At 42.2% G+C, this 72089-nt stretch overlaps 1 protein-coding gene across 1 annotated transcript; it reads right to left on the minus strand.

The window, feature by feature from the left end:
• Positions 1–6910: 6910 nt before the first annotated feature.
• LOC124777724 (proline-rich protein 4-like) lies at positions 6911–21586 on the minus strand. Its single transcript, XM_047253222.1, has 4 exons — positions 21519–21586; positions 15493–15702; positions 10487–10729; positions 6911–7061 (listed from the first exon to the last, which is right to left on the minus strand). Exons 1-3 carry the CDS (start codon positions 21528–21530, stop codon positions 10502–10504), a joined length of 450 nt encoding a protein of 149 aa, XP_047109178.1. The 5' UTR covers positions 21531–21586; the 3' UTR covers positions 6911–7061; positions 10487–10501.
• Between the last annotated feature and the right edge of the window lie 50503 nt (positions 21587–72089).

Below are 72089 nucleotides of genomic sequence, written 5' to 3' on the forward strand. Positions count from 1 at the left end.
CTGTGGGTCACCGTGCGCCGCGCCGTAGAGGCTGAATCACCTTCGCAGCATGGTACGTGGCTGTGCGGCTTCAATTATGGCAAAATCGGAACTGATACTGAATCGTATTTCTGCTCCATAAAAAATTTTAAGCTGTCCAAGTTCTATGGTCTCTTAGAGCATCACAGTGCTATTCTAGAAGTGGAGTTGACTTCTCTTCCTCCGATGTTTCAAGTGGCTTAACAAGCCAGTTAAAGAATATCTAATCCTTTACATAGATTTTCAACTGCGGTGGGTCTTGACATTCTTCACTTTAACAAATAATTGTCAGGTGTTAAAGAGATAGTGACAGAAGTCCATAGAATGTCTGGTATACGAACACCGGCCCTGGGGAGTTATAGTCCGGACTTACACAATGAACCTATATTTTAATTATTTATTTTTGCCTTTGCTGTTTTCACTCGCTATTCAGAATTAACATTAAAATTCTCCCCTCTGGATAATCAAATAAAAGTTGTTCATACTTGTTTTTGTCGAAAGCTTCGTATATTCTCTTAGGATCGTCTTCTACAACCCAAAAAGAGAGTAGAAATCAAATTTACTCTCAAGTGTCGGATACATGTCTGCGATTATATCATAAAAAGTAGCTTTGACGTTCGTGGGTTTCATTGAACACTGTTTCCCCAAACCTGAGGCCAATCTGGCTGTATGGACTTTGCATGAGAAATTTTTGGAATTTTATGAATCAAGAGTTAGCATGTGTCATTTATAGCTTTAAAATATCGTCGTTATTACAACTCTGTACTAAATAAAAAAAGACCATGTAGTCTGTGGATAATCTCCTCTCGTAGATGTGGATTGCTTTAAGGGTAGTTGTATTATAGACAAATGTAAAAGTTATTTATTTATTTATTTTTGCCTTTGCTGTTTTCACTCGCTCTTCAGAATTAAAATTAAAATTCTTCCCTCTCCGTATCTCAACACTGACTTCTAGTATCAGCCGAACGAGTTGACGTCAACAAGTGTATGGGCCTGAAGATGACGTTGGTACAACACTGAAACTAGTTGCCAAAATACAGTCGAGCGGTCCAAGGCGCTACAGTCATGGACTGTGCGGCTGGTCCCGGCGGAGGTTCGTGTCCTCCCTCGGGCATGGGTGTGTGTGTTTGTCCTTAGGATAATTTACGTTAAGTAGTGTGTAAGCTTAGGGACTGATGACCTTAGCAGTTAAGTCTCATAAGATTTCACACACATTTGAACATTTTTTGAAAATATAATCGACACGTTAAATACAGGTGGAGGAATTTCCTCATTTTTAATATAAATTTATACCAGCTGTCCTGTCCTCCATTTCGACTATGGATGTACGAAGATAAAATGTAAAATTTTCTTGCTCTCCAGCCAGCACCAAATAAGGCAATCCAAGTCCAAGCCAACCACCCACCCGTGTCCCAATCAAAGGACAAACAGGCACAAAGCTGACACAGCGGAAGACAGAAAAAAAACCGAAAGAGATTGTCTCACCTCGGGCTCGCAGAAGCCGTCACTTTGTAACAGCTTTGCTTGATTTCGCAAGAAAAAGTGTCACAAGAACACCTATAAGCCTGCTAATATGGTAAAAAAAGCTGAAGCCCAGAAGCATTTTGTTGCGAAACAGAGTGGTGAGGACCACCGAGAAGGCAAACCAGTATCAATACACATTCAGACTTTCAACCGTCTGTGTCAACCTTCACTTTGCAGTACACCAGCTATGAGTCTGAATTCGTGATGTGCTGCTACTATTCGCCTAGATCATTTCTGCCTCCACGACTGCTAACTGTCTTGTCTGTTAGACCCTGACTCCCTGAGCTGCCGACCTCACAACTTCTGACGAGAAGACATCAAGACTATTACCTTGCTGAGCCGACTGATGATGCTTGACGCACAACACATTTGTCACAGAATTTGGGTGGCGCGCTAACCACTCCTCGCCCCCGGCTGGTAGATATAGGCAGTCATCGATGTCCTCGGTGCAAGGGCTATGCTGTGGACCATCTTCACATCATTCAGAGCTGCTGATTGATTACCCGAGCACAACATCTTGAACGTCAACGACAGTGCTCTGGGGCATACGAGTCTAGTTACAAACAAGTAATGTAGAGCGTATTTCACGTCCTTCAGCAAGCAGCTCACTTTTTTTTATAGTACCGACTATTGTTAGATCTTTTGACTACGGTTAGTGAGCTAAACCGAGAGACAAAAGTATTATCGCAGGTGAAATTACGTCCAGACTTTTCCTGATTATTGGAGTATCACAGTGCTAATCGAGAAGTGAAATTCACTTTTCTTCCTCTGACCTTTCAAGTGACTTACCCAACCAGTTATGCAAGACTTACATTTCAGATAGCTTCCACAACATATTGTTTTCACAACTTTGTTTCCATGTCGCGCGGCTCTGATTTCTTCCCCCATCCACAAATACAATTTCATCCACCAGCTGTAGCTTGTTGCACTGCCGCAAACTGCCCAGAACTTCATTACGTATCTATCAGGTTTTTATGGCATGTATTGTCGAAATGGACAGTGATCTAGAAATGTGACTAACTGTTCAACTACGAATATGCACCCTGGAAAGCAGGCAGCCCACACCTTAAAAACTTCTCCAGTTTGTCACTTGATTTACGTTCACACGTGACTGCTGCATTATCAAACCCTCAGAATAGTATGGAAGGAGTTTCATTGAACAGTGGTCGGCCATTCTCAGCACTTTGAAGCTGATTGACATCTTCATTTCTTAACTTGTATACACCAGTTATTATGAGAACGCCGAGAAACTTTTTCATTTCATGTAAATCCGTATCCATCTAGTCCATGTAAACGATTCGACCTCCCTTGTTGGTCCATATACACAGTTTCTTAGCGAGTGGTACACGAAAGAACAACACAAAACTAGATTCTTCACTATCACAGTTCCTAATCGAATATCCTATAGGTCTTTGGTCTTCCTCCAATACATACTTCTTGCTCCGCCTACCAGAAATTCCAGCCTGAGAGTCTGTAACAAATATTTTATTCCCATTACAAGAAAACAATAAGTCACAGCAAAAAAATTGAACTATATCGTTCTTTTCCTACTTCTTAAAGGGATCCTTCATGATCATCATCACCTGTGGACGAGCGATTCCAGGCGCTTCAGTCCAGAACCGCGCTGCTGCTATGGTCGCAGGTTCGAATCCTGCCTCGGGCATGGATGTGTGTGGTGTCCCTAGGTTAGTTAGGTTTAAGGAGTTCTAAGTCTAGTCGACTGATGACCTCAGATGTTAATTCCCGTAGTGCTTAGAGCCACTTGAACCATTTTGTCAGTTAGTGTACATAACCCTGCACCGGCAACATTTTCACAATTATTAACGGGTATAGAAGCAGCCATTGGGGGAAGTGGCAACAAAACGACTATTCACGTTGGTGTGTGGAATATATGAGTCTGGCGACATACCATCTGACTTTCGGAAAAGCATCATCCACACAATTCCGAAGACGGAACGAGATGACAAGTGCGAGAATTATCGCACAATCAGCTTAATAGCTCATGCATCGAAGCTGCTTACAAGAATAATATACAGAAGAATGGAAAAGAAAATTGAGAATGCGCTAGGTGACGATCAGTTTGGCTTTAGGAAAAGTAAAGGGACGAGAGAGGCAATTCTGACGTTACGTCTAATAATGGTAGCAAGGCTAAAGAAAAATCAAGACACTTTCATAGGATTTGTCGACCTGGAAAAAGCGTTCGACAATATAAACTGGTGCAAGCTGTTCGAGATTCTGAAAAAAGTAGGGGTAAGCTATAGGGAGAGACGGGTCATATACAATATGTACAACAACCAAGAGGGAATAATAAGAGTGGACGATCAAGAACGAACTGCTCGTATTAAGAAGGGTGTAAGACAAGGCTGTAGCCTTTCGCCCCTACTCTTCAATCTGTACATCGAGGAAGCAATGATGGAAATAAAAGAAAGGTTCAGGAGTGGAATTAAAATACAAGGTGAAAGGATATCAATAATACGATTCGCTGATGACATTGCTATCCTGAGTGAAAGTGAAGATGAATTAAATGATCTGCTGAACGGAATGAACAGTCTAATGAGTACACAGTATGGTTTGAGAGTAAATCGGAGAAAGACGAAGGTAATGAGAAGTAGTAGAAATGAGAACAGCGAGAAACTTAACATCAGGATTGATGATCATGAAGTCAATGAAGCTAAGGAATTCTGCTACCTAGGCAGTAAAATAACCAATGACGGACGGAGCAAGGAGAACATCAAAAGCAGACTCACTATGGCAAAAAAGGCATTTCTGGCCAAGAGAAGTCTACTAATATCAAATACCGGCCTTAATTTGAGGAAGACAGTTCTGAGGATGTACGTCTGGAGTACATCATTGTATGGTAGTGAAACATGGACTGTGGGAAAACCGTAACAGAAGAGAACCGAAGCATTTGAGATGTGGTGCTATAGACGAATGTGGAAAATTAGGTGGACTGATAAGGTAAGGAATGAGGAGGTTCTACGCAGAATTGGAGAGGAAAGGAATATGTGGAAAACACTGATAAGGAGAAGGGACAGGATGATAGGACATCTGCTAAGACATGAGGGAATGACTTCCATGGCACTAGAGGGAGCTGTAGAGGGCAAAAACTGTAGAGGAAGACAGAGATTGGAATACGTCAAGCAAATAATTGAGGACGTAGGTTGCAAGTGCTACTCTGAGATGAAGAGGTTAGCACAGGAAAGAAATTCGTGGCGGGCCGCATCAAACCAGTCTGTAGACTGATGACCAAAAAAAAAAAAAAAAAAAAAAAAAAAAATAGAAGCAGCACTATTTCCCCAGGGGACTTCTAACGACTTGCTGAGTCCATGTCATGCACTATACCGGCCGGAAGGATATCCGATATTAGGTATCCCACGACTTTTGTTACAGTGTAATACGTCGGTACTACACATATCCATAGTAAATACGAATAGCAACACTCAAATTTTGCAGTAAATTGTATTAATGTAATTTTGCAATTAAGCCACAGTATTGCCTCCATATGTAAATGAATACATCATAACGATGTACCGCATTATCAACATCTGAAATGTCTACTCCAAGTAGTCGACGATATTGTGCACCGAAGTATGAATCCGAATTTCGAATCACCACACTATGAGTTAGATAAGTAATATGTCACAAAATATTTATTGATATCAACGTTAATGGATTCAGTACTTCCATATCGTTTTCGTATATTCGCTACCGTGTTATTTCCCATTCGTGCTATTGTTTCCATTTTGCTGAGTATAGTCTTTTACTATTTAAATATTATAGTTTACACTGTAGCTGAGGTTTCTGCTCTAGCTTTGAAACCGCCTCACTTATTATTAGGAAATTGTGACATTCGATAAGCTTTTAAAAAGAAATGTGGAGGTAGTTAAGTATGCAATTTTGTTAAGAAAGTGCGTTTTTCGTCGTTTACGGAAGCTTTCGTATTCAGTCAGTCGTTGAGTCATAAGTCCTAAACATGTTTTACTTTATTTTACTTTTATTAAAATTCAGCTACTGTTCGGTAAAGCCATCATGCTTACCGTTACAGCCCTGTAGTATGTTCGTTTCTGTAGATAAACGTTGTACTTAGAATGCAGCGGCTAAGAATGTGAGTGAACAATTCGTTTTGTGTTCTTCTCACTAGCAGATGCAATAACTATACTAGTCTCAGTTAAAGAGCAAAACCGGTCAGAACTTACCATTAAATACGTAATGTATTTATAGTCGCAGAACATTGAGCTCTCCAACAGAAATACTTTTATCTCCTCTGCATAGAGAAGCATCTACTACAAGTTAGAGAAGAATCTACAACAATGATATAATGGATAATTCGGAAATGAAGTCAGCTACACGTCGGTGGCCTCTTAATATAAAGGCTCCGTTTACACATCTGCTGCAGTGGGTACACATCAAAATTAATTAGTCCTGGAAGGATTGGGGAACGTCTGTTAAATACAAAGGTCAATAGTACGCTCAGTCGAACCAGATATCCCGCTACTGCGCTGATATTACAACTCAGAAGCTCGTCGATAAGCGATTAAATCATTCTCATGCGATTTAACCGTTGCAGTTTACCCCTACATCTCTAATACTTGAATTTATAAAGCGACGCATTTTATTCTGCGTCGACCAAGAAACGGAACATGTTAACTATTTGTTTTTAGGTACAGAAAGTACGTGAGAGGCGCTTAGATTCTGTACACGAGCTTAAAAGAACTGAAAATTACATTTTGTTTTAAGACTCGGCTCTTTCTGGCATCAAACACCCAACAGTTTTACAGATACTTAATAACAATCATTTCAGAAGATCATTTAAACCTTTAAATTAATATTTCATACTTTTCAATCTTGGAATACTTTTCTTTCTACTTTCTTTCCCTGCCAAACGAAACATAATTTAAAAGTGTTTGTAATCTGACTGTTAATGCAATTCGCATCATACGTCTGACATTATTTATGATCCTTATAAATTAATTGTGGAAGGTACATAAATATGCTTGGACAAGATTATCACTTCATTCTAAATCTGAATTTTTATCTTGCAGTGTGTTGACGGTGTGGTGCAGCAGCACCAGTTTCAGATAAAACAAAATTTTAAAAAAGTGTTTTTTTCGCTAATATTTTGTATTTTAATTGGTGGGTGTGGAGGCGGGTACTCGACAAGACAGGTGTTGCACAAGCGTTATCAAACCACAGTTTTCGGTGGCAGTGTGCCTGACATTATTGCAGAACCCATTTTAAAAACAAGGGAAACCAAATTAATCCCGCTCGAATCTTATGGAATGTGAATACGAGTCAATGTTCTACCGAAGCTATTTCTGCAATGAAATATATTATGAATATATTTAGCAATAAAGTAAACACAGGAAAGTGTTTTTCAATATTTTATTACAAAAGATTTAAAAGACTTAACAAAAACTGTACACAACAAGAAATACTGAGTGTAGGGATGTGCTAAGGAAAACGTGAGATGAGCAGTCAATGAATCGTCTCCCGGTTCACGTTGTCAGTTCTTTTGGTACCTGTAACAGAAATAAAACTGCCATGAGTCGAGGTTGTAGAGTCAAAAAGGTGTTTCTATAGGTACATCATATTACTCTTTCACCTCATATCTTAGAGACGTTCGTACCCATCAGACCATCAAATTATGAAACAAAGATCAGTGTATATTATTGTGCTAAAGAATAAGGATTTGACATTCTACCCTCATATGACATGTAAGAACCATACAGCAGCATGAATATTTTTAGAGACAGTTAACAGTCACGTTTTGCTGATTATGTTCTACCAAAATGGTTTCGAGAGGGGTGACCATCCCTTGTGGCATGAAGCGCAACATTTACATGCACGGTTGCCACAAAACGTGCCGAAGCGGTCTGGAGTGCCAGTCTTCCGTCTTGATACATGCGTCCCGAAGGACCATTATTTAAGCAAATAATGTACCAGAAGTTGAAATGAACATCAAACAACAGCTACAACCGTTTTTTCCCGATTATTTTATGAAACTGAAACTCGCTTTGACGTACAAGTCTCTGTGCTAGAGACGAGAACTAAATATTTCTGCTGGTAACAGTGGGACAGGAGGGGAAAGATGAGGGTTTAGCGTCCAGTCGACGACGAAGTCATTAAAACCAAAACACAAACTTGGTTTGGCGGAGGATGTGGAAGACAATTGCTCGTATTCTATTCAGAGGAACCATCATGGCATATACCATAATCGATTAAGGCAAATCACGGAACATAAATCAAGTGGGTCAGGAATTTGAACTGACGTTCTGACGAATGCGAGTCCACTGCACTATATCGCTAGGTCAAAACTGACACGAAAAAATAGAAATGAGATTTGAGCTACGCTGTACGCCAAGAGCAGTTACTAAGGGCTGAATGGACAGAAGCATACACTATGTGTAATGAAAGTTTGCAACAGAGTTTCTATTATTCGATTTGTCGTAATTAAGACTGTCCAATTAGACAGAACTTCTGTTGGTATTAGTGACGTACACCAACAAAAAAAGGACCATGATGTTTTAACCTTTGTCAGTAGTATTTTACAATAGATTGCCTCCTCTTTCTATCCCTTCACTCAACAATGACGTCATTTCTACGTCCACAAGCTGGAGAGTACTCACTCTAGTGAGCCAAAAGTTTATCCATTCTCCCCCGGGAGGGCTCTTAGAACTGCAAATATTTCCAATGTGTGTGAGTTGCACGTTTTCTACTCACCACGTACATACAACTCGGTCGAAGCTTGTTTGGCTAATATTTTATGAATGACTCGTTGTTGATTTTATTGTAGCACCTTACAGAGGTAACTGGAGGTAATTACGAATGCAGTATACAGAAAAACTTGTAGACCTGTTTGTACAGCATTTACAGAGTGTCGTGCCTAAGAGGCGTCAGGGGCATTTTCCCTGGTGTTTCGACAGATATTAGGAATGTCATTTTTAAAACTTATATCTGAAGTCAGCCCAGCAAACACTGCTCGACATGCTTTCACGTGGGGCCGTATGTCGACTGAAAGTGCAAATGAAATTAAGTGGAGTTTTACGTGCCCATTCGCTAGAGCGGTCCAACATTAGACCAATGCGATATTTTCATTAAAAGGGACATTACAACATGAATAATAGTCAGTACTCCAATTGCGACTGCGCAGCGTTGCTGAATGGCGGTATTGTCAGCACGGACCAGGGCGATTCTGTGTTAGTTATTCATCATCTTTTAATGCCCCTGTTAATATTTTCTAATAAAAAGAACACTAATAGAGTTCTATATCGAGTGGACACATAAAATTTCGCTTTAAAAATCATGCTCCGCCGTTCTGGCCACAGACGGCCCAGTCGTGCCCGACCGACCGCTGTGCTATACATCAGACAGCCGCGACATTTGGATCCGGTATGGTGGTTCATGTGGTCAGCACACCGCTTTCCCGACCTTTGTCGGATCAGCAGATCTGGAGCAACTGCTACTCGATTTAGCAGCTTTCCATTTGGCATCACGAGGCTCAGTGGACCAATTTCTAGCCCTCCCACCAAGGAAAAATCCCTGGGAGTCGATTCTAGGTTCTCTGCATGGCGACCTTTTACGCTGAACAGCTTGTTTCGGCTTCTCCGTTTCGAGCTGTTTGTCGCGTTTTCAAATTTCATCGCTGTGAACTTCGGTCAGTTTCAGGTTACGGAGTATGGCCAGTCACCTGACCGAACAGGCTGAACTACCGTGCAGGCCTCGGCTATGGAGCTGTACTTAGAAATACAGATGCTAAATAAAATAGTGTTTGTCACAGAGGACCTGCACTTGAAAGTAGAAATTATAAGAGAGGAATTTAGTAACTGCTGTGCTACGTATTCTTATTGAAAATTACTGTACAGAAACTTAGAACACGAATGATAAAGTAGTCAATGGTAAACTAATTAAAAACAGAGTAAATAGCGTTTAGCAATTGATTTACGTAAGTCTACCGACATTTAGTTCGGAGTAGGTATTAAAATCCATGGAGAAGAAATAAAAACTTTGAGGTTCGCCGATGACATTGTAATTCTGTCAGAGACAGCAAAGGACTTGGAAGAGCAGTTGAATGGAATGGACAGTGTCTTGAAAGGAGGGTATAAGATGAACATCAACAAAACCAAAACGAGGATAATGGAATGTAGTCGAATTAAGTCGGGTGATGCTGAGGGAATTAGATTAGGAAATGAGACACTTAAAGTAGTAAAGAAGTTTTACTATTTGGGGAGCAAAATAGCTGATGATGGTCGAAGTAGAGAGGATATAAAATGTAGACTGCTAATGGCAAGGAAAGCGTTTCTGAAGAAGGAAAATTTGTTAATATCGAGTATAGATCTAAATGTCAGGAAATCGTTTCTGAAAGTATTTGTATGGAATGTGGCCATGTATGGAAGTGAAACGTGGACGATAAATAGTTTGGACAGAAAGAGAATAGAAGCTTTCGAAATGTGGTGCTACAGAAGAATGCTGAAGATTAGATGGGTAGATCACACAACTAATCAGGAGGTATTGAATAGCATTGGGGAGAAGAGGAGCTTGTGGCACAACTTGACTAGAAGAAGGGGTCTGTTGGTAGGACATGTTCTGAGGCATCAAGGGATCACCAATTTAGTACTGGAGGGCAGGGTGGAGGGTAAAAATAGTAGAGGGAGACCAAGAGATGAATACACTAAGCAGATTCAGAAGGATGTAGGTTGTAGTAGGTACTGGGAGACGAAGAAGCTTGCACAGGATAGAGTAGCATGGAGAGCTGCATCAAACCAGACTCAGGGCTGAAGACCACAACAACAACAACAACAACAACAACAAGCGACATTTATCAACAACTGGTATGACTGTCGTAGTAGTTTCGTTAAACCTGCATCAGAATGTGTGAACAACAGGAACGTTCACAAACACCAGAAATGGACTACTAAATAGACAGTGTAAGAAGCATGTTGCTTACCCGGCCGTGTGTCTCTCACCACTTGCTGTGGCCACCGGTCTTGATGTAGTGGTGTATGGTCTTGACGACGGGCACCTTGACGGGGTAGGGCTTGTGCACGGGCACGGGCACCGGCTTCTCGACGTGGATGGGCACCGGCTGCTCCACGGGAACAGGCACGATCTTCTCCACCGGGATGGGCACTGGCTTCTCCACCGGGACATGCACCGTACGCACCACCGGCACCTCGATGCGCTCCGGGACCTGCCGGTGGAACGTGTGGTTAGCCGTGGATCAAGAGACAACAGCAGTTCCACTAGCACATATCCTTAATACGGATTTGCTTGAGAGAGAACACGATATCTAATAATAAGAAGAATACAGTTATGGTACGCAATCGCCAACACATCACTGTAGATATAAGAGTTAACTTTGCTTCTTAGGAGCTTTGTACGGTGCATTGTCTCATATGACTGGAAAATTTGGATTGCGCCTCCACCATGTTGATGGACTCGATCCAGCGGAGTGCCTCGTGGGATGCTTGATGGAGCTTGTCAACGCCACCAGGGAAGCGTCTGATTGGACAGTCATTCACAATGCGGCTCATTTTTTAGTGTCACTACAGTCACACACACTGTCACTTGAAAAGCCCCGCCTGCGCATGTTGTATTTGCACCTACCCTCTTCGGTCCGATATCTGTTTAACTGCACCCACACCTCCCTCGGTTGGTGGAAGCCTGTTTGATTGTCTACAAGTTCGTGGTTTCGGGTTCTTGTAGCTTGCCACTCACGTTTCCACTCTGCGTCCTGGTCGAATCCTGTGGATAGCATTTGGACTTCCATTTCATATGCTGGTCTTCTAGATTTGAGGCGTTTCCTGGGCAGTGAAAACAGACGCCTCAAATCGACAGGACCAGCATATGGAATGGGACGCCAAATGCTATCCACAGGATTGGACCAGGACGCACAGTGGAAACGTGACTGGCAAGCAAGGGCCTGGATGAGTATTTATAAAGACATCTTGGGCGCGGACAAACAATTCGACCGAAAGAGTGGACTCCGGACCTCATCGCACAAGTGATACGTATATCAGACGGAGCTACAGAGCTACTAGCTAGTTAATTTGATAGTTGGTAGTGTAAATGGACAATTCGCATCCCTGTCTCCTCGCATAAAGTGTTTTAGAGCTTGCGTACCACACCAGAACCTTATAATCCTCTCCATATTTCTCCATCTCCCTCTCTCTCTCTTCTCTCTCTCTCTCTCTCTCTCTCTCTCTCTGTCTCTGTGTTTCTCCGCTATAGTGTTACAATGTTAAAAATACATTGTCCCAATAATTAATAATATTAGTAATATGAAGTGTGTTAATCTTGAAACTATTGCTTTTCTTTGAGAAACTATGCAGAAACTTTGTAATATCCTTTGTGCATGTCGCCTGAAGAACATTACTGAATGTAGTCTATGGTTCACGGATGAGTTTTTCCACTATTTTCTTATGTAATCTAATAATATACCGTCATCAGTTAAACAAACAGACAGTAATTACGCAGAAATACAGAGGTCCGCATAGCACAGACTAATGTGGAGATTTGGGTTCAAACCAGTCTTCGCACTGAAGACAACAATAAAAACAAAGTGCCAACCATTCATCTATGCGTCTAATTGTTGAAAAATGTTAGTTACTCATATGTGACTACCGTCCATAACAAAATGTTTCACCTTCTTGGCGGCATACTCTGACGTATAAATCAACTAAGAGTCTAAGTAATATTTTTTCTTTCTTCTTTTGTTTTTGCTTTTGGTAAATTGGTTAGAGCTTGAAACGTTGGCAGTGTCTTTTCAGTCTAGTAAATCTGTTGATTTAGTTATTCCCCTTAACAACATACTAGATAAGTAGTTGGACACTTTCCTAAACATTACAGAGCTGAGTTTTACTTATCAAATAAGAAAGCTTCATAAGTTAAGGAAAGCAATAGTGGTTGTTGCTTCATTACTTTTCAGCTATGATTCGTCTATGTGATAAAAATTGTGTCTAGTAGTTGTGAAAGTCAGTAGGTCGAATTAGTACCTATTATTCGACGGCTATAATTAAGCATGTATGGATAGCTGATTTATTTATGGGAACTCCAAAATGTAAGGAAATTTAGCACAACTCGTAAACTGGTAAATCCATTTTGTTATTGTTGCTGAAATCATAACTCAACTAAAGATTAACATTCTTGTCGAGAAACACTTTACTGCATGCAGCCACACCTAGTCATGTGCTTCTCAGAGCTAAATGCTATAAAATATATGTTTATTTAAGGAACCTAAGACTTTTATGTTAACCTAGTTATATGTTTTAGTAATTCTGAAATAATATCGTCTTTCGTCAGGAGAACACGAGTGAAAAATACCAAAAAAGTGCAAGAAATAAACTGACTGTGCTGTGCTAAGAATACCTACTTATGTACAGATGAGATCTGTAATATTTCAGTGCAGAAACATGTCCATCTTGTGGAGTACTTCCTACTGGTAAAGATAAATAATGATAGAAATCATTTTCACTATTTACAATCATCTCACGTCTCTGGGAGGATTTCCGTGAAAGAGGCATGATTTTACTGATAATATATTTATTGTTTTTGTCCTGTTAGTAACTATAGTTATGCTATTGTGGGGATACAATCCGTAGAAATACTTCAGCGAAGCTTGATACAGAACTGACGGCTAATTAACCTTTTCGTACGGTTGCCAGTACACTTATATCTCTTGGTAGAAAAGTAATGTTTGCACAAATGTCCAGAAATACAAACATACCATCAGTTGTAATGCAGCAAGGCTCTTCATCGCTATTGTGGACCGAGAGGATTTATGTTTTTGCAAGCAAGGGGCACAAGATTGTAGAACATATTCCGCATGATGAGTATTTTAAGGAAGAAATGGAAGATTACACGTTACGACATCATAGTCTGGATGACTATAGAAAGATGACGCAAATGTGCACTCCTTCTAGTGATTTGAAAGAAGCTTTCTAAAGAGTGAGTTGACATGGAGTTAACAAATCTTACCCTCTGTAAGGCAGATTCTGAAATTCCACCCTAAACTTGATTGTACTTTCCAGGTCCTGTAGATAGATGCTCCCTCATTAATTGCTACTAATATGCGCATTTTAGTTGGTCGAGCTTACAAATTTCTATAATGCGAGTAAATAATTTTATGCCTTTATGTTTGTCATACGAATATCTATAAATATTTTATAAGTATTATTATCCACATGATAAACAGCACTGAAGTAGCAAGTGAAAATGAATGGCTGCCTTTATTAAAAATTCTTGTCTCTTATAACCTTTAACCGAGTGTTCCCCAGTATCTAGCCTATTAGCATGATAAATACAGTTCTCTGAGCCCGACACGTATGCAAGGTGTTGGATCGGAAGACTCAGTTTTCTGGTTTATTTTTTAGGACTGGGAAATATCAGAAGAGTCGTGTACATGACACCAGTTCCTTCTCGGCAGGATACTTGCTGGGTTGAATGTGGCTCATGCGAGGCCTGGAGTACTTGACAGAGCCCCAATTTTGTGTGAAAACATTCTGCCTGTATTGAACGTGTGGTAGCTAATTTCACCACCTCCTGTAATATGAAACATTATTGAATACACAGTACATTATCTTCGCTGAACGTAAGGAGCATATGCACTGCCCTTGTCTTTCCTGATAGTCTGTTTTAAAGATTTCACTGACTTGGATCATTCAGGACCATATTTTCCCATTCTAAATTTTTTGTATTTCCACTGAGTATTTGCTGTTCCAAATCGTGCGCAGCCTTTTGAGTCGCCCTATGTAGGGGTCAGAAGTTAGTGACTTTAAAAAAAAGAGAGAAATCATCAGCTGCTGACAATGAAAATTTATTACTGGTGACGAAGTGCTAGACTTAAAAAGTTAGACTAAATTAGAAATTAAAAGCCTGAAAAGTCATTAGAAAGTAATTGAACATAAAGGAAGCTACTGAAAGCAAGAGGGTACCGTCATATACAAAGGAAAGATTGGAGGTAAAGGCACGAGAGAAGCAGTTCTCACATTGCAGTAGATAATGGAAGCAAGACTGAAGAATAATCAAGATACACTCATAGGATTTGTCGATGTTGAAAAGGGGTACGACATTGTAACATGGTGCAAGACATTCGAAATTCTGAGATAAATAGCGGTAAGCTACAGGGACAGGCGTGTTATATGCGATATATACAGGAGCGAAGATGGAGCAATAAGACTGGAAGACCAAGAACGAAGTGCTGCGACAAGCTATACTGTTCAATCTATACATCGAGCAAGCAACGATGGAAAGAAGAGGAAGTTCTAAGAGTAGAATTGAAATTCAAGGTGAAAGGATATCAATGACAACGTTCACTGATGACATGACTATCTTCAGTGAAAGTGATGACTGACAAGAAGTGCATTCCTGTCCAAGAGAAGTCTACTGGTATCAAATATAGGCCTTAATTTCAGGAAGAAATTCCTGAGAATGTACGTTTGGAGCACCACATTGTATGGTAGTGAAGCGGAACAGAAGAGAATGGACGCTTTTGAGATGTGGTGCTACAGTAGAATGTTGAAAATTAGATGGACTGATAAGGTAAAGAAGAATAGATTCTCAGCAGAATCGGCCAGGAATGGAATTTAAGGAAAACGCTGACAGGAAGAAGGGTCAGGACGACTGATCTGCTGAAACATCAGGGAATAACTTCCAAGATACTAGATGGAGTTCCAAGGTGGAATAGGAAACGAGGTCGACCGCCTCGAAGAAGTTAAGCAAGTTCTCAACACATGGACTGGAAATTCAGACATCGATTGGGAACTACGGAATGAATACGTCAACTTTATTGTACGTTGAACTTTCTTGAAGTGCCTTGTAGCTGTTTTTTTTTTTTTAACGAAAGAGCACAAGTAGTAACGACTCATAGTAAGAGCCGCACCCTTGGTGTGCTAATTGGCAAAGTGACTCGGCAGAGTAGGAGCCAATGGAGGGCCGCCTGTGGTCGGGACTTACCGAGATGTGGACTGGGACGGGCTGCGGCACGGCGACGGGCACCTGGTGAGGCACGGGGACCGGCACCGGGTGCGGCACGGCGATCTTGACGATCTTGACGTGTTCGTCGTAGCCGCCGTAGTCTTCCCCGTGGTCCTCCACGTGGACGCCAGGCAGCGGCGAGGCGAGGGTCGCGCTCAGCAGCGTGCAGCCCAGCACCAGCAGGTAGGTCTGCAACAGGCCAACAACCCGGTCTGAGGTCTGAACACGGCAGGTGGTGTACACCACAGATCAGAAATGAGGTCCTTCTACTCGCTTTAAACTCGCCAATGGGTCCTATGACACGAGACGTGAATGACGTTTTGGCTTTTACATCACTCTATTGGTGACAGAAGTATTCTTCAGAAGCACCTGTTTAGTGCTTTAAATAGAGTAAGGGACTCATAAATAACGTTTTGTTATTTCCTATTTAGTTTTGGAAGCGGTTGGTCATCAGTCTTCTGAAGACTGATGCAGAGTGCCACAGCTTCTCCGGTGCCGACCTCATCACCTCAGAGTAGCACTCAGCACAAAAATTTGTTGGGTATGGTCGAACCTGTCTTCTGCTCTAGTAACAATTATGCTATTTAGTGATGTGCTGTCTTCATGTTTCTTCCTTTAGTGATGTTTCTACAAATTATTTTCGCCATAGATTCTCCAAGGAACTTCCTCCTATCATTCAATTTTCATAATTCACCCTCCAATATTTTCTGTTTTTCCCCTTTCGCTAGTAGAACAAAAATGAGAACTGAATAGGAGACTTCTTTCACCAGAAGCAAAGGACATTTTTAAAAGCGAAAAATCATATACAACCAAACATACGTATTATTCGGCGAAGCTGAAAAGGAACGTAATGAATCGGAATGACCATTATCGTTAAGCTGGTGAAACTAGATAAATGGGACACAATGTAAGGAAAGAAAAATTAAGATCATTCTGGGATAATGCTGCTGAAGGGAAGGAAACTTAACCTTGAACATTCTGTCAATGACAGTGTCATTAGATATAGACTACAACCTCAGATTTGCTGAGAATAGGGGAGAAAACTGATTGTTTATTTACGGAGTAATTCCCAGAAGTAAGACAACAACATGCGACGTGTTAGGGGTACAAGTGATGATATTTCTACTGATGACTGAGGACAGTGTACTGAACTACATTTCATCAGTATTTACTCGATTGTCAGACTAATAGTTACAGCTATTACGAGCAGTAAGTTCTTAGGTTGGTTAGTTCCTCGGATTATACGTGACACAAGCAAGCCATTTATCTTAGTTTTCCCCTAGGCAACAGGTCAGATACTGAACTCTGGACATGAGGATGCATAGCGGGTCGTCTATACTGATAGGCACTGTCCACTACGCAGTGCAGTTATAACAGTGCAGCATAAACCAGATAGTAAATTACGTCATGTGTTTGTGGGGAGACTGGTAAACACAAAAAAAAACAACTAACACAACGAAGTGGGTACGTATTAACATATCAGTGATAAAAATTTGTGTACCTGTATCCCTCACATCTGGTACGTAAAATGGCTGAATAGGTACACTTTTACAGCGATGGTTGCAAGTGAGAAACGATGAACTGATTTAAAATTCAAACTGCTGAAGGGATTTTGTAGGATTTCTGATATATGCCAGTACGCAGCAGACTCTCTGTAGAAAAAGAAGATCTTCACTATTAATGTTAAGACTTAAGACTGTATGAAAATATGGGATCAATACATTCTGCCAACAGAAACGATCTTTTATTAATTTCAGAGAGGAATGAGAAGAAGTAAATCCCCAACTCCCAAACATAAAAGTCTGGGGAAGCAGTCAGTTCCGGCTCTTGCAGTCGACATGGGCAAGCATCGTATACTCCGCGCAGTGCGTAGCGGGTAAAGCCAGCTTACGCGGAAGATAACAAGCAGTAGACCAGTGGGCGATAAATAAAGTCCTCCAAGCAAGCGGATGAACTCTCATAATGGCCCCTCAGAGGCAATAATGCGATAAGGGCATCCTTTCTTCATATTACAGGCCCTGTTTTATAGCGTTATCAGGAAATGGCTGCGGAACAGCACCTTGAACGCTGCTCATGTCTCAAACAATCTAAAACCAGTGGAAGAAGGATAGCGCGGGTCACACTGCGGGCAATAAATCCGCCGGCAGCTGCACGGGAGCGCATCATGGCAATGGAATTAGTGCTCGCGCGATTCCTGAGGCGAACGAATCTCCGAGGCCGGGCTGCAGCAAGTGGTTGCGTAGAGATTTACGGCGACGCCCGCGGCCGCCTCCGATAGCGCGCAATATTTCTCGAAGGATTTACGAGTGCGGTGGCCGAGCGGACGCGCCAGCTATCCGGAAAACACGGTGACTGGTCGTGTTTCGACACTGCAGACGCTGGGGTGCCTTAGCAGCTTCCTCGGAGTTCTTTACTACGCCTAGTCAACAAACTTACTAGTCCCATTGTCACTCTGTTGCAGCAGAGCAAGATAATAACAGGTGGTTGGTTTCGATTCAAATACAGAAAAAATTGAAAACAGGTACTTTTACTGACTGTCGTCATCGGATGGATATATTTAAAATAACAAGGCAACCAGTATGCAAGATGTCCAAGAAATTTCTTGTCAGTATCGGGTTGCTTATTATTTCATTATTTATATCCCAGAAATGTTGTGATAGCTTCGAGGAATTTGCATTTTATCTGGAAACGTCATCCCAACGGCGCTACAGGGTATTGGAGATATAGGTGCTAGCGCCTGGCACCAGGCTACCCTTTAGACAGCAAACGTGACTTTGAACACTGACAGACTGTAGGCAGAATGTCTCGCGATGTTGTTATTCAGTGATTGCGACTGATTACCACCATCGTCAATGGAGAACATGGAGGTAGCTGCTGTGAAGACAGGCCTTATCTCCTAAGAATGCGCTCGGATGATGACTGTTTCGGACGCTGGATACCATCTCCAGTTCATTTCTCTCCGAAAAACACTGAAGATTTGAGTGGGTTCAAGGAAACTGTAATCCACTGAGGCAACAGATCATAGCATTCATTGGAGACAAGGCCTATCTAAGCAACAGCTAGCCCCATATCCTCCACTAGCAATCGTGGTAATCAGTCACGGCCACTGAATAACAAACAATATTGTGAGATGTCCCGCGTACAATACGTCAGCGTACGAAGTCAAGTCTTTGGACTCTTAAAATTATTCAGGACTCACAACAAAAAAGATGTGTTTTGTAAAAACTAAATTAAGGACCACATTGGTCAAGGCAGACAAGCAGCCAAATTGAGTTTTCTGGAGCACACATATTAGGTCAGAAACGAAAATTATGGTATTCAAAACAATTGGGGAAAAGACAGCAACGTATTGAGCAGGAACATTGCAAATTATTAAAAACGTAAGTTGAACTTATTGTCACCGGAGATGAGATCTTGGAGATGTCGCTGAAAGCTGACACTACGGGATAAAATGAAAAATAAAGATATAGTAAGAGTATGAACCGGGCCAGTACTGTAATGGATACAATCTAAGCGAAACGAAAGAGACGGCATGGGCCTGTATGTCGTGTGGATGAGGGCACAAAGCCTAAGATGATGATTCCGGATGATAGAAGAAGAAGAAGACCCCGATCATGGGAAGAGGAAGAATAGCTTTGTTAAAGAGGATTCTGCAGGTGGAAGATCACTAAAATGTAGACTTTCACGGCCGGAAATATTATGTCAATTATAATTATCCGGGCTGTTATGCCGTGGTCGGTTGATGAATTCTGTGTCGATTCCCAACCTTTCGTCTCCGACTGCGAGAGACATCTTCAAGGGGGTCCATAGCTCGATGGAAGGTCCAACACACCCACTGGCTCGCTATTGACTGACAGTCAGTAGCGAGCCAGTGGGTGTGTTGGACCTTCCATCGAGCTACGGACCCCCTTGAAGATGTCTCCCTCAGTCGGAGACAAAACGTTGGGAATCGACACAGAATTCATCAACCGACCACGGCATAACAACCCGGATAATTATAATGGACTGGTGGAAGATTGTGAAGCAAGGAGACTTTGAAAACCAGAACCCGAGAAGCAACTGCAGTGTTCTGGTAAGTCGCAAAAACAGCTATAGTTGTTAAACCTATAAAATTTTCGCTGATTTTCTTAAATGTTTACACAAGCTATGTTCTGTTAATTTAAGTAAATCACAAATTAATGCAGCATTTAACAGAATGCGTTTCAAGTTTTGATACCACATCATCAAATGCATCGAGCCTCAATCTTCGATTTTGGTTCACATCAGAACATTGTCCTTCTGGCACAGAAACAATGTTTTTGACTATTTGATGCACAGTGAGTTATATTGATCATTATGTGAATAATGTGGAACTTGAATGAAATGTAGTTCTATAAACAATATTACTCACCTAAAACGTGCACCCTTTTCATTTCGTTAACGGTTCAAGGTAGCGAAATGAAGTTTTTAAACGATACTGTTACAGTGCTTGACTGTGTTTTGTATGATGTGGGTATAGGGCCGTGTTAGATTCATGTAACTGAAACTACGTGTTGACTTCCAGCGTATCAGAAGGGGCTCAGTAAAACTATTTAAAATATTTGAACACTGCCATATTTATGCGAATAGCTTTTGTGAAAACAAATAAACAGTCGTAAGGCTTGACAAAATGGCAGAGCTTCCCATTAAAGCCGAACATGGCAGTGTTTACACCGTAACATACGACTCCGGCTACCTTTGATTTCTATTTTAACACATCCCTCGAATATATTTGCGAAAAGCTTCAGTACCAAGATAAAAAGCGGTATATTACTGTACTAGTATTTCCATGAGCTTCTCGATTCAAATTAATTAGGACATCGCACCTTAAAAATGGGCGTATTTTGAACTGGTAGTACGCGACGTTTGCAAATATTTGTACAGTAATTTACTGCGTCACTATCGCTTAATTATATATAAAATAGCAATATTACCGGTCCCGTCCGCAGCTCGTGGTCGTGCGGTAGCGTTCTCGCTTCCCACGCCCGGGTTCCGGGTTCGATTCCCGGCGGAGTCAGGGATTTTCTCTGCCTCGTGATGACTGGGTGTTGTGTGATGTCCTTAGGTTAGTTAGCTTTAAGTAGTCCTAAGTTCTTGGGGACTGATGACCATAGATGTTAAGTCCCATAGTGCTCAGAGCCATTTGAACCATTTGAACCGGTCCCGGCAAGAATTTGCTACCTTCTGATGTGATTAATTCACTAAAATGCTTCTTGCACGTATGTAGGTAGCTCCCAGAAGGGAATTATCACGGTGCAGTGAGTGTGCGCCGATATAAAACTTGCTAATGCCCGACTCTAGAGACATTTTACAGTCTACCGACCGTAGAAAACTTGCCCTCCAAAGGCAAAGCCTGCTTCAAGTCTCAGTCCAGAACACAGTTTTAATCTGCCAGGGAGTTTCATGTGCATATGTGTAACGTAACTGTACCAACCTTTATTGTGGATTAAATAAATCTGAAGACGGCAACTACATGTCGAAACCGTGCGTATTCTATGCATGCATCATTCTATTACATTAAAAAAAAATTGTACATTGATACTACAGTGTACATTTGGTTCGTAAACAAAAATTCCGTGCATTCGAAATGCCAATGAAAAAACTGCGTACTAATCTTTGTCGAAAGCCTCGTTTCCTTATCTTGAACTGTTAACGAACTAAAAGTGGTGCAAGTTTAGGATGATTCACTATCCTAAAATTGATTTAAAGGTAAAAAAGTATAGTGTTTGGTATAAGAGTGAAAAATATTAACCAAGCAACCAAATTATGTACCCCTCTGCGTCACTTTAAACTTACAAAACCCAGAAAACCATGTTTTGTTATCTTAGAATGTTTTCGATACAAAAAGTTTGCAAGTGTAACAGATCACCTTGTATCAAGAAAGATCATTTTAACACGTTTCGGTGTGTATATGTGTGTGTGGCACCACTGGAGAACACAGCGGCTGAAAGTGTAGTCTGAGAGCGAGTGTGTGTCGCTGGCCTGACCTGTGGCTCCATGGCGTGGCGTCGGAAGCTGCTGGTTGGCGTGCAGGTGGCGGAGAGCGGAGCGACTGTCGTCTGGTGGCTGGAGCCCGCTGCCAGCCCTATATACCCGGCCAGACGGCCGTGCGCCGCCAGCTTTCTCCGCCCCGCTCCGCACCTTCACCGTGTCCGCCAGCGCCCGTCACACCGGCCGACGCGCCCACGGCGTCAATGGCCGGGCGTACTCACGTCAGCGAGTCGCAGGTAGTCCTCCGTAACACGTCCGAAAACGTGCCACATATCTGGACCAGTTCAGTTACCACAGTTTTTCTACATCCTGACATCATTTCACAAAGCGATACTGACAAACGTCGAGAGGCTGCAGACAGTGTACTGAGGATTAAACTGAGGATAGGGACCTGTAATATCTAACGTGACCATCATCCAACGACCCTACAGATCAGGGAAACAGTTATGTTAAACCCTAATCGGCTCCTTCTCCTCCCGCTACAGAGCATCAAAGTCATGGGTACCAGCGCCTGCCAGAAGGCAACCGCTTCAGCAGCAAACATGACATCGCATTCTGACAGACCCATGTGGTTTGTCGTCAGCGATCGCGACTGATTACCGCAAACTCCTGTGGAGTATATTTAGAAGGAGAGACAGTATTGGTCGTATATTTTTGTTTATTATCGCAAAATCGATTTTCGGTGACTTAGTGACCATCTTCAGTGCTGTAATATATAACTTAAATTAGTAAGCACTGGTGACAATGTGATCGCTGTAAGCTTATTGCCTAATAACACAATGCGGGACTCGGCCCAATAATACAGCAGTCCTTGACTGGATGAAATTTTAAAGATTTCTGAAACGTATGAAGATACTCAATGAACTGTGAGAACAATAAAGGGTGAAAATAGGGAAGATTCACATGAAATGCTCAAAAATGCCCAACCACTACAAGTACAAAATGACAGAATGTCATAGAAAGAAAGGTTTCCCAAGCAGGGATAATGTACGTCCTCTCAAAAATATCGAATGTATCACATCTGGAGTGTATGCAAATTAAGAAATGCAGTGTGAATGACGCGAGACAAATGCCGATATCAGTTGCAAACAGGCACTAAAATAAATCCACTGGTTAAACGTGAAAATTTTTGCTGGACCAGGACGCGAGCCCGGATTTCCCATTTACCTCAAGTGGTCCTTTTAACAACTTTGGCTATCCCAGTACACCTCCCACCCAACTCAAATTCCCATATGTCGCACATAGTGCCACCTATACATTACCATCTTTGCTCGCAGACTCAAGTGGTTCCCGCAAGAGGTCGAATTAAGAGAGCATCCTCATTCTGTGTGCTGTCTGTTCCTCCGAAGATAAGCTGGAAATTCGGGTTCCAGTCCAGGTCCAGCTCAAATTTTCACTTGTCGCATTGAATTTATTTCAGTGCCGCATTTCAGGTGATATTGAAATTTCTCTTTTGTCAAGAACATATGACTGCAGGATCATGAAGGGAAAACTGTCCACATATCCCCCTTCTGCCTGGTTAGAAATAAAAAGCTTTCACTGCCCAGAAGCATTAAAATTCAAACTCATGGACTACGAAAACAAATTTTGTAGAAAACGAAGTTGGATTTGATGAAGAAACCACCAGCAATTGAATCATTAGCAGTAAAGGTGCAGTAAAAGTCTGATTACCACTGGAAAACAATGACTGCGTATTGAAATTCTTGCTCGATACTAGTGCATCCTCATCAGTGATGAAACATGTACGCTTGCTAATTGTTAGCACCACCAGAGTACTTCAGATCCAATACTGAAAACAGTCAATTGAGCCCAGATTGACCAAAAGGAAAAAAGAGTGGCAGTGATCATATGCAATGGAACAACGTAGCTTCCATTAATGGTTGTTAGAAATTAGTCACTCTGTTTTGAACTAATTCGAAGAATACCTTCAGTTCTAATACAGATGAAAATAAGTCACAGATTGAAAATTCTGTCGATCACACTATACTACGGGCCATTAAAGATGTGGAACCCGAAAATACAGCAAATGACGTACTTACAATCATTGAGCCTATACAGAATAGTAGGAAAAATCCTTGCTTAAATTGAGAGGTGGCATGCCTTTACGATGTACATAGTGACTTGCCCCCTCCCATACTTATATCTTACTTTGAGTAATTCTATTTAGGGACGTATAGCATAGTATTGTCATTACAAGGCTAGTACTCAGAAGTTACGAATATTTTCCTCTCTAACTGCATGCAGTGAAAAGTTGCTATTCCTTCACAAGCGGACTTCCCACGCAGCGTTTCTCGTCACCTGGGTGGTCCGGTGACAGGCGGGTTCTGCTGATCTTGAAAGGGTTAAGCCGACAGGTGTGAGGGAGTCGAGTGGATGCTGTCCAGATGCCGACATTGTCACAAGAGCGGGTCCGACATGCCCACAGGGGCCTGAAGGAGCGGCTGGGGTTATAGATTCCGTTACTTGGCAGAAACTTTGTGAAAACACTTTCTGACCGGCTTCCAGTGAGGTGTGGGAATGACTTGTGTTCTCAGGCAGTCTTGGCGGGAAAATTTCCCCAGTTTCTGCAAAATAATGTGATTGGCTTGCTCAGGGGTTGGGTCCGTGACCAAGCAAAATCGGCGCAAAAATTGGCGCCAAGTATCTCCATTGGTGGAATAGTAGTGCTTCGGAAATAGAATTTTCCACCGGTTTTCGAGTTGCTGATTGGCACGTTTAACCACAGCCACTGTCGTGAAGGTGTGAATGTTCTGTGTTTGGCTTGTACAGGTGCTCTTGATACGGTCGGCTCTCGCCTTTCGGTCAGAGTAGGTTACAAGACTGAGCTCTCACTGCTCTGGACAGCCTGCCTTCCGTTGGCTGTCAGATATACTTTCATTTAATTGTAACTGTTTGACGAAGTTGCTGAAGTTTCGACTTCAACGTAACTTTTCGAGTACAGTTGGTATTGAGCGTTCTGCGTACAAGCGGCCAATGTTGTCCATCTTGAGCAGTTTTGGCTAAAGTTGACTGTACCATCAGTGATTGTGTGGCAAGCCTTCTTCGTCTCCTTCAGAGAGGCATTTGTATTGCTAGGAAGTCTTTAGTCTGGAACAACCAGACCAGGATAATTTGCTTCAGGCTATACTTTAGACATTATCATCACCATGACGGGACGTCGAAGCAACCAGCCATACCCTCCGGTACGACAGATCGTGTCCTTGCAGTTAAGAAGACAGCTTTGTAATGATGTCCAGAGCACCGGCAGATTAGGGAATTTTGCTATGTGATAATCAGAGCACAGCAGAGCGCGCCTCTTCCCATCTTTTCTAACGTGGTTCTGTCTTGGGTGTTCATTGTCTGAGTTCTCACTACTGTAGCTGCAATTAATGTTGGGTTGGCTGGGTGTTTCTCTTAAGATTTGAGTTACAAGGAATTGACTCCACATACCACTTGGTCATAAACGTCACAAGCCAGTTTATGGACAACTACACCTTCACAGCATTTATTTCAGTATCCAGTTTGATGTATTGTAAATGTTTCATGTGTTTTGTTTATTATTTTTGGTTTAGTCATAATAATCAAATGGTTAATTTGTACAGAACATTCATTATGTAGAACGGTAGAGCAACACTCTCATTTCTCACAACGTTAGTGAAACTTTCCTTTATCAAATTAATTTTAATCAAATTAAATTATTTCAGGTGCCAAATTCTTTTCTACTCCACTTTCAGGGTCGATTACAGTCAGTTCACGTTTCTTCTTAACCATGTGTAACAGCAACAATTAGAGTTAGAAAATGGAGGGCTTGGAGCATCATTTCCATATGAAAATTCTAGAAGAATTTAGTGTTAAATACACTGCTAGCCCCGGCACCTCACAAAATGTATAGGTGATTTTGGGGCCGGCCGGGGTGGCCGAGCAGTTCTAGGCGCTACAGTCTGAAACAGCGCAGGTTTGAATCCGGCCTCAGGCATGGATGTGTGTGATGTCCTTAGATAGATTTCAGTAGGTCTAAGTTCTAGGGGACTGATGACCTCAGAACTTAAGTCCCATAGTGCTCAGAGCCATTTGACCCATTTTTGTGATTTGAGGTTATAAAGTATGCTAAATTTAGTACAAAGAACTGGCAACTCGTACACCATGCTATGTACCAGGCGCGGTCGGAAGAGTAGCGACAGTATGAGGTCTTGGGTTATATTGCGGAAGATAAATGCTACAGTATAGGTTTAGTATAGATTTACGTGTCAGGAAGTCGTTTCTGAAAGTATTTGTATGGAGTGTAGCCATGTATGGAAGTGAAACATGGACGATAAATAGTTTGGACAAGATAAGAATAGAAGGTTTCCAAATGTGGTGCTACAGAAGAATGCTGAAGATTAGATGGGTAGATCACATAACTAATGAGGAGGTATTGTATAGAATTGGGGAGAAGAGGAGTTTGTGGCACAACTTGACAAGAAGAAGGAACAGGTTGGTAGGACATGTTCAGAGGCATCAAGGGATCACAAATTTAGCATTGGAGGGCAATGTGGAGGGTAAAAATCGTAGAGGTGAATACACTAAGCAAATTCAGAAGGATGTAGGTTGCATTATGTACTGGGAGATGAAGAAGCTTGCGCAGGATAGAGTAGCATGGAGAGCTGCATCAAACCAGTCTCAGCACTGAGGACCACAACAACAACGACAAAGGCTACAGACACACTGAAGATAGGGCACAGCCTGTGGCCTTCACATTTCGCAGATCTAGTGGCTGTGGTGCATATCAGTACTTGTGCGATCCAAACGCGATAGTGTTATGCGCCCAGTGCCATTACACACCGCCTCTCCTCTTGCTGGGCTTCTCTGACGATTAGTGCTGTAAGCCGACGTGGATTAGGTAGGCTAATTGTTTACTAATTGGCTCTCTAATCTGATATGAATTAGACACTTTCCAAAATAAGGAATTTAATGATAACTAAATGATTAAATAACAACACTTAATTTTGTCTATTACTTTAAAGTGACTGAAGAATCGTCTGACAGGCACTAGCAATTCTAAAGTAAAACTTTGCTCCATTCTGTTAAAGGATTGGAGTAAAATTCTAACAATCGCGTATCAAAATGAAACAGTTACATTCGCAGAGCACTACGGTGATGTTCGTATATAAGACAGACAGCTCTAGAGAAGGCAATGCGTTGCATCTGTGGCCGGAGTTGAAAACATATTTTTCATCGAACCTGAAAACAAGTCCTCAGAGCGAAATTTGAAGTTGCTTAAAATCTATAAAAATGACTTCACTCTACCCATGGGTCGTTTCGCTGTAATGGCTTGATCCCACCATGTAATTCTGTAGGTGGTGGTTGTAGCGGCTATATAACAGTTATAGGCAGTGCACCAACAACGGTAAGATCGAGTCAGACAGAAATCTAAGTGCCTCAGCTTACCGACCAGGGATGAACCCTGTCGGCGATGAAGGCTGCTGAAGGTTGAATGACGGCGAAGGTCCCTGTGGCGAAGACTCCCAGAAGAGAAGGGATGTTGTGCCGACTGATTTCTAAAAAGGAAGACTCATATGTTTGCTTTTTGTGTTCTTTACTTTGACAAAGGCCTTGCCGCAGTGGTAACACCGGTTCCCGGTTCACTAGTAGTGATTTACTACCAGAAGGAGGTTCTTACTCATTGGTCTGAAGATTACCACAGTTGTGGTCGAAACTGGTTACCGGAATAAATAATTTGTGATCAAGACTGTTTTTGATAGTAAATATTTGTAATAACATTGATCACTGTATACTCCCACAATGTATAGTAAAGTAATCCCTTCCCTTTGGTGTGGAAATCTCTGCTCTTGCATGCACCCAGCCAGGATAGCTGCATATGTTGCTAAAATGTGATCAAGACGTCGCACAACATCAGAAGTATATCGAACACAGGCATTCATAGCCAGTCCCTGGCATCGTGATCTTTCCTGAGAAAGACTTTGCGTTATAACATTGCAGTACTCGATGGTTGAAAGTATGTGTTTGTGCAAGTTCCTTTTTCATTTCAAGAAGGAAGCGCTTTTTATATTTTTGTAAAGAATGGAGAGATGCTGGGCCTTGTTGCACGTTAGAGTGTTAGTTCAATGTAGATTTTGATCTATTATTACGGCTAGACTTTTTTTCTGAAGGAGAAAACTTCATATCTGTCGCATTTAGGGCTAATGATGGTTGGTATTTCCGATATTTTGGACGAATGAACCTAGAATGACCAACGTTTCGAATGGGTTGAGTTTGATAGTGCACGCAGGTCGGTACTAAGATTCGCAATGGCTGTCTTTATTTTTGTAGGTCTTGCAGTTAGATACAAATGGAGGTCATCAGTTTACATGTGGTATTTGCGATGGACAGGACTGATGACACATCATGTACGTGCAATGAAAAGCGTATAGCGCCTAATACCGCACCCTTGGGAACACTTGATACTAACAGCCCCCGTTGTGAGTTTACGGCGACGGACATAACGCAAGGTACAAGCCAAATCATACCACTGCACTTGGCGTGAATCTTAGGCTGCTAAGTTTGCAACTAAAGTGTCGTAGTCCACGGTGTCAAAGAGTTGGCTGAGGCCTATGAAGCACATGATGTTTGCCTCTTGTGCATCCATGGCAAACTGCAGGTACTGTGGTATGCTTACTGAGGTAGATATTGCTCTGTGATATTTATGGAACCCTGACTGGTAATCGTTTAGCACGTTGTTTGTAGTTAAGTAGTTTGTTTGCTGGTCGTGGATCATTTGTTCTAAGGCCTTGGACAGTGTAGGAAGAAAGGTAATAGGTTGATATTCAGAGGATTCTGTGGTAGCGTCCTTTTTAGGTCAAGGAATTGAGGTAACAAACGGTACCTTAATTAAGGTTCCTTACATTTATTAATTATAAAATATCTGCAACTGAGTGTACCATTTACAAGTAAACAATAATCTGTCTACCGATTTCAATCGGCGTCAACCTGCAGTAACCACTCATAGAAAGCAGATGACAGCACTCGCAGTGGGCTGTATATAGCGTGTGTCAAGGATAGTTTCAAATGACCTATATTACACCATCCTGGTCTTATTACCAAAGGTGTCGTCATCCTCTTAGGAAATACATTTTTAATCGTGAATATTTTCCGTAACTGCTTGCTCTGTCTATTGTTTTGTGAGATAATTGAGACAGGAAAATGCTGTTTTGCATACGCAGGAAACAGTGCAGTCGTTGATGTATTGCAGAAACGTAAGTGGTTTATTTGACGTTCAAAAAGGCATGATCATTGGCTTTACAGATTCGGATGGAAGCATTTGCAAAATGGCTAAGTAATAAACTATTCACGTGACGCTGTGGTTAAAGTACACAATGCATGGAAAAATGGCGATATGCAAAACCGACGCCAAGACAACTGTGTTGCACCACAGGCTATAGAACCGGCAGTAATGTCGGCTGTGTGGGCGAATAGACGTGCAACAGTGAGCAGTTGCCCACCAAGATGAAACAAGGGGTTACAAACAATGAGTGCTTAGCAGCCGTTCAGCGAACGGCGCAACAGTCGTCTGGTCCAGTGCACCCATGTTGACGTTCAGCGCCGAGGAAGGCTGGAATTGGCAAGCCAGTGCCGAAATTGGATGTCCACTTAGTGGTGATAGGTGGCCTTTTCAGATGAATCACGTCGAACGGACAGCAGACATACTGCAACAATATTCAGAAGGGTTCAAAATGGAGGAGGCAGCGTTACGGTATGGGTAATGTTTCCGTGGAATTCGCTGGGTGATCTCTTCATTCAGGAAGGCACAATGAACCAACCCAAGTTTGCATCTATCCTTGAGGACCACGCCCACCTTTACACGTATTTGATTTTTCCTCTTCCTGATGGCTTCTACCAGCAAGATTTAGCAGTGTACCTGCGTGATTTGAAGAATGGCACGATGTATTTACCGTTCTCCCCTACGCAGCAAACTCTCCGGATTTAAACACGATCGAGAATCTGTGTGACCATCTCGATCGGTCTGCTTGTGCTACGGATACTCAGTCGAGATACCTAGTGCAGCTGGTCACAGCACTGGAGTATGTATGGCTTCTCATGCCAGTCGGTACCTTCCAGCAATTCGTCAAATCTCTTTCTGCATTTTTCGCAGCGGTCCGTGCAGCAAAAGGTGGACGTTCAGGGTTTAGACAGGTGGTTACATTAATGTGTCTGGACAGAGTGTTCTCAGGATTTATATGTATATTCTCAGGAATTTACGCTGCTCATCATTACGATTGCTACAACTTGAAGGCGATATGCAACAAAATTGAAACTTGGCATGAAGTAAACCATATACTCGGCTATGCTGCGGATCAATTTCAGCAGTACCTCCGTACAAAGTAGATAGGAGTAAGGCCATCACTCTGTATATAAGGAAAGATTACACTGACTTGGTTTGTCTGAAGTACATGCCGTTTCACCTTTACATAGTCAGAAGTACTTATTGCTAGTTTGTACGCAGTAATTGTGAGAAATAAAAATTTTTAGTATATTTGCCTGTTTGGGCTCAGTGGTGTCCACTTCCGGATCTACATTTCCTATTATTACATTTCAGTGGGAGCAGGTTGTGTGGCTATTCGGTTAAGTCGGCGCGAACGTACACGCTGGTAATAAGCGTATAGTTTACTATATTTGATATACAATCATAGTGTCTAAATGTCCTTTCTGTTGTAAGCTTGCACTGTTTCTGACTGTACATCATGGGCAGCCTTGAACGTACCCGTAAACGTCACCACCTCGTCTATTGGGGACGTGCGTTTAGCCTGCTCCGGATGTAGTGCGCTCCTCATTAATGTGCAAGAAGATGTTGTCAGGTTTAGTGTTGCGTTTCCCTTCCGTAAGCACATGTTCCTGCTACAAGCTGTGTTAGACCATCTAGGTAATAGGGCATGGGATGTTCGTTTAATTAATAACGATACTCAGAAACTGCCTGAAATTCAGAAGTTTCTGGAATAAGTGTTATCTTTTCGGATGATGGTGCGATGCGAATCAGAGATTGGATTCTAGTAAACAATTTTGTAAGCTACCTAACCCGTTGTGTATTGTTGCTTGGGGTTCAGGGGCTATCAGTGGTGGGCAGTGAACCGATGGGTCGGTTACTGTGGTTCATGGTTAAATTACAATCTAATACGTTGCAAGTATCTTGCAGTATTATTTTGCAAATTATTTTCCCGTTAACGGTTGATCGATTCAGTAGAATAATTTTGGACAGCTTTGAAAGGGAGAAGATCTTAAGTGTATTTCGTGCGAATTATTTTGGAACATTTAGGAACTCGTAGGAGGAAGGAGTTGATCGTTCAGCATGTATTTAGAGTACAAGCAGGTAACGAACCACTGAGCGAAAAGGATTGATGGTCTGCGAATAGCCATACCTGCCCTCTATTTTAAGATTTCTGAGTGCAATATCGTGACCAGTATTTATAGGGTCTGAAGTCGCAACAACTCTCTAGGATGTAGTTTTCCAAACGAACTCAGTCTTTCGCTGATTTGGATAAGTTGATAGTGGGGACTGAGAATAACTGGTATGGTAATGAAAATCGAAACAGTCTTGGGAAGTAAGTTATCGAGTAGAAAACGGCTGACCAAACTAAAGTGCAGGCGTTCGGTAAGGTGTGTGTTTCCGTTTTGCAAACCGGAGCCAGTTTGCATGAAACTGTGGGGTGGCACGCAATACATTTCTGAATAGCTGACGCCGCCAAACCAGGGCGTAGCCATGTGGTCTCGTGTCTCTGCATTTGGGTTGTCGTAGAAGGCGCGTAGTAAGCTGCGTTTATCCTACGTGTGCGCCGAGCTCGTATCTGAAGCGGTGTGCCCTCTGCTTGATTCTGGGTGTAATATCCCGTTGGTCGATTATACTTGGTATTGTAGATGCCGACGAGGAGCTGGGTTCCATGATTTGCAAACTGTTAAAAAGAACTTCTGATCAGTGACTGGGTAGCCATTACAGGTGAACGTATTGTTAGACAATACGAGACTATGGTTGATTTTTCTGGGGGAAGATTTCTATTTAAATTGTTGAGATAAGTAATATTATTGACTTGGTTCATATGTACCATGTAACTGTAAAAAAAAAAAAAAAATGGGGTCTTGCCGCTTTAGGTGTTGATTTTAGCCTTTGACTATGCCTATTTAGGCAATGTGTTTTATACCTGTTCTGAAGAAGGCGTGGTTACCCACGCTGAAACCTAGGTAAACACCAGGTAGTTTGTGCAATCGAGGTGGATTTTTCATAATTATTTCGATACTTGCGATTGTTGACGCGCTGCAATGCTGGAAGTTCTTACAACTGTTTTGTTAATGGTAGTGGTACCAATGTGCATAGTTTGGCTTCAAACGCGCATATGTTCGAGGTAAGGCCTCTTCGTAAGTCGGATGTCTCGCGACTGGAGACCTTATTAAATCAGTTTCTTCCGGTACTGGCAGGTCGGTTGGGGATGACCGCTAAGATCGAAAGTCAGAGTTTAACGGATCAGAATCCGGTGCGCCGGACGCCGTACTGCGTTTCAGACTTAAAGATGGGACAACTACCCAAAATTGTGAACCAACTGCTGGACGATGGTGTGGTTAGACCGTAGGCGTCTCCATCTGTGGCTTCGATATTTCTGTCAAGAAGCCGAATGCTCGCGGATACTGGCGTGCGGTGGACTATCGGGCATAGTAAAATTCGGCGACACGGAAGTTCTTGAAATGGAGAAGAGTTAACATACCCGTTTGTTCAGGGAAGCTGTAGAAATACACAAGCAAGACAATAGCCGCTACAAAAAAGAGGGAAGCCTCAAGGTGAGCGGATCCAGGATCTCTGTGCTGCAGCAAACGACCGTTGCAGGTAGCAAGGCGATAACCACAGCGGTAGCGACCACGGAAAAGCCCTTGAACGTTGGAGCGGCTTGGTACACGCAATCTGCGGCCGCAAGCTAGACTCCAGTCCACCACCAGCAATGCAGTGTGGAATTTTGACAGTAGCAGCCACTCGTGCTTCCAAAACGTCAGAAAAATCATTAAAGAAATGTCGGCCAAAAAATCCGAGACAGAAGCCAACAAGTAATTTTGTCAAGAAGTGGACACGAAAACCTGAAAAAATTTGTATTCGTATCAAGCCTGAATCGAGAATGGGGCAGCCCCGCGTTTCCCTTCTGGTTAAATTCTCTTGTTTTAGGAATGTTATCTACCCGCAATTTTGTTCGCTGACACTCATTGGTTTCCTGTCGTCAGCACTGTATCACATCAATGTCCTTAAAAATCTAATATCTGCAACGTAAGAAACTGTTTCGTATCTTCCATGTTGTCACTCAGCTTCAGAAACTTACAGAACTACTGTTATGTTCGGAGTGTCGCACAAAGCAATTTTTGTTTCTGATCGAAGTATGCTCTTCACCGCAAATACACTTTTCGAGTTTGCCGCCGGATCACATCGTGCAAATTCCACAATAGTTCGTCGATACAACTGTTCGACGTCTCCAGGTGGTGGTAGTTGCTGGTTTCACTGCTGGAAGACACGACTGGTGACAATCGCGTGGCATCGTCGAACTGTATCAGGCAAGGAAGAGAAATACGCATGCATAGGAAGACGCCTGCAGTTGGAGGAACGGTGCGTTCGTAGTGTCCCCCGGCTCCAGCAACTCAGAGGCCTTGCGTGCGCTATGGGCAGTTACTGTGCTGCCAGTGCCACTGTTGTTAAGAGCTAAATTAAATTTCAGCAGTGCACTGCGTAGTGAATCGTAATTCGTTGTTTCTCCTGTTTAATTTAATGGCAGCCAGTTCTGGATTCCAGGCGGTGTTTGACTGAAAACTGCATCCCCATTCATAAGATCATCCCCCTTACGGATATGTATGGCCTTAAGAATAGTCCCAGAAAGATGACGCTATGGATAAAACTTCACACAAAACATGCAATCTCTCGTGTCCACTCGAGCCGTGCACCTCCTTCCTGGTGGAATGAGTGCAAATGATCGGCTGTCGGAGTCCTCCGTCTAATAGGCGGTGCCCATGCATGGTTGTTTACGTCTTTGGATGGGTTTAGTGACATGTCTGACCAGTCAAAGGGACTGTGTCTGTGATACAATATCCACAGTCAACGTGTGTTTTCAGGAGTTCTGAGAACCGGGGCGATACAAATCTTTTTTTATGTGTGTACGTTGGTAGTCAGGGATCTTTTCTATTCTCGAAGACATACTGTCAAAATATGGCAACGCCATTGCAGTGGGTGCCTCTGCATCTTCATTAACATCCCTGCATTAAACTTTCTTGAACGTAATGCAATATCTGGCTGTCAGAACAGCCGTCCAGCTGAAACACCGTGCCAGACGGAGTAGCCGTGCGGTTCTAGGCGCTATAGTCTGGAGCCGAGCGTCCGCTACGGTCGCAGGTTCGAATCCTGCCTCGGGCATGGATGTGTGTGATGTCATTAGGTTAGTTAGGTTTAATTAGTTCTAAGTTCTAGGCGACTGATGATCTCAGAAGATAAGTCGCATTGTGCCCAGAGCCATTTGAAACACCGTTTTTAGGTGTTGTAGCTCACCAGGCAGACTATCGCCATATGATCACATATTTAAGTGAAGATACTTCATCTCTTTCCAACTTGCTACTGATGATCTCTAACGTCCGTAAGACATTACCGCGTTGTGCAGGATGATGACAGCTGTTTGAAGACTCGTTAGAGGTCACCAGCAGTGAGTCTGAGTAAGACAAAGTACTATTGCTTAAATATGTGCTGATCTCTACGTATTTCTTATTCAACAAACAGCGGTTTGAACAAGTTGACGATGTCACCATGCGAAGTCCTCATTCTCCCGTGGTGCCCAACTATTTATGGAAGATTTTGAGGAAAAAACACTGCAGTCTACAAGTCTTCTACCTTCCTGCTTCTGGCTGTCTGTGGACGACACTTTTGTAGTGTGGCCCCACGGGATGGAGACTTTGTCCTGATACGACCACCTGCTCCTTAACCCTCGAAGACCTTCTCATTTCGCTTCCCTATCTTGTGATATCAGGTATCTATAGCAACCTAGTAGCATCTTAATGTTAACAACGGAATCGCAAATTTCCATCAGACACTGATGAAGGTCATGCGGGATTTGACGGACATAGTGGAGGACAGCTTCTAAGCCACACCAGCCGTATCTGCGAATCCCGAGCGGCCTCTGTTGCTGCAATATAGGGTGGCCGGCAGCAGTCACACAGCTACTTGCAGCTGGAGTCTTTGCAGATGCAGATGCTGCCTAGTCACGGCTCCGACATCATCATTTATGCTTTAGTTCAGAAGACCTCGTCATTGTTGACGATGGGAGTTTAACTTACTTCTTGTTGAACTATTTGTAACGAGTCTATATACCCTTGGAGAAATACAAGTGAATCTTTTGTTTGCAGTGTTAACTTATTCACTAATCATTTCTTCATTTCTCCAGATTTCCTACGACTACAATTCCCACAGCACTCTCTACACCACCTCTCCTCACATTTGTGTACGGTATCATACACAGCATACGTGGCGACGAGTCATCATGCATATGTGTAACAATCTTCATGTCTTCAAGTTGACTTCTTCCTGTTCTGTCGACTTTGTGAATGGTTGTTGCTGTTATTGATTGTAGCCTGTGTCCCCAGTTTTGCCTTGTTTGTGCACTTTATATTGTAGGTTTCACCACTTCTTTATATGCTAGGTTCCACCATTTCTTGACTTTGACGAGGAGAAGGAAGACTGGACAGTTGCACAGTTCAATGCACACGTCACGTGTAAGGTGAAGACATTCTTAATTCTTGACTAGAGGGGAAGTCGCTGTTTATCGGTTGTGATCCAAATTATTTCCCACAAGCTGCCCTGAACTAGTACAGTACGAGAACCTAATGCCGACACTTACAAAGAATTATGAATCCAGAGTACATGTGTTGGCTGCCTGTTATGAATTCTTTAGGTTGCATTAGCAAGAAGGACGGACATACTGTCAGTGGGTGATTGATTTGCAAGGCCATATACATAGAGTGGATTCATACGTGAATGTAGCAAATTTTACTGTAATGCAATGATTTGTGATGCCGTCACACACAATGTAGCTAACTTTGGGATTCGGGGACAGATTCTTAAGCAACTGGACCCTTGCTTAGAACAGGTTTTACAGATCCTCGATTGTCGTGATTGCTGCAGAAATGCAGTAATCAGTTTTGAAGTAGTACCTGTTTGTTTTGTAGACAGACATGACAAACGGTCCTCGCCAACAGCTGGCAAACAGTGGTCTGGCTGGCCACAGCCATAGCACGCATGTAAACATGTACCATGTCCAGCACAAAGTGTGAAGTCATGTCCTCGCTAAAATACGTCACATGATCTTCGATCTTACCACTCGACAATGTTCTTTCTGTGTATTCCTTTGATCCTTGGCACAGTATTGCTAAGTTTTTTATAATTTGTTTTCTGAGCCAAAGCCAATAATTTTGTTTCCCATGTCACAATGAAGGACAATGCACAGAACGTTTTGTTACAGTTCGTCCTTTTCCTCATGCTCCTTGAGAGTGGCTGGCTTGGGAACTTACTGCTTTGCAAGTTAATGCGGTTATAACACGCATTACTGTATGTGGGCGTCCCTCTTGTTGTTGTAAAGAAGCTGTCTGACGGACTCCAGATGTGCACAAATTTTAAGAAAACTGTCAATCTCCAAACAGTCTTATTATTATCCCTTGCTGTGCCTGGGCGAACTGATGGATAATTTCGGCTCCGGTCTTTACTTTTACAAAATTTATTACCGTAACACTTACTTGCAAACAACTCTGGATGAGTAGTCATAACAAGTCTTTGTCATTGATACTTATCTGGATCTCTTCAAATACCTGGGATTGCCATTTGGCCGTACTTCCACACCCACTGCATTTAATTGTTCTCTGGAGCCACTGACTGCAAACGTTCTTTTTTTCTCTAGTTATTTGGATGACATTGCTGTCCTAGGTTATACTCATGAAGTACAGATTAGCTATCCTTGCACTATGTTTCAGGTGTTGTCTGCATCTGGTCTTAACCGTAATGGAGACAAAGGAGCGTTTTTCCAGGCAGAACTTGAATCATTAATGGGCAGAGTGTTCACCCGCTGCAGTCACATTCGCTGGTTATCAGTGACCATCCACTCCCACGAAATGTGCCGGAATTGCTGTCTGTGTTAGGGAATTCACATCTTACATCCGATTTATCCTAATACCGCTCATCACTTGCGCAGGTGTCGCAAGATTGTCAGTCTGATTTCCAGAAGCTGAAAGATACTTTGCTTAGTGATCGATAATTTGTCCATTTCGATCCAGCGAAACCTGTGGTCTTGGCTGTGCATGCTTCCTCTTATGGCATTGGCGCAGCTTTGTCACATAAATTGGTGCTGTTGGCAGGCTGACTGCATTTGCTTCGACGCTGTTAATACATCTCAAATTAATCTCGCAAATTAAAAAGGAAGCTCTCCCCATTGTTTATGCTATAACTTTCACCAGTATCTTCTTAGGACAAAATTTTACTTGGTGACTGACCATAAATTTCTACAATCTTTGTCTAATCCTACTCAGCCAGTCCCAGATTACTCAGGGCAGAAGCTGCGACAGTGGGCTCTTGTTTCACCAAATTAACACTATAAGATTTTGTATCGGCCTACTTCTAAACATGCCTACGCGGATGCTCTTTCTCACCTCCCTGTTGGCCCAGATTCAACATTCGATGAGTCCTCTGTTTTCTGTTTCCTGTTTCTACATTGATGCACAGGACACAGAGTGGCCGTGCGGTTTGAGGCGTCATGTCACGGACTGTGCGGCCGCTCCCATCTGAGGTTGGAGTCCACCCTCGGGCATAAGTTAGTTTAAGTTGATTTAAGTAGTGTGTAAGTCTAGTGACCGATGACCTAAGCAGTTGTTTGGTCCCTTAGGAATTCACACACATTTGAACATTTGCTTTGCATAGCTTTCCGTTTGATTACCCAGACTGTAACAGCAGAACCTGATCTGCGGATTCTGTTGCTCTGTATGTGCATTGGTTGGCCATGATCAGCCAACCAGATTTGTAGCACTGCGGTTTGTAGATATTTTGCCCATCAACATGCCTTTGGAGTCCACCAAGGCATCATTCTGCTTTGCACCGTCATATTCAGGCCCATACACTTGTTGACGTTAACTGCGTGCGGCTGATACTACAAGTCAGTGGTGAGACATGGACGTCCATATCTCACTTGTAGTATCAGCCGCACGCAGTTAACGTCAACAAGTGTACGGGCCTGAAGACGACGTTGTTACAACGTTGAAACTAGTTGCCTTACATACAACTGGAGGAATTTCTTCATTTTTAATATAAATCTATATCAGCTGTCCTCCATTTCAACTATGGATGTACGAATGTTTGCTAATCATTTCTGCTCCTGTCCAGCTTTCCTACGACTACAGTTGCTACACCATTATGTAGCCATTCTCTCCGTTGTGAGCAAAGTCATGCACAACATACCTCCTCCTACACCTCTCTCTGTCCATGTTCTCCCCCTTTCTATGTCCCTCTCCTCACCGCCTCTCTCTGACTTTTATCTCCCCTTCCCCTGCTCTGTCCGTCTCCTGTTAGTTCATCTCCCCCTCCTCCCTTTTGCGACGCCCTCCCCTTATCTGTGTGTGGATCCCACTCCAGCCTCTCACTGTCTCCTCCTTTTCCCGACTCTTTCTCTCCTCCCCAGTACCAAATCTTCGCCCCTCTCTGTCTGCCCATCTTATCCTACTCCCTTCTCTTTCCACGTCACCACCCCTGCCACGATAACTACGATAGGAGGTTGCTGGGTCTTACCCACACAGTAATAAGTGTACCAAGATTAGCTGAAATCGATCCAGAGGTTACGAGGAGCTTTTCACCCATGCTTTTTCCATAGTAAATACTTTTCACTTATATGTAATTTATTTCACACATATATGTACACATCCCCTAACCCCACCCCATGTATTATGGACCTTGCTGTTGGTGAGGAGGCTTGCGTGCCTCAGTGATACCGTAGGTGCAGCCACAAGGGAGGGATATTTGTTTAGAGGTCAGACAAACGTGTGGTTCCTAAAGAGGGGCAGCAGCATTTTCAGTAGTTGCAGGGGTAACAGTCTGAATGATTGACTAATCTGGCCTTGTAACATTAACCAAAGTGGTCTTTTTCTGCTGGTACTGCGAACGGCTGACAGCAAGGGGAAACTACAGCCGTAATTTTTCCCGATGGCATGCACCTTTACTAAATGGGTAAATGATGATGGCGTCCTCTTGGGTAAAATATTCCAGAGGCAAAATAGTAACCCATTCGGATCTCCGGGCGGGGACTACTCAAGAGGACGTCGTTATCAGGAGAAAGAAAACTGGCGTTGTACGGATTGGAGTGTGGAACGTCCGATCCCTCAATCGGGCAGGTAGGTTACAAAATTTAAAAAGGGTATTAGTGAAGTTCGGTGGCAGGAGCAGACTTCTGGTCAGGTGAACGGGAACAGTACCACACTCTCCGACACCGCGTAGAGACCGCTAGCGGTCACCTGCCAAACTACGCCCCGCCGAGAATTCCTCACTGCCCCATGCCAATCGACCGATTCTTCAGAGCCAGTACGCCGACAACATTTAAAATAACTTGTCAGTCAAAATCACACAAACTACACACTGTTTCACGAACACTTGTACGAAGAACTAGACAATGCTAACGGCAGTGACTGCACAGTAACAAGGACGAATCACGCGTCGGCACACACAGCCAACCCATAAGCGATCGCCGGCCAAATACACGTCGTCCGGCAAGACGACCGACCGACGACCAACCAAATTCATCTCCACTCCAATCAGGTGTGTCGGCAACCGTTGGGCGAGTTATGGCTGTCCGGACCTCACTGCTGCTGCGCCCCGATTGAACTTGCGCCGCGTGCCAACTCAAACACTGCCAGGGCCCGAACTGCACTGCACGACGTTTCCAATTGACTTCTCGACACACGACGTCGGGGAAGTAACAGCAGTCCAGCAAAGATACTACGGCGGGGTTTATATCGATAAGCGCTGCTGCTGCCACTCACGGGGAGGCAAAGCAGCAACTCAGTGACACAAGTAATTGAAACTAACATAACGAGGTGCCAGTACGGCAAAAACAGGATGTTAAATAAGAGATGGCACGAACACGAGCCACGCACGGCTCAGCGCGCATAGAAGAACTGTTAAAGAATTGATTGGTTGGTTGGTTCATTTGGGGGAGGGGACAAAGCAGCGAGTTCATCGTTTCCTAGAGAACTGAATTTTGCTTTCTGAAGTATCTCTGTATCAAGCAAACTTTCACATGAAACTAAATTCCACATCTTAAAATTGCACATGAAAACTGTGCTCGGTAGATACAAAAACAAAGTTTGCAAAACTAACATTCGCTACTGGAATCTACATTTCGCTTTATCACCACACAAATCACATTTTAACTAGCATGTTATGCATTTTACTGTAGTAAAGGAAAAGTCACCATCACAATTGTCCTGAAGTTCTTCCTTTCAGTGGCCCTCCTCTAGTAGATTTATAAACACTAGCTTTTTAAAAATCGTCCACTTTTTGATCCGTGTGACTGAAATTTTCCTCCATCAATCGAAAAACAGTTTCATTACACTTAGGATTGTTAAAATTGACGTAGTCATGTGAACATATTTTGTACTTGTGCGACACACGCAAATTCTCTGACAAGCCGCCGGGCCATCGGTTGATCGAGTGGCGTTTCCTGATTTTGGGCTGGGGACTTGCCTAGCCGAGAGGTCCGTGATCTGCCGGAAACGCAGACACGGAGGCTCACGCAGCGCCAGCAGAGTGGAGTTGAGTTTCCGTCTGGACACAGCCTGGAGGCCCGTTCCAGTGTGTTGAGCAACATGCGGCACTGTTGCTACCGACCGAGCAAAGTCGCAAGGAGGCAGCGGATACTGGAGCAGGCGGCTGTCGTGCCGCGGCAGTCACGTTGGACAGCCGTCTGAAATTGTACAGGCAGCGGCCGAGCGTTGATTTGCCGGTCAGATTACAGATTGGACCTTATGGTGAGCATCCCAGCGTCTGGCCATTAAGCAGATTCTGATATTTCTGTGGCCAAGGCATTTGTGTTGAATTGTGATTGTTTCTCTGCGAGTTAGGCTGACTGCAACTAGCCTGTTGGCTGTACCATTTAAATTATCACAAGCCTACTAAACTTTTATACAGTTTGATCCGATTTAATGTGCTGGCATATCTTGCATATTGCAATCTTATCCGATGAGCGTTCGGATTTGTGTTTTGTAATTATTATGATGTATAAATTTTCTGTTAACTAGAGAGAATAGTTAATGCTTAAAATTGTCTTGTCTTGTGGCGACATTAATTCGAAACCGAGTGGGCTGATCTATATCAGTGGCAGTTCACACGTAATTATTTTCACCTTGAGCATTCAGATCTGTATGTTATATTACTGAAATTAGATTTTGTGTCCATTACTGTTGCAGCCCGACTATGAGCCGGTCGTGGTTTCTATATTTTACCGTGGAACGGCAAATGGGTCGAGCCATTGAATTTGACTACCTGCATTACAGTACGTTTGTTAATCAAAGATTTGGTACGAACCATGGTCTAACAAGGTAGCAGGTTAAAGAGATGTTAAGTTCCAGTATTTGAAACAAAGCTTTAGGTGATACATAATTTGGTGTAAAATTGTTCCATTTGATTTTACGTTGGATAGTTTGGTAACTACCATGTTGTATGTTTCAGTTATGGCCAAGTTGTTTTAAGCGCAAATGGTTCAAATGGCTCTGAGCAGTATGGAATTTAACATCTGCGGTCATCAGTCCCCTAGAACTTAAGACTACTTAAACCTAAGTAACCTAAGGACATCACACACATCCATGCCAGTGGAAGGATTCGAACCTGCGACCGTAGCGGTCGCGCGGTTCCAGTCTGAAGCGTCTACAACAGTTCAGCCACACCGGCCGGCTTTTAAGAGCACTGAGGTGTACCACTGTCTTGGAATTGATGTTTGATTACGCAAGTGGCGTGAATCCGAGAACGCGTAAAAATTTGTTCCACGGCTTGCTAGTCACTATGACAAAAGGTATATTTCTTGGTCCACTAGTTTGACCTCTGTCTCAGGAAACTATATCGTTGTGTTCTGGGCGCAGGATTAATTACTATTGAAACTTGACGCCTTTTGGTGTGCCCATTTGATATGTTTTGGTTGAGCCTTCCGTCTGTAAAGCTCGTGTCTCTGTTAAATAATAAACTAAGCTGTTAACTCGCCGGTTAGAACTGAGTGGTTTGTCAAGCTTTTGGGCACTGAATTGTATCTTGGACCGAGCCCTATAAAGTTTAAGCGATATCAGATTTCTTGAATAACTGTCTTGGATAAATTACCTGAAAGATTATGAGTTGTTGTTGTGAGCTATTAGGCCTGAAGCAGCTGTTGCTGCTAAAACTTACTTGTATAGAGCGTCTCCACATTGTTCGTTAAGACAGTTGGATTTTGTTGTTTATTCGACTTTCATTCTTGGTTTTTATATTATGAATTACCTTGACTGCAAGTCAGACGTATATTTTGGAGCAGCCGTCTAGTGAGTATTTTTGAATCTTTTTAAATTTTGTAACCTTCGGCTAGTTTCACTTAATGGTTCTTTCATTTATTTAGGCAGTTAATTCATTTTATCTGAATTTAAGTGACTGCTTGTTTTGGTGTAAATTGTAAGACTGCCCTATTCTTTTTCTCTGCAGTTTGAGCAATGATTGCTTGATAACCTCAGAGCAATAGGAACAGTTAATTTTTGATAAGCTTTGACTGGCTGCGAGTCATGTGCCAGGCAAAATTGTTTAGTCACGGTAAGTTGCCAAAGTATAGAGTCTGTTTAATAAATTCGAATTGAGTTATATATAGATTGTTTCATTTGGGCACTAACATCTTACCTCTACAGCCTACTGAACAAAACAGGTTCACGAGGCGCAGTCTTGGAAACCGCAACACGTCTCTGTAATTCGTGTGTATAACACGCAAAGAAGGGGATAATGCAGCTAACAACAAAAAGAGGTTGAGTTAACGATTTCAAGAAGGAAGGGAGCGTATAGTAGCATTTTGCCGAAAATGACCTCAGAGAACGAGTTCAATCATTTTCGCGCAGTCTGAGAGCCAACACTTCTTGAGTTAACGGTTCTGGAACCACTCTGTACGTTTTGGTGTATTAATACAATACTGTGATCGTGTACTGCGGCCCCATTATGTATGTGCTTTTCCAGTGTTTTGCTCTTTTAGCCGTGCTGCGGCTTTCATTGTTTCCTCTGGAAATTGTTTTTGACAGACGGAAAAATACTGGAAAAACCTTTTTTTGCCTCTGGTTATGCGAAAAGAACCGTCCTGCGTAGCCGAAACGAGTGATGTTCGCAATGGGGGAGCTACGCGGCGGACAGTGTTCGTGGCAGCCACATGACGAACGCACTGCTGCCGCCGCCGCCGCCGTTGCTGCTGTTGTTGGTCCCAGACTGGGGCTGCGCTACGCCGTCCCGTTCCGTGCTCGATTGTTGGCCAGGCAATTGCAGGTTAATTGAAGCACTTTATATCGACCGCACTCGCTGCGCAATTATTAACCTGTCAGAAGCACCGGTCATCAGTTACGGGAAAGTGGCGCCGACGGCTCGCCGGCCGGAAAGCACTCGCGGCGTATTGGAAGCGCTGTCGGTACACAGGCAGGCGACTAAACGTGTTACATCGTTATCTAACGTGCGCTTTGTGGGTTGACGATCTGGACCACTAATTAAGGTTGATATTCGCAGCTTGAAAGGGTCCCTAGTTATCTTCGTTACCTATGCCAAATCTTATTACCATAGACTTGTGATGCTGTCTAAGCAAAGGTTCACAATGCTCTACACTATGGGTGGTCAACCCGCCGATCGCGATCGACCGGTCTATCACCATGGCATTGTGAGCTGACCTTTGAAAACTTTTGTCTGAAGTCTGTTTTGATGGACCGTCTTTGTAAATAGCAGTTTGTTTACATCGAGTGTTTCGCATTGTGTCTGTAGGTGGTACATCTGATAACATTGTTTCCATCCCTTTCCCCTCCGCTTCCCTTTCACCGGCGTTTACGATATCACCAAGCGACAGTCTTTCCTCTGCGGGAGCAACAACTACTCACGAATCGTAATGAAATGTGAAACACTTTTCTCAAACACAGTTAGAACAATCGGTGCAACACACATCATTGGATCAAGGAGCTGCAAATTATACGGGCGAGGTGACAGCACTGTAAACAGAGTTTGAAAACCGATTTTCAGATATCGGGACAATGAAACCTGTTCTAGCTATCATAGCTGAACGTTTCCAAAAAGTGGATGTAGAAGATATCTGAAGTAAAATGAATATTCTTGTCTCTTCTAGCGAGACTAAACTTGAAGACGAAATATTCCTTAAAGTCGGAATACAATGAAGATCACATTTCGAAATTAGTGAGATTGAAAACATAGCCTAACATTGTAAAAGTGGCATAATATGTTTTATCGTTCTTTTAATCAACTTATCTAAGTGAAACATCGTTTTTAACGACGAACACAGTGTAATCTAAGTATAGAAATAAACTGACTGATGCTCATCTTTCAGACTGTGTGAGACTGGCTCTGACAAATTATCCATCAGATTATAATAAACTTCACAATGACACCCAATGCCAAATATCTCAGTAAATGTTTTTCGGCATTTATGACTCGTTACGCAAGTCGCCGAAGTGGTATCAACTAAAAAGATTTCCGCCAGCTGAACAACCAACTCGACGGAAGGCCCTAGCCTTTTTCATTTCAACGTTTATGTCGAGGTAGATTTTAATTTTTTTGTATATGCAGTATCTGTTAAATTGAGTAGTAGGCCTACAACTTTTGATCCAGAAAAAATTACTTTTTATGTAAACTGAGTAAAAGAGTGATTCATTTCGGCTACGGCGTTGTTTTGTGCTTAAACCTTTAAGAGTTATTAAATTAGTAGACCTCTAAATGGGCTAAATGGAATGTAGTAGATCTCGAGCCTAAAAAGGTTAAGCACTCGTGGTCTACACTGTCCTTAGGCCACAGATATGCTGATTCCATTAGAGTAACCATTCTTCTGCATATGCAGGGTCATACAAACATAAATGTACATACTTCTTGGTTGTAATGTAAGCATCAAAGTAAGCGTAAAATGTTAAATAAAATGATAAAGGAGTTTACTTACATGCGAAATTAAAGAAGAATCTCTATTAATTCAATTTAATACACGTAACTGCAAAAGAAAAGATTTATCAATCATTGACTACAATAAACTAAAGACTTAGCACTTGGATACGGGATCTGGGGTTTGAGCGAAATGAATGGATAAACATTAGTAATAAAGGAAGCGGTACAGTGATTGCTGAGAGTTAATGAACAAAAAGATAGAAAGTGCTACAGAAGGATATGTGGTTGCATCTACAGCCAGGGTTGAAAGCTTGTTGAACATCTAACTGCAAGCGCGTCCTCAATGTGAAAAGTTACTGGAGAGAATCAGTCTCTGGCCCTTTACCAACAAGTTGCGTCCAAGTTCAAGATAGCCAAATGAAAGTCACTAACTGTCAAGTCAAGTCTGCCTGAGAAGGCGCCTGTTATCGAGTAACTGTCTGCAGACTGCTTTCAATAACAAAGACTTGGTTCTCAGCGTTTATCTGGCATCTTGTGATTTTTGTTGGCTGAACGATAAATATTCTGAGTACCGACCAGTTTTAAGATGTCTCAAAGGGCGCTGGTCTCCCTACCTAGCACTCATTTCAATTGGTCAAACAGTTACGTAAATCATTACATTTGGCTGTGAAAAACAGTGTCCCACTCTCTCCCTCTCTCTGTCTACGTCCAGATGCCGGCCAACAAGGATGGACCTCTGTAGGCACTGCTGTGTTTCTTACGCCCGATCTTAAATTATATATTACAGATGTTCTGGTTGGAGAGGGGGGGGGGAAGGCCAATCTGGAAGAAATACTTCGGAACTAAGATCACACATAATATTTATTTTGAACAGATGGTGGATTTCAGCAGTACTCCGCTGTCATCTTCTGATCTTATGTGAGCCTTCGTGCCATCTCTTTATCTCAGGCACCAGCCGCGTGTCGGCTCTTCGCATTAGCTTGCTTTGGTTCAAATGGCTCTGAGCACCATGGGACTTAACATCTGAGGTCATCAGTCCCCTATAACTCAGAACTATTTAAACCTAACTAACGTAACGACATCACACACATCCATGCCCGAGGCAGGATTCGAACCTGCGACCGTAGCAGTCGCGCGGTTCCGGACTGAAGCGCCTAGAACCGCTCGGCCACCGCGGCCGGCCTGGTATTCGGTGTTACTTAGTTAAGCCACTTAATCGCCAAGTGCTCTTATAACCCCTGTTATGTAATTAAATACTAAGACTGCTTTCAATTTTCACTGTGGTTATCTATAGAGGAAAGGTAAAATCCGACTGGTAATTAATTTTCAACTCCTTTCTGAAAGTTGGTCTATATGACCCACAATATGAGCTGTGTCGGTATTTATCGAAATAATTAATCATTCTGATCGGTTAATTCCTTGTTTGCTATCTTAAATTACAGCTGCGTAAAAGGTTTACGCCTTCACTGGAGTCACTGGCTATAAATTTATTGGTTTTTCCATATGTTGTAGAGTTCAACTTGTCTGTGTCGTGTCAGAGGCTACATCAGATGCTGCCGCCGACGGGCGCAGCCGGAGGGGCCTACGGTCTCTCAAGGGTGCCGTAGCGCAACAACACAATATTGGTAAGAAAGAGCGTTCTTTAGAAATTTTTGTTGTGGTAAATCATGCAGAAGGTGATGGAAACCATAGAATGAAAGACACATGATGTGTATCCACATGACATGTGGCCTGTAACAGAAAAAGTGTCATAAAATTTGTAATGGCAAAAATTCCAGATTAGAGCCCCATTCAGATCTCTGGCAAGGGACTGCCATGGGGGAGGTGACCATGAGAATTTGTTGCATGCACTGAAAAATTTGAAACGAAACCACGCTGTGCACGCAACTTCATGAAACTTCTTTAGAACGGAAATGATAGCCGCTCTTTATATTACCTATTGCGTAATTGTGTCATGCAATAACATTCAATTTCGATAAGTCATCAAACTAATAATTTTGATGCATAGATCTGTCATTGCCCATCCCTGTTACAGCGAAACTTACTGTCAGATTTCAGGTTGGATGATAACAAGAAATTATTCAAACCAGTGGTTGTAAGTTACTAAATCATTTGCGAACGTTTATTTCGCTGTGATCCGTTCAGAAGATCACACTGAGTTCACAAATGAAATGATGCAAAGCTAATTTCTATTATTTCCAGTGTATTGCCAAGAAGTGAAGGCCTTGATTCAGTACTACACGTTTTCAGGATTGACTGCTACACGTTTACAGATTGTACTCATATCACAGCAACCAGTTACATGTACTGAAAGAAATTCCTTTATTTAAACCGTAATCAGTTTCGAAGATTACAAGCCGTCTGGCTTTCTTGCTTCTGTTTATACTAAATTTACATGCCCGGCGTCACGACTGGCGATAGGCAGGACACATTTGCTGCATCTGCTTAAAGTCTCATTCCATTGATTTATTTCGGGGAAATGTATTTTATATAATTTCAGTGATCGTTGTCACTAATCCGGGGGTTAGCGGCCTGTAGCACCACTCGCTTCTTGAGATGACCTAGGGTAACAGTTTCAAGTGCTTGCTGGGACACCACAATTTATGGCGGAAAAGTAAGAGTCTTGGAATGTGGTTTACTGACGTCAGACGGGAATTTCTGGGGCAGACTAGCGAGGGAGATGTGCTCTGACGGGCCCGTGACTGACGACATTCAGGGGTGGGGATTTGTTACACGTGTTTGTCCGAGATACGGTTACAACTACTGGAACCGAGTGAATGCATTCGACGTAGGCATTCTTGCAGTTGCTGTGGTTCTGACTGGCCGAAGGCTTCTGGAGTTGTGGCCAATAAGCGGTTGCAACTAGTTTCGACTCATCAGAGGAAATTCTTCTGACTGGCTCCAAACCGTTCAGTGACCCTGCTCCAAAGCGATCTGCGCCCGTACGCTCATAGCTTTTCGTGGTTCAGTCTTGCACGCATCGAGTGTCAAGTGACCACCGATGGAAGTTGACGGAATATACAGTTCTTGTCACTGAGTCGTGGTCAGCGACCTGTGGCATGACTCGCCAAAGGCAGTAGTTCCAAATGCTTGGTGGGACACCACGATTTATGGCTGAACAGTACAAGTCTTGGAACGTGGTTTGGCACTGGGAAATTCAGAAGTGTACTACGCTCTTATTTGCCCATTGCCGGCTGATATCAGACGGGAATTTCTAGGATAAATTAGCGAGGATGATGTGCTCTGATTGGCCCGTGACTGACAACATTCACGAGTGGGGATTTGTTAAACGTGGCAATGATACGCTATTGGCGGAAGAGAGTACATTTTTTCTTGATTGGCTTTTTCAGCCTGGCCACGGTCCTTCCACTACAACAGATGGTGAGTGCATACTGCAGCACGGCTATATGGGGCCCAATGTTAAGACAAAAACGCACCGTTGCCACAGCTCCGCTAAACCCGACTAGTGCCCCACTATCGTTTGATGTGGTACTCAGTCGACCATTGGAGTTCCTCAATGAATCGTTGGGTTGTGTTGGATTAATGATATCTGGCCGGTGTGGCAGCGCGGTTCTAGACGCTTCAGTCTGGAACCACGCGGCCTCTACGTCGCAGTTTCGAATCCTGCCTCGAGCATGTATGTGTATGATGTGCTTAGGTTAGTTAGGTTTACGTAGTTCTAGGGGACTGATGACCTCAGATGTTAAGTCCAATAGTGCGCAGAGCCATTTGAACCATTTGATTAATGATATAATGTGCAGCTATGATACGGTAGCCATCCCTCCGTTTGACTATCTTGTTCGTTGTCGTCAACCAATTAATTAGTTTTTTCGTAGAATGTTGATGTCAATACTTAGTAATTGGTTAATATAATAAATATTCGGTTTATGCTTCATCTGAATTTTTATTTGATAGAGCACGTAGTTCCGTTCAGTTCACTGATTTATTCTATTTACAGAATGGATTGCTATATACTAGGATTATTACAATTTCTATACCTTATGATTCAATGTTAAGGCATTTCAAGATAGCGATTACGTTGCAGTGTTTACGCGTTACTTGGAGTCTTAAGAGGAGTGTGATGGAATCTGGATAGGTCAATTACTCAGACAGATGCACAGTCTCACATTGCTAATTTCGAGAATTTATTGTTTGTCTTTCTATGCCTTAAGGACATTAATTTTGGGTAGGTATCATGTGGTTGATGGATTGGATTGTTTGTGGGAAGAGACCAAACAGCGAGGTCATCGGTCTCGTCGGATGTGGGGAGGACAGGGAAGAAAGTCGGCTATGCCCTTTCAAAGGAACCATCCCGGTATTTGCCTGGAGTGATTTAGGGAAATCACGGAAAACCTACATCAGGATGGCCGGACGCGGGATTGAACCGTCGTCCTCTCGAATGTCAGTCCAGTGTGCTAACAACTGGATGATGGATGATGGATGATGACGATGATGATGATTGGTTTGTGGGGCGCTCAACTGCGCGGGCACCAGCGCCCGTACAAAGAGCCAATTTTTTCTCAAACCAACATTTTCACAATCCACTCTAGCCACTGTCACGAATGATAATGATAATGATGATGATGCCCAGTCACGGACAGAGAGAAAATTCCCAACCCTGCCGGGAATCATGCCCCGAACCCCATCATCCAGAGGCAGCCACACTAGGAAACAGACAACGAGGTGCGGACTGAATGATGGATACCGTATCTGTTCAAATGTGACCAAAACTCAGTGCAGAAACAAATCTATGGATAATGTTTGAACCATTTCAGGAAGATTCCGTCTAATTTTGTACTACGTATTGTTACTTTGCGTAAAACGTGCATACACCCCTTCAGATGAGAAAGGTAACAGCAGTGAAACCAAGGGACGCAAGCTATAACCTCCAAATGAAAAACGGGGAAGTAGATTTCTTTGTTGGAGATTTACAGAAAATATTTCTCACACTGTTGATCACAATCCAAAGGGTAAAAGGAGTATACTAACAAACTTTTTGCTTCCAAATGGACGAAAAATGAGTCCAGTGAAACGACTGATTACAAATGGAAATCACTTTCCCATAATCTCGTAATGAGTAAATGGATACTTTCCACCCCGAATACCCTAGATTTTCATCTGGTTAGTACCCTCTGATGTCCAACATTCTCCACATGTGAAGACCTTTGTTACCGGAATTCTTTTTAATACTTAAAGTTATTTAGGCCATGATACATGTTCCGATATGCTACTGATTGGGGGATAATACTAGGTCTGGTAGTGGAAGGCTATTTTTTTAAAAGTGAAATATAACTCAGTTTTTCTGTGTAGTCCCATTTCAGTCAATTCGCTTGGTCCTATTTTTTACAGAGTATTCGTGAACTGAGATTCTAAAAGGACTGTAAATCATTTCCTACGACTGCCACAGCTCTTTGTTTCATTCAAAACTATCCTAGATGTGGGGAAAATTTTGTAGTGTAGATGAGATGGTCATTATGAATAGACAGTAAAACAGGGCATGTTAAAGTGGCGATAGCTTACAGCTTCTAAATATTCTTGAAAAATCATGATTCATCCAAACAGCTGTATGCTACTTTCTTAATTAATCATTTTTGGGTGAACAACAGACTGTACTCGGTGTAAAATAAGATATTAACTACGTCAGTCATGATCACTTGCGTCTAGTTAAGTACAACAGAGAGTCCACAGGTACAACAAAACTTCTGCAATTGATGTCGGTTTTTATACGTATGCTCGTCAAAAAGAAATTTAGGGTATATACCGCGAAATATTGTTGTTTGCCAGAACGTCGGAAATGCTGTGTTACCTTTATATTTTAATTCAGTAGACAATAATCACACGTTTACTCAGATAATTAACGGTCGCAGTCGTCACGAACGCTAATCTTCAAACGCAATGTCACAGCATCAGAAATTTCCTAATGCTAGACCTGACCCTGGCTCTGGATTATTGTTGAAGTTAATAACTGCGTGATTAAACCTGTTATTGTCATCTAAATAAAGGAAGTCAGCGGGATAAATACTTTCATTGTGATCGGAAAGTTATCAGCGAACAAGTAACGTGTGTCAAATAGCTGTGATAACCAACGAACAACGTAAAAAATCGTAGTATGGTTACATATTTTGTATGGCGTGCTAAATCACGGAAGAGCTGCAAGCAACAGGAAACAACTGGACTCTGTCAGGTAACCTCAGAATAATTATTTGTTATAAGAAGAGGTAGTAGCCGCACCGGAGAACGGATACGTCGGCGGCTGGTCATTAGCCATGAATCACGCGCAGCAGCTTAACAAAGACGGATACCTGACGCAGTGAGAAGAGAGGGCAAGGGCTGGTTGCAGAACGTGATAATGGCGGGTGCAGCAAACTTGCGCCATTATTTCCGCGTGACAGATCCCTGACTGGCATTATTTCCGGGACGCGTCACTCAACCAGAGCCCGGGCGTGCATTCAGCGCGAATGTTCTGCACTGTACAGTGTTGGCCGGCCGCATCGGGCAATGTAGCCGCTGGCCTCCACACGTTCGACCCCCCCCCCTTTTGTTACGCCCCCTCCCCTTCCAGCCACCATTTCTCTCGTCCGCCGTAGTCGTTAAACACTGGATAAATGGGCCGTTCCGTCACCGCCCACTCCTCCAACCCTGCAATGTTTTCTTGCTGGATAGTAAATTTCTCCGTTGTGCAAAGGTCAATGACCTGTTCACTCCGGATCCATCATCAACTTCCTGTAATAGTATGAGCTCTACATCCTCTACGAAAGAACAAGCAGTCTTGGTTGCAAAACTGGATTTTTTTATTTTATTTATCCTGAAATGTAGCGTTTCGGCTTACACAAGGTATCTTCAGCATGGCCTACGAGAAAAAGTAAACCTTTCATACAAATGGCGTAACCACGATTTAGTAACATTGGACTAACAAGAAAATAAAGCAATGTACTGGCAAAATATTGTGTAAAGCATTTAGCCAAGAAGTATTCATATGCAAATAGCCAGCTTAGTCTCACCAGCTACTCTCGAGGCCTTAAAAAAAGTAAAACACAAAAACTAATTGACATGCTAGGGCTTCGATTTAGGTGTGGTTTTCCGTGTATTTAACATGTTCTGTTTCAGTAAATTGTTTTAATTTTTTAATTGTAAATTTCTTTTAGTCTTTTGGGCTTTTAGTGCATTAGCCTGCTTACTGGCTTCTGGACATTTTATCGGTCATATTCCAATACATTTTACTCTTATCTTAGATGACACCACATATTTTTTCCAAATTCTCACCACAGCGGTTTCGTGCTGGGACATTTGTGTGCTATGTGTTTAGCACCACATTTTGCCAGTAAGTTCCTCTATTTTTTTTCTTGCTGCTGCAATTTACTAGCTCGGTGTCAACCCATTTACACGAAATCTTGTATTTTGTCTCATACACCAACCTGAAGATGTCATGTATAAAGCAAAATGCGTCTTAGAGGATAAATAAAGTTAAAAGTCCAGGTCTGGAAACAACACTGCTTATTCTCTCATGTCGTTACCACTGGTTGCTGAAGTACACTGCTATGGATTGTAAAAAGATCTACATTTCCTTTGTTCTATCCAGACATATTAAAAAATGTATTTATGTGTGTTCCATATCACCTCCTAAACAACTTGACACGTATCGCTTCCTGTCTGCAAAGCATCTCAGTGGGGGTAGTAACCACCTACCTATTACAGAGATCGTATTCAGCGTGAAAATGAAGTGGAGCCCATGAAACGTGAATAAGCACCCTACATTCCTACAGCATTTGAGAATGAGGCCACTTAATGACTTGCAATTGACTTTACACATAATTTCAAACCTTTTTGAAACATCGTCTCGCTGAAGACCCCCACAAAATGGTTAAGGGAAAAACGTTTACCAGTTACTACATTATCGATATTCATGCAGAAAACACGCCGCATCGGGAGTGACGTTTAATTTATCACTTGATTAGTACAAACTTTATTCAAGGCGCGTTTTGCAGACAGTATTCATATAAACCACTGACTATACCTGCAGAATTATGTCGTTATATGACGCATAGCTCGGAACATGTCATAAACACTGAAATGCATGACAAACTGCTTCTAAGTAGATTTTCGCTCTATCAAAACTACTACAATACAGTACAGTACATAAGTCACGTAGTCAATCAGAAAATTAGCGGTAGTATTTGTAGCACTGGTAGAGGAAGAAACATAAATGAATGTGTAAGAGAGAAACTGGGAGCCGACATTTTCTCTTTTTTCTTTTTTTGTTTGTTTCTTTGTTTGTTTAGTTGTTTGTTTTGCACATAATTAGACACGCACATCATTCAGTGTTAGTCCACTGTGTATTTTATATTCTTACCGAATATATATTGCATTCTGCAAGTATAAAAGTTAGTTCATGTAACTTCTGAGCTTTTATATAACTTTTGATTACAGTAAAGTTTACATGTACTTAAGCATGTAAAGTGTAATTGTGGCCCACTTAAATGTTTAAGTGCAAATATCTGTGGTACAATTACATACTGAAAAACGACTTTTATGGGTGTGAGTGTAAGGCATGGACCCATAAAAGTGTATCCTATGAGACATTTAAATCGTAAGCATACAAATTTCAACACAAACATATGTCTTTTCATTTAATGGGCACCCCGTATTAAATCTTACGCAATAATTAACATGAAAAATCGCAGAAAGTGACGTTTGTTCCATCGTAATTCGTCAATTACATCCCGAGAAATAGCAAAGCGGAATTGGCGCTTGCAATAACGGAAACACATAGCTGTTGCACGTCCCGAAATGCAAGCGTGACCCCTCGTGACAACAATGAAATAAAATTACGTACATCAATCACATCGCGATTATGAGCAACTTGGGTTCACACTGCTCAAGAAATAATATAGGATGTCCATTTAAAAACGCGTAAGTTTGTGTTGAAACTAGTGTTTATTTGTTGTGCCGCTGTCTTGCATTAATACCAGTGAAAGTTGTTTTTCAATATCTATTTCTGTTCTAGATATATTTGCGGTGAAACGTTTACAAACAACGGAAATATGTTTAATATAATACGGAGATACAGAACAATTGAATTCCGAATGTTTTGCTGCATGTGCGCTGCAGTGGCACACCTTCCACCAGTGTTGATGAAGCGCGGATGGTAATAATGGAGGATATCCCCAGTGAAGAAAAACTCACGGATTTCGCTGACTATATGGTTAATCAGTGGCTGAAAGGTCGTCGTGTACAGATGTTTTTAATCAGCGGCACAGGAAAGCGAATACTATCGAAGGTTGGCATAGGACACGGAACGCATAAATCAAGAACATCAGAAAGTATACATTCTGATAAAAAAAAGAAAAAAGAGACACAGATATTGCCGGAAGATTAAAATAAATAAGAATACGCAACGACTAGGGGGATTTAAATGTTTAAGATATCTGATATTCTTTATAAAAAAGTGAGTGAAAAATTAAAATTCATAAAATAAGAGTAGAAGTTTAATCTTTTGCTGCAGTAGTATTAGAGAAAGAAAGAACTGTAAAAAAAGAAAAGATAAAAATAAAACATGAAGAAATAGAAAAACAGTTAAACATGTGTTTGTACTATGTGCGTAGCCAGTCTGAAGCCTGGATAAGCCGGTTTTATTACAAAACTATCGGCAGATCCTTCCCTAATGTCGCGGCATCATTTGACGATCGGCAAACCCATGGCTAAGATATCTGTGGTCAGGAACACCACGTTGACGTTATGGTGCCGTCTGAAACCACATTACACCATACTGTTGGTGGCAGTGTTTGTCAACCGAAAATAAAATGATATGTTTTAGTGAGTGGAGTACTTTCAGTCTCATCGGGTTAAAAACTGAACTATGGATGATATTGCTTGCCTTGTTGGAACCATTACTCATTACTTCACAACATTTCTGTGCCACTTCGACTTTTTAGTAAACCAGCTATATCGAAAATTTCATAAGAAAATAATGAGTAACTTTGAACTGTATATTGGTTCAAATGGCTCTGAGCACTATGGGACAGGATTAGAACCTGCGACCGTAGCAGTCGTGCGGTTCCGGACTGAGCGCCTAGAACCGTTAGACCACCGCGGCCGGCGAACTGTATATTGCTTCTTCAGTAGTATACTCATTTATTTAATGAAATCATATAAGGCATTTCGTGTTAAATGGCTACTGAATATATATTTAATCTGCGAACTACTTCCCAGTACTTTTTTCTCTTTATTTAAACAATAAGGTGATGTAGCTGAGTAGCCTGTTCTCCTTTCATTGTAACCTGCCAGATTCCACTTTTGCTGGTGTGAGTAATTACTCGCACGGAGCCCGTTAGCTGTGGATTCTCTTACGGGCTAATCTTCTGCTTTTAGTCTGAAATGAGCGTTAGTCGTGAATTCAGTCTTCCATCCTTTATTTCAGTCTGGGAAGTGCAGCTGTAGCGCCTTTTTAATGAGTTTAATCGTTCTCAATTGTTAACTTAAAAAGCTAACGGGCTTTCAAATTACTGGCAAAGTAGAAGATTTAGGGCAGAAGGGTTCACAGGAACAGACGCTAATGACTAATTAGAGAGGCTAGGAAAATGAAAACTGTGGGAATGTAAGGAAACCCGACGTTTACAAGCAACAACTTCGATGTCTGCAAGTCACATGGTGCTTCCTTCATGACACTGTAATAGGTTATACATTAAACGAAAAGATAAAAAATCGCATTGGTTTGAAATATTACTCCCTGGTGCATCACTGAATGCGAATATAATGACAATTATCTGTTTATTCGGAATATTGCCACTTGAAATATCTTTGCACGCTGAACACATAAACGATACACAATTTTTGAGAGATTGCGTTATTCAGAAATGCGCCGCGAGCTAGTGGGTAAAAATAATGTGACAGCCTTGGGCGGTACTAGTTGCGAAGTCGTGGAGACAAGGTGTTGAATCATAGTGGAATGAGCAACTTGGACAGCGGAGGTGACGAAGAGACATTTCTATTTGAGATGTTCCATGATGTGTAATCTGAGGTTAAAAGATGGATGATGAATTTTATGATGATTTTATGAAGAGACAGTGCTTCAAAAAGAGGTAACTTATTTTGAGTTTATTAAATGCAAGTGTTAGTTCAGTAATTATTGCTGAGCAAGGATTTGATTGTATCCAACAATGTTTATGTGCTGGTAATCAGGGAGAATTTTAGTCATCTGTTCAGTATTATAATTATTCTGTCCCCGTTTATATTAGTTACATAATATTGTATTAGGAAGTCAAGAAACAAATTTTTGTGACAGAAATATTTTGTAGAAGCAGAAATACCAATATGACAATGCGTAGAAAGAGAATGCTGATTATTCGTATTATTTGAAATTCAACTTTATTTCATCAAAACGATTGAGTTTTCCTGCACTTCTTTTTGTCATTTATGACCATATCACAATGCATATCTCCATTGTTCAAAAATACGTGTTCGGTAAAATTTGCGTTGTCACGTCTTGTACTTTATGTTAGTAATAATTAATAATTTATAGAAGAGATTCAAAAACGAATTTGCTAAAACATCAACTTAAAAATAAGTATTACGACTAAGAAGGCAAGCTGTCGCGCAGTGATTTGTTCACCTCGTCTTTCTTGTCCGTGCAGCCAGAGTAGAGATAAGTTATCCGCTGCGAGGTAAGAATGTTTTATAGAGGTTAAATGAGTATTTTTCCAGTATTAGGAACAGTTTTCAGTTAGTGAAGTTTCATGAAAATTCAACAGACACATTCCTGAAAAAGGGCACATTTAAGTAACAAAACTCATTGTTATCTTAAGCCATCTAATTTACATACTGTCAGGTGCATTTTAGGTTACTAAAACTCATCTTCATGAAAAGTAATTTGCACAAATACATTCATGTTCAAAAACAAGGTAGCTACGTCAGTTCTGGATACGAATCTGTAGCCAAAGTTTACTAGACAGACAGTTTCTGATCGTTAGCGAGAAATTAGGTTGAAAATACCGTTCTAGTAAAATATAACTATCTCTTTATACTCATGAAGTAATGAGCACTATCGGCAGGGGATGTCAAATTGATTCCATATTTAGATTTCCAGAAGGCTTTCTTCACCGTTCCTCACAATCTTCTTCTAACCACACTACGTGTCTATGGAATATCGCGTCTGTTGTGCGACTGGATTCGTGATTTCCTAGGAGAAGGTCACAGATCGTAGTAATAAACAGAAAGCAGTCGAGCAAAATAGAAGTAATATCCGGCGTTCCCCAAGGAAGTGTTATAGGCCCTCTATTGTTCCTGTTCTATATTAACGTTACAGGATAGCCCTCTTAGATTGTTTGCAGATGATGTTTTAATTTACCGTCTTGTAAGGTCATAAGATGAACAAAACAAATTGCAAAATGATTTAGATACGATATCTATATGGGGTGAAAAGTGGCAATTGATCCTGAATAGAGAAAAGTGTGAAGTTGTTCGCGTGAGTACTAAAAGAAATCCCCTAAACCTGAAGGCTGTAAATTTAACAAAAGGATTACAATTACAAATAACCTAAATTGGAACTCTCACATAGATAGTGTTGTGGGTAGAGCAAACCCAAGACCGCGATTCATTAGCAGAATACTCCGACTGCCAAAACATTCCGTTGGCACCCAGGCACATAGGGAGAAATGATGATCACGATAAAATAAGAGAAATCAAGGCTGGCACATAAAAATTTAAGTGCTCGTTTTTCCCGAGCGCCGTTCGAGAGTAGAACGGTAGAGAGACAGCTTGAAGGTGGTTCACTGAACCCTCTGCTAGGCACTTTATTGTGAATAGTAGAGTAATCACTTCGATGTAGATGTAGATGAACACTGTTTCAGCATACAACTACCAATATATTCAAATAACTTTCAACTGGACTCGAATTCATGGGAAGTGGTATTTGAACACCAGACCACATCTGGATTAAAGAACTCCTTGATTTTCCTAAATCAGTGAACTGTAGGATGGTTCACTTGAAAAGAATGCGAAGGATTTCTTTTCCTATCAGTATCATGTTACAAATCGTGTCCCTTCTCTACTGACCTCGTTGTGTGCGGAGCGTTACACATTGCGTTTCGTTTCTCTCTCTTCTTTCTGGGCTGATGACGTGTCGTCATTGAGCATAAGAATAATAGGCTAGTCGGCAGGTAAAATGGACCTACGGAAAGTCCGTATTTCATGGACTTTTAATATCTTGTACGTAACTGACGAGTAATGTATACTCCAAGTTTTTCGTCTCGAGAACCCTGAGCTTTCTTGAGGAAATGTTTTCTTGAGTAATGCGTGGTAGTCCATGATGCACAAATCATATATCACTGGCGTGAATGGAAGCCACGATTCGACATCTTCATCGAAACTCTGCAACTCACGGTGAAGTACATGGCAGACGGTTCGCAGTACCCCTTTCAGATTATTTCTCGTTCCACTATCGAGTAGACGTGGGAAAAATTAATACCTAAATCCATCAGCGCGAGCTCTGATTTTTCATAGTTTATTACGACGATGGTTTCTCACTACATTTTAGCGTTCGGAGAAGAAAGTGGGTGATTGAAATTTTGTGAGAATATCTCGCCGCAAAGAAAAATGCCTTTATTTTAATGATGGACAGCCACCTAGGATATCAAATCTCTGACACTCCCGTACCTAGTTCACTGTAACACAAAACGAGCTGCCCTTTTTGAACTTTTTCGGCGTCCTCCGTTAATCATATCTGGCTAGGATCGTAAAAAGCGCAGCGATACTCTAACAGAGGACGCACAAGAGTGGTGTAGGAAGTCTCATTAGTGTTTTTGATGCACCTTATTCTGTCAATAAAATGCCAATAAAACGCCTTCTCCACCACACTTTTTTATGTTCGTTGCAATTTAAGTTATTCGTATTTCCAATCACCAGCTGAATCGACCACTTTTAAGTTTGTATCAGTTTTCAAAATGGTTCAAATGGCTCTGAGCACTATGGGACTCAACTGCTGAGGTCATTAGTCCCCTAGAACTTAGAACTACCACACTTTTTTATGTTCGTTGCAATTTAAGTTATTCGTATTTCCAATCACCAGCTGAATCGACCACTTTTAAGTTTGTATCAGTTTTCAAAATGGTTCAAATGGCTCTGAGCACTATGGGACTCAACTGCTGAGGTCATTAGTCCCCTAGAACTTAGAACTACCACACTTTTTTATGTTCGTTGCAATTTAAGTTATTCGTATTTCCAATCACCAGCTGAATCGACCACTTTTAAGTTTGTATCAGTTTTCAAAATGGTTCAAATGGCTCTGAGCACTATGGGACTCAACTGCTGAGGTCATTAGTCCCCTAGAACTTAGAACTAGTTAAACCTAACTAACCTAAGGACATCACAAACATCCATGCCCGAGGCAGGATTCGAACCTGCGACCGTAGCGGTCTTGCGGTTCCAGACTGCAGCGCCTTTAACCGCACGGCCACTTCGGCCGGCTGTATCAGTTTTCGCGTAACTTTGTAGTACTGGTATAAAGAACCTCACAGTTTTTATAGTTCACTGTCAACTGCCACTTTTCACGCAATACAGATGTCTTGTGTAAATCATTTCGTAATTCGTACAGATTTTCTGATGACTTCACTGGACAGCAAATTAAAGCGTCATCTGCAAACAACGTAAGAGGACTATTTATATTGTCTCCCATAACGTTTATACAGATCAGAAACAGCAGTGGGCCTTCAACATATCCTTTGCTAGATATCACTTCTGTTTGAGTTGGTGATTTCACGTCAGTTACTGCGACCTGTGACCTTCATGGCAGGAAATCTCGACTCTAGTCGCACGGCAGAGACGGTACTCCAGAGGCACAAAATTTGCTTAGAAGCTACATGTGAGGAACGATTTGAAAATCTATCTAGTACAGTTTCAAGAGCATTTTTTTCCATCTTTTACGGACCGATGGTGGAAGAGACGAATACTGACATGAGTCATAGAAGCTCGTATTCTTTCCACTCATTAGATTAATGTTTGCAAGTACTGAGTTTTCAGTACGTTAAGCACTTGTAAGTGTGTTAACGACGATACTGCAACAGTGAAAATTATAATAAACAACACAGTCGATGCCGACTGTGATGTCATTGAAGAATGATGTTGAAAAACAGTGGTGTTCTTCATCTGAATATGAACTTAGTTTCTTCCATAGATGTGACGTGAAAGCTGATGGTGTGTGCACAAGAAGAACGCATTGGGCTCCTCCTTATATCATGAGACCATCCATTTTATCACACAGGATTTCACCCGACGTCAATCAGACTTGAGTCAGCAGTATAGAAAAATAAACATTGTCACCTGGCGAATTTTGATCTCTGTACTCTTACTGAACGATGCCAGAACAGGTTGATGTTGCTTCATCCATAACCTTTTTCGACCGTGCAGCTTTAGGTATATCCACGACTGAACCAGTTTCACGGAATTTCTCGAGACGTTTCGCCGCCTCACACTGAGATGTAGCCTATCCGTGTGGTGTTGCTTGAAGCGCTTTGTGATAACGTGGGTGCTCCTCTCGGACGATCTCAGTGTCTTCAAGTTGTGTTGATGTCATCACCTGGGAAGTTTCCAATTAGCTTTCAGAAATGGGATTACACGTGAAAGACAATCCGAAAAGGCCCTGCTTGAAAGTTTTACCCTCTCATATAGAAAATTCAGACTCATTAATCAAATTCGTGAAAGCTGTCTGACTGCAAAGAAACTGTAGATAATTATAATGACAAATAATACATACAACACTACGCAACATGCAGTGGACGCAGCGAGAGAAAACTGGTGTGTGATAATGTCCAGTCATATCCATTATCTCAGCAAGTGTTAACAGTGTTTAAACAGCGCCACTTAAAGGTATCTGGAGCACAACTGGCATATAAACCCCAGATTGCTATAGTAAAAAAAAGGCATAGAAAAAGACATAGACACTTTCTGTAGAAAGAAGCAGAAAATCTCTGCAATCTGCACCATGGTCAAGACCTACCCCGTCTTCTAAAAAAATTCGTGCAAAGAAGGGGATTACAATATTTATATTAATTAATGGTTTCTTTTGAAATAATTTACAATAGGAAGCTTATGATGTATTTACCGATTGCTGAAGGCATGTGGTGCATATTGATCACGTTATAGTGTACTGAGTTCAGAGTATATGTCACACTAAGTCTTCAAACAGAAAAATGAGTGAGATGGAAAACTGAATCGCAAGAATAATTAAATACGATCTCATATAAATGACTTCAGCAACTGAAACATAGTAACAAAGTTGCCACAGAGCAAGTGGCACACAAAGTACCAATACAAAAGAAAACTAGATAAAAAGAGTTCAGTATAAATCGCAGAACATTTACAGTGATTGATTGTAAAGGAGAGAGACTAATTTGGTGGGGATACCATTTGGCTAAAAGCATATTCTGTACAGAGTCTCGATATGAACTAGCTTTAGGAAAACACAACGAACCGGCTAATACGTGTGAATCGCAAGTCGAATTGATGGAAATTACAGCAGTTCCGCGACTCGAAGCAAGAAACAGTTGAGTATGAAAAAATGTACTCTTAAATGATTAAGAAAATTGTAATTCAACCCTGCATCCTTTGCACGCAACCAAACTACACGTCTCCTTCTCACCAATGACAACACAGTAACCTCCGGCATTCAGCCCCCAGCCCGTCTCTCTTCCACTAGCGAAACACCAGTCACACTACTCAAACTCAAGTCCCAAGCTTTCCTGGCGAGCGGGCCGCTCTCTCATTGGTTCCCTCACCTTGAAAACAATCACATACATCCCGTGTTCATCAAAGACTATCCAGAGTTAAACTAGGCTGTTCGCGGTCGATACTAGGTACAGAATTGCATCTTTGCATTGTGTTTCCAATTAAATGATTGAAATGGAAAAATCAGAAAGGTATTGGCAAACCTTAAAGGCTCCACGTCACCAATAAGGAAGAAACATAATTCGTAATTAAAGAAAGAATAAAGCTTACCTCTCACATGACCTCCTTTTCCTTTGAAGATTACGCGACCCAAGAAAGCGGCCTACATAAACTTCCACCACGTTGGTAAAATAGTCCCTCCCAACCATCTTGTACTGGGTTACATTTCTGTATATTCGCCGGTTTTTGTATTAGAATGATGGTTCTATAAGGTATGCTCAAACAAAAACAAGTTTGCAGTTATATAAAAAGAAATTTTAATGACACTGTTATATTTACAGTTTATATGGAACAGTACAACTATACATAACTACCACTGACATTGCTCACAAATGCCAGTGGGTAGGAAGGCTCCAGTGTAGAGACTCCTGGATTTGCTGAAAGACCCAGCTTATCACAGTATCCGGCACTTCCTTGTCACAGGCGAAACTATGACATTTCAGAGATAGTTCTAACGGGCCAAAGTTATGTAAGTCACATGAGGAGACATAGAAGCTGCGTGGAGCATGTTCCAGGAACTCACATAAAAATTTTTGAAGGACATCGGAGATCTTCTTGGACACATGTGGAATAGCGTTGTCTTGAAGAGTCACAGTCCCTTACGAGAGCTTGCCCCTGTGCTTGTTCGTGATGGCCTGTTTGGGCCTCAAAATAGTGTTGCTGTACTGCTCAGCGTTAACTGTTGCACGCCGTATTGGCCAGTCGAAGAGTAGAGATCTTTCTTCCTCTGAAAATAAACTGACCATCACTTTTCTGGCCGTCGGGGCAGAATTGTATTCATCTGCACAAGTGGAGCTGAGATGCCATCACTCCATGCTCATCTGTTGGGAGGCAACGTCGAAGAGGAGATGCCACGTTTCATCAGATGCTACAATCTGACCAATGATATCCGTTCCTTGCCCCACATATCTAGACAAATGAGTCAAGAAAACACCCAGTTTAGACGTTTTCCGTTCTCCGAAAGATGATTGGGCACCCGATGTGCACAAACTTTGCCATAACAAAGCATCTCGTTGATTTTGTGATGCAGAGTTTATTGCTTGTGGACGGTGTGCGGTGAAGCTACTATTCGTCTGTATGAGCTCCTCCACAGACCAGATCGTGGCAGTGGTCCATCATGTAATGAACTGGGCAAACGACTCTCAAGAAATGAGGAGACTGCTTTGAAGTAGCTAACTCTCCTTGTGCAACCTGGAATACCACCGCGACATCTCCGCAAACACATTCGCCCACTGAGACTGCAAGCAAAGCCGTTACTTTTCTGTTGGGCTTATCTCGGGCAACTATGGACCAATTTTTAGATTCTACGTCCAAGCGCCATGTCGAGTCTAGCGTCGTGGCCACCAACACTAGGTTTCTCGGTCGAGGATTAATCGCGCCAAGAGCCCGGACGAGGAGGTCCAACAATTCTCGATTGGGTTTAAAACCGGGGAGTTAAGTGCCTAGTGGAGTACGCTGAACTCAACTTGGTGCTCTTCGAACCACGCATGTACACTGTGAACGGGATGACACGTTGCATTGTCGTGCTGGTCGATGCCACCCCTCCAAGGAAAATGAAACTGCATGTAGGGGTGGACATGGTCCCAGAGGATAGATGTACATTCGTGTTGATCCATTGTGCCTTCCAAAGTGACGAGATCACCCAGGGAATGCCACGAAACCATTCCCCAGACCCCAACGGTTCCTCCCCTGGGCTGGACCTTTCCGACGATTGTTGCAGGGTATTTGCTTTATGACGTTTCAAGCTGTAAACGCCAAGGGCCATCTGTCATCTGGAAAGACGTCCAGTGTTAGCAGCTTTTAAATTCCAGCCTTCGTCTGCCCATATGCAGCAACGTTCGCTGTACGATCAGACACTGTTAGTATCCCCTTGCTGCTAGTGGGCGGTCAGTTACTCAACCGATGCACATTTATACGCCCATACACATCTCCGCACTCAACTTTCACCCATGTCAACTATAGCCCGCGGTGTACCACAGTTGCCCCACTACCAGTTTTGGATAGCGCCACTTACCCATGCACGGTATACTTTAACCACAGCGGCACGTGAACAGTTTAGCTCTTATCCGTTTCGGAAATGCTGGCACCCCTGTGCGATAGCCGTTTTGAAGTGAGGTAAATCTCTCCGTTTCACATTACGACCATGACTACGCTGTTTACCGTATCCACCCAACACGTCTCATACACTGAAGAGCCAAAGAAACTGGTACATCTGCCTAATATAGTGTGTGACCCCGGGAGCAGGCAGAAGTGCCACAGCATGATGTCGCATGAAGTCGATTAATGTCTGAAGTAGTGCTGGAGGGAAGTGAGAGACTGAATCCTGCAGTGCTGTCCGCAAATCCGCAGAAGTACGACGGGGTGGAGATCTGAACAGCACGTTGCAAGGCATCCTAGATATACTCAATAATCTAGTGTGTGGAGTTTGGTGGCTAGCTGAACTGTTTTAACTGGGAACAGTGTTCCTGGGGCCATTCTGTAGCAGTTCTGGAGATGTGGGGTGTCGCATTGTCCTGTTGGAATCACTCCAGTATGTCGGAATGCATAATAGACATGAATGGATGTTGGTGCTCAGACAGGGTTCTTACGTACGAGTACGTGTCACCTTTCAGAGTCGTATCTAGTCGTATCAGGGGCCCTTATCACTCCAACTGCACATGCCCGACACCATTACAGAGCCTCCAACAGTCCCCTGTTTCAGCGTGCAAACCATTCAACGAAATATCAAGGATATGGGCTTTCGGAATCGAAGGCCCATTCGTGTGCCCGTGATGACTGCACGACGCAACGCTTTGCGCCTCACTTGGGCTCGTCAACACCGACGTAGAACTGTTGATGACTTGAAACACGTTGCCTGGTCTTAGGAGTCTCGTTCCAAATTGTGTCGAGCGAATGGAAGTTTACGGGTATGCAGACAACCTCATGAATCCATGGCCCGTGCTGTGTCCGATCGTTCGTGTGCAGTCTATAAAACCACGTTCAAACTCACTTAAATCTTGATAACCTGCCACTGCAGCAGTAGTAACCGGTCTAACAACTGCGCCAGACACTTGAGGCGCTTATTTCAATAGTGGTACAAGTCCATTTTTGTTCATTTTGAGATACAGAGTCCTAAAGTTAAATGAGCGATGAAAAATATGCAGTTGAGATACCAGAAATATTCAAGTATATGGCTTCTTGCTAGAGATGAACCTTTCTTTCTATTTGTTACGATCATTAATTTCATAAGCATTATAGGCAGAAAAGTGGAGGTAATGGACTTGTACCGCTATTGAAATAAGCCCTTCATTTGTTGTCTTAATAGCGCCGTATTCTGTCTGCATATCTCTCCATTTGAATACGCATGCCTATACCAGTTTCTTTGGCGCTTCAGTGTATATCCTGCGCGTGTTTATTGTGCTTTCACGTCGAAACAGTCGGCCCATTAATGTCACTGTACAGTGTATCTAAACTGCTGCTGCTGTTTGGAAATACTGCACCAGCGAGTGCACATTCAGTTTCCAGCGCGGGCCACCAGCTTCAAGTGTATGTAGGAACAGCGGCAGCAGCAAGTTGACACGGTCGGCCGGCACTGTGTGGAGATGGCTTTGCTGCCGTGAGGAGGGGGCGGCGGGGGCGGCGGAGGTGTTCCCGGAGGCTGCCCCGGCGGCGCGACGCCGACCCTGTTGACACAGCCGGCTTGTTGACGCTTGTCTCCCTGTTACCCGGCCGCCGCAGCGCGGCTCTCCGTCGCATCGCGTATACCTGCGCTACCGACAGCACAAGTCGTCTGCTATACTGGTTTCCCATCTTACGTTTGTGAACTGCTGACTGCGACAACACACGGAGGATCGGAGAAAAGATTTGACGACAATGGATAACAAGCCATTAAGCTTAGCAACGGGACATTCTAGTAATATGAAGATTGCTGCTTGGCATTCGCGACACGTAAATGGTGAGTATAAACAATGGACCGGTATCCTACTAGCAAGTGTGTTTGCAGAAATCACATGCGCCCAAAGCAAGAGTGTCTACATTGAGACTGGAATGATAATTCCACTGATAAACACAGCTTGTGTATGGTTAGGAAGAAACAGTACTTTCTGAGCCTACGGAGATAGAACTGTCGTCTGACATAGGAGAAGTGACTTCAGACTTGGAAGTCACTATGGATTCACCATTAAAGCCAGATTTTCACTGATCTCTGGACTATTTTCCGAAAAGCAAGGCAAAAGGTGTGCAAAAATTCCATTAACAAATTCTAAAACTATTGAGGAATGTGACAATAGGATTACTATTAATGTTAGAGTATAGACTCTATGACACAGGTGACAACATCGGACTTTTGGAAGAAAATCGTACACCCGGACCTAATAATAGAGAAAGCAGATATTAGCGAAAATTATCACTTCGCACAATAAGCTTAACAGCTCATGTATCCAAGTTGCTGAAAATAATAATATAGCAATCAACCGAACAGATAACTGGGGATCTGTTACAACACAATTGCTTTGGCTTGAGGAAAGGCAGTTCTGAAGTTTGGTTTAATACTGAAAGCAAGAGCTACCAAAAAACATCAATTTTGTAGCATTTGTTGACCTGTATAAAGAGTTCTAAAAGGTACAATTGTTCGGAAAGTTGGATTTTGAAAGAAAAAATCAAGAACAAGCTACAGTGTCAAAGACGGGTTGCATACAATATGTACAGAAAGAAAGATGGAAGAGCAGAAATGGAACGTCAGTAGAGATGTGCTCTAAATTAAAAGCACAGAAAAACGAGGAAGCTTCCTTCCCCATTCTTCCACCTGTACATTTCATAATCAATGTCGGGAACAAGACAGTTGTTCATTCAGAATGAAAGGAATATCAATGATAATATTGCTATTCTCAGGAGAAATGAGGAAGAATTACAGGAGCTCGTGAATGGAATGAACTGTCTAATGAGCACAGAATATTGAATTAGAATAAGCCAAACGAAGACGGAAGTAAAAGGGACTAAAAGAAATAAGATTATCGATAGAAACTTCAAATCAAAATTGAGGACAACTGTAGCATACGAAGAGAAATGATTTTGTTACCGCAGAAGCAAAATAAAGCACCACTAGCGAAAAGAGGAATACACAAGAGCCAGATTAGCACACACAAGGACTTTATTTCCAGCGGAAGACTGTGGTTGAGATTTATGTGGGTATAATACGCAGCCAGTAGTTCTTTTTAATTTTGATACGGTCTATTTTCTGTACCGTTAATTAATTTTAAGGCCACTGCAGTCTCATCATCCGTTGTGGGTGATAAAGAAACATACACTGAACCATGTGCAGCTAGACGCTATGGTCGTATGCTGGCGCCAATACCGGAAAATTAGTTTTCAACAACGAAACGTTTATGCAAACAATAGAGAGTTACGTTATAGGGCACTTTATATTGCACTACCTCTTGATATCCATGGCGAATTCATTCTGATAATGTGCATTTTGCATTTAGCAGTTTTTCATTGAGACAACGATGCAGTACAATGAATATACCCTAAAACATAGTAATTTTTCGTTTCATAAACTTTTCGTTAGCGGTAACAATATTCCGTTAACTCCGCCAGCACGACGACGATGGTGTCTAGTTGGACATGTTGTTTTAACACCCCCTTCTGATGATAAGCCTACACTGGCTTCATATCAACTTAATGGTACAGAAAATAAATCATATGAGAATTCAAAAACGGTGACTGGATGCATGTCATAGGCACATAAATGATCAATAGAAATCATTGTCGAAGTTCACCTTCCGTAATGGATATAAAGTCAATTTAAATCATTGTTGAAGTTGACCTTCCTTAATGGGTGTAATGCAAACAAGTCTTCTAGTATCAAATACCAGCTTTTATTTTCCGAAGAAATTTCAGTGTCTGTCTGTCTGGACGACAGTGTTATAAGGAAGTGAAACATGCACTGTGGGATAGCCGAGAAAGGAAAAAGTAACCGTTTGAAATGTAGTCCTACAGAAGGTTGCTGAAAAATAAGTCGTTTGACTACAGACGAAAATTATAGGACATGTGTGAAGAGATTAGGAAGTAACGTCTGTTGCACTAAACAGAGTCATAGAAGGTAAAATCTGCAGGGGAAAGGCAGAGATAGGAATATATCCAATAAATAATCCCTGCAGCGTGCCTTAGTGGGTGTTGGGCGCAACAACTAAAGGGTGACAGGGGCGAATGTGTTAGTGCTTTAAGTGTACGAAACATACGGCAGGAGCAGAAAGGCTGTTGGTTCAGCGGTTTTAACGACAGACGCGACTGTCTGCTTATGCTTCGATTCAACAGTAAATATCCGGGGAGTTCAACAGATTTTGCCACAGACTCAGTGATTTTGAGTGAGAATGACGGTATTAACAACGTCCGTGACATTCACCACAATTTAGACTAGACGGAGGTTCGATCGCGTACTCAAACTGCCTGACGAACAGAAGGCAACACGGGTAAGAAGAAGTGGAGATTTCATCAGTTCGTATGACCAAGTTCCATGCTTTCAGCAAACCATTATCACAAGAGCGTTCCTATTCGCTGTAGAGACAACGTGCGCTGTTATGTAACATACGTTTTGAAGGACATTGTAGGAAGTGTATCATCATCTCACCTTTTCATTCTGTAGAAATGTCCTCTGAAGCTTCCATGAGTCCAGCAATTACTCGGTGGAATATGAGCAACCAAGATGTCATTCAAAGAGAATAATGATACCTTCTACATAAATTTATTAACTCTGATGGGTGAAATCATTATGTCCATCCGTTTAATGCCATTAGGAATGCAATACAGAATCGTTTCTGCTTGGCAACGAAGAGAACTCTGTGCAATGGTCACACAACTTCTGATCATAATGGGCTGATAGTTTGTGGACGGAGAGCTGGCGTCCGATAGCGAACCAGAGATGCTGTATCGGGGTCATATCAGGCGAATCAGGTGAACATGGAAGTGACCTCGGACTACTGTAGCACGATTACGGCTTTGAGACACGAACAATTATCCAGCTGTAAGGTGCCCCCGCCGCTGCGGAGGACATGAAACGGAGGGCTATGCAGGCTCCGCTATTCAGTTCACATAGTCCAGAGACGGGATGCGGAACTACTAAGGAACGAAGAGATACGCTTGAAGTTCTCAGAAGCTATAGATACTGCGATAATGAATAGTTCGGTAGCTAGTTCAGTTGAAGAGAAATGGGCATCTCCAAAAAGAGCAATCGCAGAAGGTGAAGAGAAAAATGTAGGTACAAGGAAGGTAACTGCGAAGAGAACCTGGGTGACAGAAGAAATACTTCAGTTGATCGTCGAAAGAATGAAGTACAAAAATGTGTAGGAAAATTCAGGAATACAGTAATACAAGTCATTTAGGAAAGAAAGAAATAACAAGTGAAGCGAAGCTAAGGCAAAATGGCTCCATGAAAAATGTGTAGAAATCTAAAAAGGAATTATGGTCGGAAGGACTGACTCAACCTTCAGTGAAATCAAAAGCAAGGGCAGTAACATTAAGAGTGCAATGGGAAAGACCTCATAGAGGTCTTATGTGATGACGTGATAGAAGCAGGAGTAGATCCGGAAGAGACCCGGGATCCAGTGTTAAAATCATAATTTAGAATAGCTTTGGAAGACTCAAGATCAAATAAGACAGAAGGGATTGATAATATTCCATCGGAATTTAAAAAAATAATTGCGGGAAGTAGCAACAAAACGATTATTGACTTTGATGTGTAGAATGTATGTGACTGACGATATACCATCTGACTTTCCAAAAAACATCATCCTCGTAATTCCGAACATTGCAAGGGCAAATCAGTGCGAGAAGTGTCGCACAATCAGCTTAAGAGCCCATGCATCCATGTTGCTGAAGATGATAATGCACAGAAGAACGGAAAAGAAAAATACAGCTGTGTCAAATGACGATCATTTAGGCTTTAGTAAACGCAAAGTATCAGAGAAGCAGTTGAGACATTGCGCTTGATAGTGGAAGCAAGACTAAAGAAAAATCAAGACAGGCTCATACGTTTTATCGACGTCGGAAAAGCGTTCGACAATGTAAAATGATGAAAGATATTCAAAATTCGGAGAAAAATTAGGGCAAGTTACTAGGAAAGACGGTAACACAAAACATGAGCCAGAACCAGGAGGAAACAATAAGATGGAAGACCGAGAACGAAGCACACGGATTGAAAAGGGCAGAAACAGAGATGTAGCCTTTCTCCCATGTTGTTCAATCCATAGGTCGAAGAAGCAATGATGGAAATAAAAGAAAGGTTCTAGAGTGGAATTAAAATTCAAGGTGAAAGAATATCAATTATAAGATTCGCTGAGTACATTGCCATCCTCATAGAGAGTGAAGAAGAATTACAGAATCTGCCGAATGGAATGAACACCCCAATGAGTGCAGAATAAGGGCTATACATCGAAGAAAGACGAAATTAATGAGGAGTAGCAGAAATGAGAAGAGCGAGAAATTTTACATCAAATTTGGTTATCACGAAGTTCATGACTTTAAGGAATTCTGCTACCTTGGCAGTAAAGTAATCAGTGACGAAGGAGCAGGGAGGATATCAAAAGGAAACTGGCAACGGCAAAAAGGGCATTCCTGGCCAAGAGCATTATACTACTATCGAGCATAGAAGTTAGCTGGAGGGAGAAATTTCTGAAAATGTACGTTTGACGCACATCACTGTATGACAGTGAGACATGTACTGGGGAATAAAAACGGAAAATAAGAGACTAGAAGCATCTGAGGTGCTTAGGTGGACTGATAAAGTATACAATTAGGAGGTTCTCCGCAGAATCAGCGAGGTAAGGAATATATGGGAATTACTGACAACAAGAAGGGACAGGATGATGGGACATCTGTTAAGACATCAGGGAGTAGTTTCATGGTTCTAGAGCGAAATGTAGAGAGTAAAAACATCCAGCAAATAACTAAGGACGTAGGTTGCATGTGCTAGATGAAAATTCGTGGCGGTTTGCATCAAAGAAGTCAGAAGACTGATGACTCAAAATAATTGTTCACAGATGTCATAGTACCTTGTGTTACTACCACAGATCCCATGGAAGCCATTGTAAATGCGTCTAATGGCATAATACTTCCTCCACCGACCTGCGTCAGTGGCGCGTAATATGTGTGGCCGCCATTCACACAGATGACGGCGTATCCTGACAAGATAATCGAAACAAGATCATCGAATTGATACAACTTAAATGTGATTCATGTGACCAGGTACCACGTTTCCACCGATCCACGGTCGAATCTCTATTATCTCCGGCGCACTACAGTGGTCTCTGACGGTGTCGCTGGGCCAACGCGCGAAGACTTACAGGTGGTCAGCTCCGAAAAACGCTTTCAGCAGCTTCGTAGTCTGGCGTCAGATCTGGCACAGATCGCCGCCTGTCTTACTTTGCAGAATGGGCAAGCTTCCTACCTCTACCTTCTGCGATGAGGCGTGGGCGTCCAACACCTAGACGACGTCTCGTGGTTTCACCGTCCTTCACTTATTTCCTGCAGTCGTCCACGACATTGGAACGTGGACAGCCCACCAGGTTCGCTATTTCTCAGAGGCACATGCCCAAGCGCCATGTGACAACAATCTTTCCTTTCTGGGAGCCGTTATAGTCGGTAGATTGCGGCATTTCCGTCCTGTATTGTTGTTAGAATGATTCCTCATTCGTCTCGTCTCCGATTTTATACTTCTTCAGCGTCACGTACCTATAAAGTCACCAGGTGGCATTCAACCCTGAGGCGGATAGTGCTCGTAGTGTTTCGGCGCGTCAGTGCCTATGCTCTACCAGAAAACAACACAAAATAAATGTAATCATGAATTTTAGCAACAGTGAGAATACATTCAGACACTAACTTTGGGATATTGCCCACTTGTCTAATATAGGGTGCATAGGATGCTGTTCTCTCAGATACCTAGACAACATTCAAGCAAATCTTATTAATGGATTTTATTACAATAAACTGAATTGACAAAACTTAGCGGATGTACAGTGAAGTGTCGCAACCAAATGGCGACATGCAAATAATCAACGCCCTTCGATACATGTAATTTACATGCAAGTAAATCACACAAGTTCAGAAGTCAGTCTTATAGAGTTTAGATCACAGCCCATCTTTTAGTGTGGCTTTTCTAGTGTGACTCTTTGTTTCTTTTTTTTTCTTTTCTTTATTTTGATTTCATTCCCCTACACCATATGGGCAGGGGAGGGCTGTCAGCGGCACAATCCGCCACTCTTCAACCGAGTGACAAGACAACTAATACAAGAATAAAATGTTACATATAAGATGATGAAAAAAGAGGCACATAAAACAGAGTAAGGGGAGATAATGGAGGTAAAAATACACTGACGTGGAGACGTTCATGGGGGGACAATTAAACAGTTGAAATAAAGTTCATAAACGTAGTTGGCGATTCTTAAAACACAAAGAAGACACTGAAGGCACAAGAACAGGTTAAAAGTCGGCCACACTCTAGAACAGCACACTTTAAACCCTCTTGGAGCACACACGA

Source organism: Schistocerca piceifrons, chromosome 2 (genome assembly GCF_021461385.2).
Source record: "Schistocerca piceifrons isolate TAMUIC-IGC-003096 chromosome 2, iqSchPice1.1, whole genome shotgun sequence".
Classification (NCBI taxonomy): Eukaryota; Metazoa; Arthropoda; class Insecta; order Orthoptera; family Acrididae; genus Schistocerca; species Schistocerca piceifrons.

Excerpts from the sequence above, each read along its gene's own strand:
- LOC124777724 (XM_047253222.1), bottom strand. Across the intron at positions 10,730-15,492 it reads CCGTCCCAGTCCACATCTCG|GTCCCGGAGCGCATCGAGGT; the intron begins GTAAGTCCCGAC and ends TTCCACCGGCAG.